Raw genomic sequence first — 67,619 nt, forward strand, 5'->3', positions numbered from 1 at the left:
AAATATGTATAACTCTGCTAATACTTGCCAGATTTAGTTCAGCTATGCCTTCCCGATCTTGTCTTTTAGAGCATTATCTGCCTTAAAAAACTGAAAACTAAAATTATAACCCGATTTCTCTATTTGTCAGACTTGCAATAGAATCATAAATTTAACAAAAATACCTTCTACCTAAAAATAGTATTCTTTTATTGGCTTTTGTTTACCATTTCCATTTTAAATTGAAAATGCTAGAGTTATCTGTATCCAGTTACCGACAAAAAGCCAAAGAATATATATATGTATATATTTACCCACTTTTCCGCCATAACTAACTCGGCAATCTAAAATTTCATTCGCCACGCAGCTGGTAACAATGTGGCTCGCTTAATCCGCAACATAAAACGTGGGGCAGGCGGCAGGCGGCTGGGGCATTGGGGGCCAAGGGCCGCCCCACCCACATAATGCAAATTGCTCTTATAATTTGCACAGTAGCAGCGTCATTCATCAGCCTTAGTGGGTGTGGGAAAATTTTGGATGGAGTTGCGGAAAATTCGGGGAGACAGGGTGGAAGTTAGACAAATTTCCCAGGGATTATCTGGAAGGATGCGCCACTGCCGCTCATGCAACATTCTCTTGCAGCTCAACGCTTTGGCGCTTCATTCCATTTATTATAACAAGTTTTTTACTTATTTTTTATCCTTTTTTTTGTTGGAGTGAGCTGTGGGGGTTATTTTCATTGCCAAAAATATATTTCAAGTGGGTTCAACTGCAGAGCGCATTTTATTTGGTTTTAGGATTTTTCGCCAGGAAAATGCACGAGTTTGTTGCAAACTGTTTCACATACACCAAGCACGCAGATACGCATATGGATAGAGTGGCAGTGCAGATACAGATACATTTCGGCCATTGCAGTTGCAGTTCCCAGATACAGTTACAAGCGTGACTCGACCTCCCGCAGAGAAGTTTTCATTTGGTTTTTAGCCCAGTGAGTAAAGCCATCAGGGAAAGTTTATTGTTTCAGCGGGGTATGTTGGAAATCACAGAATCGATCGAAAATGCAACCAAAAATCGTTTATATTTATAGAGTTTGCTATTTTGCCTTTAAAATTCTAATAGCTTTTGTTCCCTTTTCCAATATTTTCATTTATTTTTTTCCAAATCCCTTACCTTTTTAAATGTAGTCCTTTTTACAGGGAATTTTTTATTTCGTTCTTAGCTCTTGGTAACCACAACCATTCTCGGTCGATTTTTCTTTGAATTTTGGGATTTTCCTTTTGTTTTTCCGGCTGTCTCTCTCGGCCATTTCCCACCGCCCTTGGCTAGCTTTCAGTGGACCCACCTAGTGTGTGTTGTTTACATGTTCATTCGCGGGATTTTTCACTTGAAATTGGAAAGTCGACGTCGGCACAAAGAGTTAAGTCCATACATGGACGGAGAAGGAATCCGGCCGGGGGGCGCCTATTGTTCTGCCCCACACATTGTTGCATTAAATGAAGGATTTTCCCTTTTTTCGACTGCTCTCCCTTTGCGGTTGTCTTTGCATTAAGCTTGTTATGGCTTTAATTTAGAGGCATCCTTGGCGAGAATCGCATCATCGCAGCTGGATATCGTTAAATAATTCATGTCAGGCCGCCACGAAAACGAAATCGGAAAACGGACCAGGAAAAATGGCCAGAAACGAACCGAAGCAATGAAAGCCAAATTAAGCAGTGGAAAACGTTTAGCCAGTCTTTGGTTGGGGGAGGAGCAGGGTAGAAAAACAGAATAAGTTGGAAGCAGGATAACCGGGAGCCAGACTGCCGGGGGATTCCCAGCTGGGCGCCTCAGGAGCACCTGATTTACGTTGCAATAATTTTCATCTCATTTTCATTACGTTCTCCGGCTTATCCGGGCTGCTTCTTTTTCGGGAGGACTGTCTCCTCCTTGTGGTCTTTCGCATAAGGCCAAAAGGTGAGAAGCTCGTTTGGCCTGCAGGTCGCTTTATGCCGGGGTAGCCACTTGAGCCCGGCTATTTATCATTCCCCGAGAGCTTATACATAAGTTTCGGCTTGTCCATAGGCTTCTGCATTCGGAGCTCCTCGGTTGCCAGGGTAATCTTTCCCTCCACCGGCCCACAACAGCTGGGAAGCTTCCATGGAGGAAGTGTATTTTTTTTCTGGCTTTGCAAGGGCCATCAAAAGTTGTGAACAAGTTGTACGTTTTGATACAACAACAGGAGCAGGAATAAAGGGATCAACAAGGCACTCAGCACCAGAAACACTAATGGGCGGGAGTGTGACACTGCACTGTGGTGACAGATTTTCATCAATTATTGAACAGGTTCGGGGTAACAAGTGGTTCGGAAGAGAAAACTCTGCCAGCAGATCCAGTATATAAAATAGGAAAGGCTTTAACTTTTGTGGGAACTAGTTTTAAAGAAAGTTGGCACCTTTTTCGATTTAGTTTATAAAACTATATGTAAAGTATTATTATGGCATTGGTAGACAACTAAACTTAAGATTCAAATGAACTGATTTTGGTTCCAAATATAATAAGACCTACCCCCTCCAAAAAAGAAACTTCAAGAATGCTTAACTTTCTGATTTGCGTGCAATTTGTTTGTGCCCTTTACAAAATCCTCACATTCGCTTCATTAAGTCGTGAGCCCTTTCCACAGGCTTGAAAGAACAACGAAAAGAACAAAAACCATTTATCCCCAGAGAGGATTTGCAAATTCATGAGGCAGAGAGAAATCCGGTTGCAGGCAACTCAATTAGTTGCACGCACCCATTAGATATTCCAGGCACAAAACAAAAGAGTGAGACGATTGCAAAACCATCAAATAGCCGAAGGCCGCATTCGAATCCTGAGGATCCCCAAAAGTCGGGGGGAACGGGAGTCCAAGGAAGGAGATTATTTTTTGGCCACCCAGGAGGTCAAACCACAAACAAAGATGTCACGCAGTGCGTTGCCCAAAGGGATTTGGCCATTGGTACGCCCAAAAATATTATATATGACATTTTGCCATGAACACTAATGCCGGCTGGAGGGGCGGAGGAAAGACCCTTCGGATAGAGCAGCTTACTGGAGGGCTGAAGGACTTAAAAGTCCCTCCCAAGGACTGCTTTGCATAGACCAAAAATAAAATATTTATTGAAAAGTGGAGAGAGGTACCAAAAATACTCGAGAGTACCCAATCCTTTCGAAAATATAACGAATTAGTATATATGATTTTTATTAAGGAAACGTATTGCAATAATGGCATAATGGAGTTTTAAGTTTTTAGCAATGCTCTTATCACATTCGATTTATTAAGCCCCCAGCTTAATTCTGTAGTTGCTACCATTTGCTGGGAAATAATCAAATCAATTGCCAGACAGGAAAGGCGCAGACAGCTCGTCCAGCCAACTGCGACTAATGCGTCGCCATCAGATATGCAAACAATAACGGCGGACAAGACGAATCTCTCGGATTCGGAACGTTTATTAAGCGGACAATGCACGGACAGGAGACTTATTTGGGGAAGGGCAGAGTTCAGCAATTGTGCTCCTTGGCGAGGCTAGACTTCCTGCAGGCACCGCGCAGGACTTCGGGCAGGGGACGCCCCGAAAGACTCATCACGGTACCCGGCTGGATGTTGCTCAGCACATTGTAGAGTCGCTGCTGCTGATAGTTGGTCATCGGATCATTGTAGATCTTATCGTCCACGTAGACGATATCGATGCCCTCGTCCATGATCCGGGCATGGTAGTGATGGTCATGGGGAAAGAAGTTCAGCTCGGTCCCCAGCTCCTTGGTGATCAGAATGTTGGTGTTCCTGGCCGGCTGCTTCACCAAAAAGACCAGAATTTCCGAATCGCTATACAGGCTTTGTCCAGCCGGCAAAGCCGTCAGTTCCACCACAGCCCTTTCGCAGCAAATGAACTCCGGTTCATACGGCTGCATAGCATGAAAAGTCAGAAGAGTGGGATCCGGCTAAAAAAATTGGAAGACTAATATAACATATTACGATAAACGAAGTCGGACTCACATTAAAACGTTTGCGATAGTTCTGAATCAGCTCTTCGGTGCTATAGATAGTTCCATGCCACTTTGGTGGCAGATAGAACTCAAAGTCCGACGAAGTCAAAAGCTTAGTGCCATGCTTTGGATGGATTGTCGATTATTTTCCGGTTTCTTAGTATTCCTTTCAAAACTTACCAAATCGTATGAGTATTCGTGGAGATTGTCGGGTGTCACCTCGATGGGGGATCCAAAAGCGTCCAGAAACATGATCTTTTTATCTCTTTACACGTTTTTCCAACAAACTTTCATACAATTTTGCACGTTTTGCTTGAAAGCGTGTGACCGTTTTAATGTCAACTTGACAGTCGAGTTATTTTCGTTATCCAGCACTGTTCTTTTTGTAGTGATCTAAAACTGATCTAAACTTTTAAATAAAAGGGTAGTCGATTCTCAAATTTAAATAAAGATTAAAATTATCGTTATAAACATAGAAGTCCTGGAATCAAGTTGCATTTTAGAAGATACTTCCTGCAGTAACTGAGTTGCATTTTAATCCACAAAGAGATTCCGGGAGAGATGCTGGCAACCGTTTCCAGAGATTCCAAGGCGATTATCTCGTTTTGCTGGGCCCATAAATTTCTCCACGCCCATAACTGGGCTGACAACTTAAGTGCGGTCATGTTTTTGGGGTCCTGGCTCCCCTCCATTAGGAAAACAATTACAGACGACACTGACAGGCTCGCATTGCCGGCCGAAACCGAGACCCCGGGCATATCCTTGTGGTAGGAGTTGCAGGAAGAGATAGCATTCGGCGTCTGGCCGGGATATGGCCATAAATTATGAGTTTGTCGTCACATGCCGACGGTCTTAGCCGGTGGTCATGTCTATTAAGTAGCCTTTAGAGTCGCCCATTGTGGCTCTGTCCAAATTTTTGACACTGCCGGGCCGGGCTTAGTTTGCAAACCCTTTTCGCATGGAGATTTCTCCAAACTGCATTTCTGGGATAACATTTGGTTGTCGTTTTGTTGGCGAATTTGTTTACTTTCCCTAGGTGTGCTAGGTGGGGGGTTCAGCCCTCCCACCAGCTATCCCCGAGACATAAATTATGGCTCCGCAAATTCCTTTGGTTTCAGCTCCATTTTCGGGCTCACGAACTAAAGAGAGCGTCACATGTGTGTCTAAGTGATTTTCAATAAGTTCTCCGGGTCCTGGGGGTTCGGTCAAAGTTTTTGGGGCACGATTTTTCACAGCTCCAGATGTCTATATATATACATATAGGAAGTAACATAATTTATGGCGCCTTCACGGGTAAGGACATGTGGGTGCGTGTGGGTGGGCAGAGCGGATTTTCGCAGGCGTCGATAATGACGAGCGATTTCTCATAGCCTTGTGTGGCGGTCGGCGGTGGGGGATAGACGAACTCATTTCGCCAAAGCACCAGCCATTTGCAGCAGCTGCGACCGACCTTTGACATCCCCCAGGCCCAAGTCTGCCACGTCTGCCCCGTCTGCCCCGTCTGCCACGAGGGCCAACTAGGATTACATGGCACGTAAAAACAAACTTGATTCTCGGCCATCAAAAAACGCCATCCGTCTTCCAGCAAACGTTCTCGTCCTAGTTCGATGTTCGAACCAAAGCAACTGCAAAGCTGCCAAGTACGCGACGTGATTCAATATTTTTGCGAAATTATTTTTTAATCATAGTTCGACAGAAGTCGGTCGCAAGAAAGACAGTGGAGCTCACAAATAAAATATGAATTGGAGTAGAGGTACTCTTAATTTTCAAAGTGCTTCTAGGGCTTGTAACTATTGGTTATTTGTATACTATACCTTATTTAAATCTCCTTTAAAATGTCCTTTTCAATTTCCAGTTAGCACAACAAGTGTCAACCCCTCAGACAAAAGATGACAGCTTACATGTGTACGAATCGGAAAAATCCCCCACATAAACCATAAAGGCAACAAAGTGAAAAAGTGGAAAAATGGCAGCGAAAACTTTTGCAATTTGAAAGATTTGCAGATGGCCGCCTCAGTCGCCACACTCTCACAGCCATTAACGCAATCGAATGACGGCTTTCTTGGCTCCAATTCGGATTGGGATTCGCCTTTCTCTTTATGGTAAATGCCCGCAAAATGTTTTCAATGCTCAAATGGCGAAATGGTGAAATGGCAACCAAATCAGCGGATCCCATGCCCAGGCCTTGCAAAGAATTGCAATTGTGACAATGCTGACAATCTGCAGGCGACAGCCAAGACCAAAAGGAGCTCCGAACGGAAGTCGAAGTGAAAAGGGAAGCCACTGGAGATGAGGGGAAACAGACGGCAATGCCAGTTCCGTCTACATCTCTAACATCTCTTTGATACATTCAAAAAAAAATTCATTCCATTGGAATGTATGGGGGTTTTTAGGGAGAGTTACCCACTCTAATATATCTTCTCTTGTATCTGACTTAAATTTAATTTTTTTATCTTTATATTTTATAAGAATTTCCTAAATTCGTTCGGTGCATTTCCTTTTCAGATTCGTCCACGTCTGGCGACGTCAAGAAAACGGCGACACTTACAATCAGTATGAAATTTACGCGATTTTCATTGCGGCAAATGGTTCGCTTTTTTCGGTATTAACATTTCTGGCCAAGCTTGTTTGGGGGTGCTGGGGTGGGGGAGTGTCCTGAGGGGGAGCCATGGTGTGGGTGGCAGGAGCATGGGTAGGGGAGCTGCGTAGACCAGCTGAATTTGTGCCAATTTTCATAATTCCTTCCTTCAAATGGGCATATTGGGATTAATAGAAAAGAAAAGTATATTTATTAAGAACATAAAATAAAAGGATATAAATATTAATAAGATTAGGACTATAGACTAGACTAGACTATAGACTAGGCCTCTTAGATCATAGGCCCCTAATGTTTTACCTCAAACCTCGAATTCTTTTCCAATTTTTAAAGATTCTCTTCTAAGATCATTGCCTTTAAGTCCCCTGTGACCATTAGTCTGAGCGATATCCCTGAAGAGTGTAAAGCGAGTTCGTTGTTTCCCAAAAGCAATATGACTTTGCGCTCAGTTTGGTGCCTTGGCTCCATCCCATAACCAGGATAACAACAAACAGGCAAACAGCTCGCGGCTGCCACGAGCCAAAAGTGGCATCAGCTGCGGCAGTTGGCGCGGATATATCTTGCCACTCCCTCTGCCCCCCCGTTGCCCCGATCCCACTCATACCCGCCAGGACATTTATCCCGTGCTGACTGACTCTAGCCGAGGATAATGCAATAAGCGTTGCCAACAAGCACCCAACGTCTTCGCCCTTAAACTTTGAGCCTCACAACGAACTGCGTTTCGTGGGCGGGTGGGATGCCCGCCAGGACAAGGGAGGCAGGATATCCAGGGATATCCAGGGGGTTGCACATGTGTGCCAGACAGGTTATGCGCTATAAAAAATTTAAGAAATTGCTACCAGAGCCAGCGCCAAAAACGACAATACTTACGAGCATTTCACAAATCAAAATACTTTCAAGGGTCGCCCCTACCCCCCAAATCCTTTGTTGTCTGCCACGAGTTGTTATTGTTATTGTTCTTAATGTTAGCTTTCTTGTTTGCGAGTCCTTTTCTTTCCTATTTTTTGTTAGTTTCAAGCAGCTGATGCCCAAAGGAGCTATCCGAAAAACAATGTGCTAAATAAATAAATTTGGCCATGATTGCAACATCAAAACAAGGTGGAAAAACTGGCAATATGGCAGCGAAAATTGTTACTTTTCATGGCATCGTTGGTGAAGTTTTGCGATTTTTAAGATGTCATAAAAATAATCATAGAAAACGATAGTTATTAAGGCAAGAACATGTGTGTTTTTCGATTCTAATTAAGAGTTTTTCCAGTTAATTTTCTTTATTTTCTTGTGGAGCCTAGACAGGACCATATCTCAGGCTTAATAGCCCGACTATACAAGGTCCTCGCCAGGGTTTATGTGGCAGTTTGCGTGTGCAGGAGAACACGAGCAGTTGGTAATATCCTTGGAGAGTGGCATGCAAAAGGACAAGCAACAAAAGCGAGCACAAATTGCGTCATGTTTTGCAATTCCCACGCATTCTGTGAAGCTCCCCACTTTACTCCTTTTCCGCACCAGAGCCGCCCAGCAATCTTTCCCCTGGTTCCCACGCATTCGCTTGGGTTAAAGGTCGCCGGAGTGTGTCTCCACCCACTTGATGTCGCTGCTCCAGCTGTCCTCGCCTCGATGTTATTTAGCCGACAGTTAGTGTTATCCCCTAGGGGGGGATCGGACTCCTTTTTTATGTCAACTGTTGATTGCAGCCGTCGCTGAACCAAAACCCAAACAAACCTGAACTACGAGCCCCTCCCATGCCGGACAAGTGCAACAATAATCGGAATTAATTCAATTTTGGTTGCAGGCTTTAAAGGTAGCCACTTAATTAAATGGCCCCACGCATGCTCATGCATATATGCCGGCATATCCTGTGGCCAGGACACTGATTTTTATGCATTGGTCCAAATTTCAGTTTAAATAGAATTACATTCAACAAAATGCGCATAAAGCGAATGAATAACCGCAAAATATTCGAGCACTTAAAATGGCCAAGTGATTGAATTGTGTGAAACATTTCAAAAGATGGCAGCGTGACACGGATTTTACTTCTCTATGAAAATTTTATTTTATTATAGCTATAACATCAATATTTCAGCTGGACCTTGGTAATTTGTGTCAAAAGATAGGCCATCTTCGGAATTTTATATTAACTTAGAAAAAAAAAAATTATAAAACTTGAAAACTTGTTTATAAAAAATGATTTTAATTTTGTAACATTTCCTGAAGCAGGACACAGGGCGACGTAGGCCAATCCACGAAACAGAAACCGCTCTGGTTAAAAATCACTGGTCGAAAAATGTAGTTTTCTAGAAAACACTTTCAAGGTATTCCGGCTCCCTCTGAAGCATTTTGACATAACCATAACAATTAATGTATAGCTCCAAAAATAATTATGGGATTGAAAATATGTAGATATGTAGATTAAAATAAAATAACAAAAAATTCGATTTTTAACCAAAACTATCCGGAATGGACTCTTAAGAAATTTTAGTTCACGAACTCATCTCTAGTTGTCACTTTATATTTCCGATAAAATACAAAACAGTGACAGTTTCCAATGGGGACTAACCGCAGTATATATTAAATACTCCAACCTCCTGTGTAAATAAAATTTATAATTTAATGATGTTATTAAATTTAAAATTTAAGAGCCTACGCCCTCCTGACAACTACCACAATGTACGCCTTTGTTTTTGGCCAGAAATGTATTTGATGGAAGCTGCACTTGTGTCCTGTAATAACCAACCGGCCAAGGATAAAGGCCGTTGGCCAGCTGGAGGCTTTCGGCTGCCTTTGATCAAATTATCCCTGCAACTTCCCCACCCTCGGGTATTGAACCTGTTTTAAGCTCAGATGTCCGGCATATGTGTACATATTTTAAATTTAATTACTACACGCTGCATGCAACAAACAGTGGCAACAGCAGTGCCGGCAAATCCAAGCGAGGCCATCCATCCATCCAATTGGGGCAGACGCAATCCTTTCATGGGGAAATACGCCATAAATTCTCATTCCCAAATAGTTGGCTGGCCATTCAAAATCTGCGCTAGCCGCAAATATATAAAAACATATGACCGTTTGAGAGGGTGGCTTTAAATTTAACAAAAACTATTAAATAAAATCATATTTATTTTAGATAGCCCCACTTAATTACCTTCAAAACATATATGTAGCTTCGAAAGTGCTCTCTGATTGCCACGAATTACTAGATTAAACTTTTCTATCTACCCTCTCTGTAGCATATATCACCTGAATATGTGTACCTGTCTCTCTGGCCATGTCCTTTCATTCAGACAGACTCTTTAGCGCTGGTCCTGCGGGCATTTTTGCACATTTAACTCAATTTGTGGTTTACATTTAATTAATTTAATAATATATGCCGGAATGCGTTTTCCCATCTTCTGCAACCAAAGGGAGAAACCACAAAAATCTCGCCGTTTGTCAACAATTTTCCTGCCCAGGATATATCCGAGATTCAGGTTGAGAGCCAAAGAAGACAAGACTCGAAATATTCGGAATTTATGTCCATTAAATGGCTCAGAACAAAGCGCTCCACAGATGGCGGTAGCGTAGAGTAGAGGAAGCTTTTTCTATAGATGGCGGCGCCAACACAATCCACATGATGAAAATGTTTGTGGATTATGTTAATGCAATAAAATAATATGTATATTTTGTACTAAAAATACTTAAGTTAACCAAAATAAATTAATAAAGTTACTTAATTAAATAAAGTTAAACAAAATAAATTAAATTCTATAAAATAAATTCTTCTATAAATTTATTATTCTAATTTTATAAAATTATTCTAAACGAGCCATCAAAAGTATCTTCTGAGTTTCGAGGTCAAAGCCAAGAAAAAGATTAAAGTTTGCTTTGGCTAATTTATGTTAATAGACTTGACTAAGTTAGCTAGCAAATTTTGGGATTTAAATAAAGTTTCACAATTAAAGTGAATTAAAATTCTGGTCTATATTACATTTTAAAGCTTGTAAGTTAATACGGGTTATTAAAATTCACTAAGTGAGTAAAATTGAACTGATTTAATACGCACTTACTATGAATTAAAAATCCGTAATTAAAATTTCTCTTTTTATCCATCTACTCTCATTTTTTTTATTGCCCATTCTTAGGACATTGAACTAATTTCATAAACGATCTCTATAAATGCAATGTAAATATTAGCGGAAGCCCTTTTATCGATGGCAAATTATCGCAATGTGCATTCGCAAATTATGTAAATAATGCAATTATAGTCTCCCTGCACATATCGAGTTTTTATTTATTTGTGTCTAGTGAGTGTAACGAGACCCATTGGCAGACTTACTGGGGCCGAGGTGCCCCTCCGCCCATTTCATTCAACTTTCATCCAGATCGTTTGGGGTTTCACTTTGTTTACATTGGCGACTAGAGTCGGCGCAGAGCGAAAAAGCTTTAAATTTAAAACAAAGCTCTGCTAGAACGCTATATAAGATACAGTGCATCTGCAGTCGAACCGCAGTTCTAGACAGAAGTAGAACAGATTAAGTTTAGTCAAGAGCACCCATCATAATGAATCATCAGTCGAGATTCAAGTGAGTAATCTTTTAGCTCAAGTGGCAAGTTTTCTCTAAATCTTCCAATTTTTGTCGCAGCTCCAACCTGTGGCTACTAGTTTTGGTGGCTTTCAATGGGGTCTGGCTGGGAGAGGCCCAGGTGCCATTTCCCGGAAAGTGTCCGGACGTGAAAGTGATGGACACCTTTGATCTGGAAGCGGTAAGTTGATATTACAGCATATCACCTTAATCAAATTAAATATTAAACTATTTTTTCAATCGTCTGATAGTGACAAGAATCCAATTAAAAAACTTTGTAAACAAAGATAAGGTTAACTAACTTCACGTGCAAAAAAACTAACAACTTACAAATAATACTTTGTTTATCATTTCATATAATAATAGTATATACATAGATAATACAATTAGAGTTCAACTTTCAGTACATGGGCGTCTGGTACGAGTACTCCAAGTACCCCTTTGCCTTTGAGATCGGCAAGAAGTGCATTTATGCCAATTATGGAATCGTGGACAACAGTACGGTCTCAGTGGTAAACGCGGCCATAAACCGATTGTTAGTATTTACTTAAATATATAAACAAATATTTCAAAAACTAACAATATTTCTACGCAGCACTGGAAGCCCCTCAAACGTAACTGGTACCGCCAAAGTTATTGCCCCTGCCCAACTGGCCGTGGCATTTTACCCGAATCGTAGGTTCTCGAAAAACGTATTTGCATTATTAGTATTTAATTTTTTGCCACCCGTTTTAGAGCAATTAACAAGGGCAAACTACTTGGTCTTGGGCACCGACTATGAATCATACTCAGTTGTCTACAGCTGCTCTAGTGTCACAACCTTGGCCAACTTCAGTAAGTAAACGAGGAAGCCGACTAAACACATTAAAATGCGCCCAGCGTAATGACTTGTCATCCATTTGAGATTAAATTTATGCAAGACACTATTCTGAAGTGTAATGTTTACCATTTCAGAAGTCGTTTGGATCTTAACTCGTCAGCGACAACCGTCCACCGAGACAATAGAAGCCGCCAAAAAGATCCTCGACGACAATTCCATATCGCAGGCCTTCCTTATCGATACGATTCAGACCAAGTGCCCCCAGTTGGATGGCAACAGCACCGAACTGATCGGAGATGATACCGATGTGGAAGACTTTGTCACAACTGTGGTGCCAAATGCCATCGAGAAAGCATGAGAATGGCTGCGACGCTTCTACGAGCGTCTCTTCGATATTTTTATGAACTTTCTGAGTTACTAAAATTGTTAACAAAATGTACATAAAATGGTTCTGAATAATACCTAGTTGTTAGAAAGAATAAAAGTCATATGATGGCTGATAGATTGCAAATTATTACAAAATGTTTTTAGTACACTTTCTTTTTTACGCTTATTATAATTTTTAGCTAAATTGTCACGGGTAAAGGCATTGATAATTCAATTTACAAGCCCCTATTTCTATTTTTCATAGTCTGTATCTTTATTTCTATATTTATCTTTGCAGTATGATGAAGTGGATAATATTCACGTAGGCATTTTTAATTATAAATAATACTTTGAATACAATAATCTATTTTTGATAGAATTCTTTTATGGATACCATTTTGTGCTGCATTCTATGCCAGACAGGGACCATGCCCCAATATGACAGCAGTGGGGGACTTTGATATGGAGCGCTTCTTGGGAACTTGGTATACCTATTCTATATATACCCCTGTCACAACGACAGTTGCCCGATGCCAGAAAACCGAGTTCATACAATACGATGCGAACTTTTATAAAATGAAGTCACTTGAGCTTAGCACGCAGTAAGTAATATTATATAAACGTATTTTTTAAAAATGTTTAAAGTCCAAGCCCTCCAGGACTGATACGGTCAAGGTGAGACAAGCACTTATCAAAGAAGTAGATTCTTCAAAGGGAAGGTATATTCAAGAAACGCACAATAAAGGTAATAGGAACGATACCTCTACGAATTATTTTACTTATTTATAAAAAAATCTTTGTTTTTTTAAGTTCTTCCCGAAGGAGTACAAATATACATCCTGGATACAGACTACGACAATTTTGCCATTCGCTTCATGTGCTTCGAGGCCCTTTCTATTTTCAGTTTTCGTATGTATTTCAATAAAAAAAAAGTATTAACTTTTAATCAAATTTGATTCCAGATTGGGCTGTTATTCAGACTCGAAAACGTTTACCAAATGCTGGTATCATCTATGTGGCCCAGGAACTGGCTAAAAAAAATGGAATAGCTATTTCTCATATGAGCAAAGTTCATCAAGAGTCTTGTCCACGGGATAGTTAATTTTCAATTGAAAAAATTTAAATAAAATTATATTCTATTATATACAAATTATAGAAATCGTAAATTTCATGGAACGACTTCGAGCGTTTCGTGATCAGTCTTTAAATAACTGACACCCCTGAGAATAGTATTTGAAATATCACGTAGTCGCATTATGTTAGTTTCGTTGAAAATATCCATTATTTGCTCAACCTTGGGTTTGCCTTTTGCTTGCAAAACAAATGTTGGCCAACCGGAGCTGGCATAAATCACAAAACCGCACTTGGAACGGATGCGCATAGATAAACTTCACCCACTCAACCGCCCGACCAACCCACTACCCAACCATCCAACTTCCCTATCACCCTATCACGACTACCCGACTCCTTTTCATCTCATTCCCTGGACAGAAATAAAGGAAAAAGGACAATTGTAAAATTAAACAGCGAAAAGGCAGCACGGAGTATCCTTCGAAACAGAAAACTCGGAGCGTCCATTGGGGAAATTTTATGGTACAACGATTTTTAGAAGCTGTACAAATATATATATGTCTATATTTTATTTGCCGACTTTTCTATTTTTGTTTTCCACCCGCGGCTGTTCGAGTCGGGTGTGCAACGTTTTGTTGCAAGGGTCGAAAGGATCCACTCGCCTCACCTCCGTTCTCCTTGCTCCCGAAAATTTAGCCAGAGACCCCGACGTCCACGACGACTACTCGCTATGCATACAAAATTTGTTTTGTAAACAAAGTAATGCCATTACAAACAAATTGGACTTTGTGCCCATGTTTTATTTCCAGCCCACCCATCCACTTGGCCGCACCCTTGCCACATTGTTGCACTGGGGACCCGTTGGGAAATCGCTCAAGAGAACGTCGTGATGATTGAAGGAATATGTGACTGACATTTGAGCCTCCCATGCACATAGATGGATAACATTTATTGAGTGCCAAAGGATGGCTCTGCTTTGCAGTTTTTGTGGCCTGCCCGCCAGCTATTGGATTACTCTCCGGCAGATTATATCGTATACTTTTTATTCAATTTTATCCCAAAGTTTGGCGTCTCTAAGGAATTCTTTTAAAGATTGTCAACTACTACAGCAAGAACTTTAATAACTTTATACCTAAAGGATACCTCATGTACATGTCGCTTGTACCTTTAGCCTTTAGAAATTAACTTTCCCCCATCGTACCCTACCGATTCATTCAATCGCATTTAATTCCTTGATGATTGAATGGAAAAAGCTAAATCAGCTAAAGCAATTTGCTGTCAGCATCAGCAAGGTACTGGCGATAAAAGTCGCCCAATTTCAGAACCTCCCGCCACAATCCTGCCAGAGCCCGGCAGTGAGTTCCCGCACTCCTGCCAGTCAATAAAATGCCTTTTAATTAATCGGACGAACAGTGTCCGGTGCTGTGCGTCAGCTGTTGCGGCGATACGAATGGGAAACAGGACTCGAGAACAGGACATTCGAATGCAGCGACGAATTGTGCGCATAAATTATGCATCCAACCATTTGGGATCCCTCTGCATTTATGGTTTCTCTTGTGTATTTTTTTTTGGTTGTGATGTTCCCACTCCGTTGGCCAGCAACAATATGTTGTAAACGTTTAATGTGAACGCGCCTCTAATCGCTGTCCTGGCAACGTTCGCCTCCACCTGCCACGAAATCTGGTTGCTGTAATTGCGTTCATTGAATTGTTAACCGGTCTGGTTGCCAGAATTTTAGTACCATCCCCGGGAAAACCGCAAACTTGCAGCGACGGCGGCCAAAAGCCGTTGTTATCCTTGTGGTCCTTGTGGCTGAATGTGGCCAATGTGTGTGTGTCTCTGTGCGAATGTCCTGGTGTGTTGGTGTGTGCTGGTGTCCCCTTGAGCTGATTTCCACCGACGTGGACAGCGATTTGGTTGAGCACGCCTCCTGTATTCCAGTATTCCGGTATCCCGGTCAATGCGCATCAAACTTTTTGGCTCTCCCTTTCGGCCATCTGCATTTGGCATTTATTGGTATTGTTCCAATTAAAGTTGGACTTGGTCATAAAATATGCAAGCTCAGCGAACCATTCAACCAACTTCTGGTTCGGGTTCTGGTTCTGGTTCGATTTTGGCGGCCACAGGACATTAATGCGTTGCGGTCAATGGTTTTGACTGCAGCAACTGAGGCGACGTTGCCAATAAAAGGTAATAAAAGTTCTCCACTTCGACTCCGAGGGATAGACGTTGGGTGGTCCTTTGCTAGCTTTTCGATTGATGAATCCTTAAAATTTCTTTTTTTGCGAGCTGTTTTAGTATGACAAAGTTGCAAAATACTTTCCTAAAAGTACCTTAAAGTCAAAAGAGGGTTTTTGAACTGATAAGAGTAACCCCATTTAGACGAAAATGTTATCAGACTTTTATCCATGCTAAGATTTTCTTTTGTATCACAAATATTGTCTTCAACTTTTTGGCAAGATTATAAAAAAAGTTTCTGCTTAACCCGTTTCGTGCCACCCTGATTCGCTTGTCAAATTCTACCCGGATCAAGCATCGCGATGCATTCACCTTTGACCCACCACCATCTGCCAAGCCAACTTTTGTGCCTCATTGCCACACGCTGCACCACCCACCGCCCAAGTCTTGTGGCACGTATTGGCCAAAGTCAAAGTTTCGGCAACGCGTCTCCTGCGGCCTGGCTGCCAACTGCTTAATCAATTACGCAACTTTGTAACAACAGGCGAAATGTGAAAAGCGGTGGTGCCCGGACGGGAGCGTGCACCGCATGCATTAGACTTAGTCAAATATATAAAAGTGCCACTATCCCCCACGATGACAGCCAAGCACGAAGCCAAGGAACTCGGAATTAGCTGCAACTTTTGGGCTAAAAGGTTTTCCAAGAATTAAAAAAAATGAAATCGGGGTAACTTTTCCTTAGCCTTCTCCTAGTTTGGTTCACCAACATACTTTTTCTCTTAGTTTTTTTTTTGGTTTTCATCTAAATTATCTTCAAAATTATGCATGTTTAAAGGCAAGAACCAATAAGGACCTTGAGAATGGCTGCCAACCGGTGCTACTGCCCAGTCAGCCATGTCATCTTTGACTGCGACGGAACCTTGATGGGTATTTTGAAATATTGGTCTATAATTCAGAGCAACAGGCTTAGATTTTATTCCTTTCTTTCCTAAAGACACTGAAGGACTGTATCTTAATGTCGTGGGTGACACACTGGCTCCGTACGGAATAACATACACTCCGGAGGACCAAGCTCGTTACATGGGAAGACCTTCGAATCTGCTGGCCGAATCCCTTGTAAGAGACTATAATCTGCCGATTTCGACCGAAGATTACATCGAGGCTTTCAACCAAAAAGACCATCAGTACATGACAAATGTTTCGCTATTGCCCGGGGTTAAGGATTTGATTCTTCACTTGCACTCATTCCGAATACCCATGGCCATTGCTACGAGTTCTTCCAAGGAGATCATGGACGTAAAGTTCGAAACACACAAGGACATAAAAATGGCCTTCCATCACATAGTGTGTGGCAATGATCCGGACATGTGTCCGGGCAGGGGAAAGCCGGCACCCGATATCTACCTTTTGGCAGCCTCTCGATTCTCGCCACCTCCAGATCCCAGGCACTGCCTGGTGTTCGAGGACTCTCCCACCGGCCTTAAAGCCGGACGAGCTGCCGGCATGCAAGTTGTCTTTATACCCGAAAATGCCACCACCCGAGCGATGGGAGAAGACCCCACAATGGTGCTTGGTTCAATGTCTGAGTTCGAACCCGAACTCTTTGGACTGCCTGCCTACGACAGCATGTCTTATTTTCAATTTGGCTAACTATAATTTCAGGATTTCAATAATTTTTAAACATTGTTAAAATAGAATTTTATATAAACCTTAAGATAACCTCTTGAATATGTAGAACAAAAGGTATCAATGCGTATAGGTAGTTTGAGTTACAAGATCACGTATCCGCCTCATGGGTTTTTCTTGCTGTCTTCCAACTGTTATGTTCATCAAAGTAACATTTCCTTACACTTTCCCTACTTGGAAATTCAAACATAAAAATTTCCTTTTTTTTATGCATCACATCAAAATTATAATGAAAATCATGAAATTTATATGGTAAATGTCTATAGGGACTATAGGAATGGCTTCCAGTCGGTGTTACTGTCCAGTCACCCATGTCATCTTTGACTGCGATGGAACTTTACTGAGTATTTTATAAAAACAGCCGGAATAGGCAACGAAATGTCATCCTCTGTTCTCTTTAGACACCGAAAGCCTATATATGAAGATAGTGAATGAGACCTTGGCTCCTTTTGGAAAAACCTATACTTTGGAGGACCAGGCACGTTACTTGGGAAAATCATCTCCCGCACTTGCCAAGGCAGTTGTCGAAGATTTTAATCTTCCAATTACCCCGGAGGAGTACCACAAGTCGTTCAGAAAAGTAAACTACAAGTATATGAAAGAGGTTCAGCTTCTTCCTGGTGTTAAGAATTTAATCCTCCACCTGCACGAATTCCGAATACCCTTCGCCGTTGCCACCAGCTCGGCCAGCGAAACGATCGCCATGAAGTTTAAATACCACATAGACATCAAAAATGCCTTCCACCACATGGTGTGTGGCAATGATCCTGAGCTGGGACCGGGCAGGGGAAAGCCAAAACCGGATATCTATCTACTGGCGGCCTCTCGGTTCAATCCTCCAGCAAAGCCAGAGAAGTGTCTGGTGTTCGAGGACTCGCCCACAGGTTTAAAGGCTGGAAGAGAAGCCGGCATGCAGGTCGTGTTCATCCCCGAAAGTAAAACCGCCCGGGGATTGGGAGAGGATCCTACCATGGTTCTGGGATCCATGGCGGAGTTTCAGCCTGAACTTTTCGGACTGCCTGCTTTTCCCAACTGCTCCAAGTTTGAGTTTGGCTGACTATTATTTTAGGCTTACAGGTCTTTTAAAGAAATAATCATGGGTATATGGGGTCTATTTTTTCTATCCAAGACGCACAGTTTGAATAAAAAACAACTTCTAGTTTTCAAATTCATCCAAGTAGCTTTTTCCTAACCCTTCCCGTACAAATATATATACAAATTCTAAAACTATTTACTATTTGTAATGCTTTGAAATTATAATTAAAATATGTATTTTTATGGTAAAGACCGAAAGCAATCGTAGAATGGAGTCCTGTCGATGTTATTGCCCAGTTACCCATGTTATTTTCGACTGCGATGGAACCTTGTTGGGTATATTAAATAAATTTAAAAAAGTAATAGCCATAATACTTAGAGTTTCCTTACCTTTGTATTTAGACACCGAACACCTTTATATAAAGATCATAAAAGAGACCTTGGCTCCGTATGGAATAAATTACACTCAGGAGGATCAGGCTCGATACATGGCAAGAACGGCTCGAGTTATGGCCGACACCCACATCAAAGAATTTAATCTTCCAATTACGGCGGAGCAGTACCTTACGGCTTTCAAAAAAGCAGACTACAAGTATATGAAGGATGTTAAGCTTCTGCCTGGAGTTAGGGACTTGATCTTCCATTTGCATGAACATCGAATACCCTTAGCCATTGCCACCAGTTCGAACAGCGAAATAATCCAAGTGAAGTTTCAATCTCACGCGGACATCAAAAGTGCCTTCCATCACATAGTGTGTGGCAATGATCCGGAGTTGAAGACGGACAGGGGAAAACCGGAAGCGGATATCTATCTGCTAGCAGCCTCACGCTTCCACCCACCGGCAGATCCCAGAAAGTGTCTGGTGTTCGAAGACTCCCCAACAGGCTTAAAAGCCGGAAGAGCGGCCGGCATGCAGGTTGTGTTCATACCCGAAAGTGAAACATCCCGAGCCCGAGGAGAGGATCCTACCATGGTGCTGGGATCCATGACAGAGTTTCAGCCTGAACTTTTTGGCCTGCCTGCTTTTCCCAACTGTTCCAAATTTGAGTTCGGCTAACTAGTATTCTAGGCTTCCGCTTTCTAAATAGTAGTTTAAAAAAAATATATGTATAAAATTTTCTATCAGATATGTCCGACGATGAACATGAAGACAGCACCGTTCGGAGACACTGTTTCTTTCAGCCCGTGACCCATTGCATTTTTGAATTGGATGGCCTGCTGATCGACAGCGAACGGCTGAGAACCAATTCGGTTCAGAAGATTCTGGATCCTTTTGGCCACACCTATAGCTTTGACATAAAGCTACGTTGCATGGGTAAGCCGGAATCGGATCTGGCCGACGTAGTGGTGAGCACTTTCAACCTGCCCATCGGACGGACGGAGTTCGAAAGTCAACACGAACTCCAATGTCGTGGCAATCTGGGCAAAATCAATTTAATGCCTGGTGTGGAAAGGCTGTTGAGACATCTTCATGAGTCCAATGTTCCCATGGCCATAGGAAGTAACAGCTCGCGGGACTCATTTCGGATCAAAACCCGTCGCCATTCCAGACTCTTCGACGCCGTTTTCCACCACGTGGTTTTGAGCGGCTCCGACGGCGAGGTCAAACAGGCTAAACCATCTCCAGACGTTTTCCTCGCAGCCGCCTCAAGATTCGAGGATCCTCCTGAGCCGGGGAAATGTCTTGTTTTCGAGTCCTCACTGCCGGGCATGGAGGCGGCTCTGGCCGCTGGAATGCAAGTGGTTCTGGTCCCGGATCCTTTGGTCTCCGTTCGAATGAGTGCTGCGGCCACCTTAAGACTTCGGTCGTTGGAGGACTTTAAGCCACAGTATTTCGGACTTCCAGCACTATAGGTTTCTTTTAATATTTGAATAAATTTTCAGTATATTTTTAAGATTGTTTTATGTTTACTTGTTCCATAACCATAGATCACGTATTGGCCTTGTGGCATTTTAAAATAAAAATTACTTGCGCTTTTATTTGAAAATAAAATCTAAATATAATGGGTATCATTCATATAATTTCCATGGGCCCCGCATTTTTCAGCATTGTTGGATTTTAATATAAACAATTAAAGAAATAACCTTTTAGAAATCTATGCAAAATGTAGTCAGATCACCTTTCAAACTATTATAGAAAAAGATTTCAAAGTCATTGTTAGATCTAAATTCGGAGAATGCTAAACAAAAATTATACGAAATTTGGATACATCTTCCAGCCGTAAAATCCATTTTGTTTCGCCGTAAAATGTGCAGCCCATCGTGTAAATCTTGCAAAGCCCCTCCCCAGTGTTCTCGATGTCCTCCCATGTGCTGTAGTCCTGGTATCAGCTACTGTATTTTCGACCTGGAGACTGCTGTTTTCGGTAAGGCTATGACGCCCATTTGGACAGCTATTTGCAAGAGTTTCAACCAACAGATACCCGCCACGTCTACCAAAAAGCTCTCATCGATTTGGCTACCAGCTACAACAGAGTAATACCGGAACTACTAATGATACAAATCGGGCCGATGGAGACGGCTGAGATGGCGGAGCTGATCTGCAGGAAGTTAGATATGCCGGTCAGTTGGGAGACCTTCCGATACCAGCTTAATGAACGAACCTCGGAGCTGATCGCCAATCCGCCGCTGATGCCGGGAGTAGAGAGGCTGGTGCGGCACTTGTGCAAGTGCTGCATGGGCCTTGGCCTGGTCACCTCCTGCTCGGAGAGTAGGTACTGCAGCAAGATCAAGGACCGGGAGGAGTTCTTCGAGCACTTCTCCACAATCATCTTCGGGGACGACGCTGAGGTGAGGGCCGTCAAGCCTCAGCCGGATGTGTATCTGATAGCCATGTCGCGTCTGGGGGATGCGGGGCCGGACTGCACCCTGGTCTTCGAGGGCACACCCCAGGGCGTCCAGGCTGCTATCGACGCCCGTCTGCCGGTCGTCATGTTAGCGGAGAGCACGCTGCCCTGCTGTTGGTCCGAGCTGGCGACACTGCGACTCGAGACTCTGGAAGAGTTTGACCCGGAGGAGTTCAACATGCCACCGTACAGCTGCACAGAGCCGCCGCCCAGGAAGGTCAAGAGGAAGAGCCGTCGAAGCTCCCAGATTTCCACCGGCAGTCGCAGCTCGGCAGCCATAAGGGCGGCCGCCGAAGCCGCAGCTGCCGCGGCAGCCGAGGAGGGCGGGGAGGAGGAGCAGGAAGAAGCTGAGTAGCGATTTTATGAAAGTAAAAGTTGGAGGATTTTATCATGTTGGATCTTGGACAAAATTAAAGTTATTTTTTAGACAAGAGATTTTTAAAGGATTAATAAATATTTGCATTAAAAATGGGACTAGTATTCTTAACAGCTGAAAATGGGCTATGAATCAAGCCAAGCCATCAAGACTATTCTAATACATACATACTTCACAACTCAACAGATTTGCGGTTAAATATTTTCACAATCCATACGAGAATCTAGGCAATCTACCTAAAAGCTTTTGCAACTAGTAGCTGAATATAGCAGATACAGCCTTATACCCACACATTTCACATAAAAATATGCAGGAACTGTATTATTTTATTTCCAAAACAAAAAAAAAGAAACCCTTTCGGGTAATATCGCATATTTATCGCAAAAATCACATATGTATAGTAGACCAATCTTTATTATAATTTTATTACAAAAGCAATTTTTTAGAAAACAAATCATAAAAACAAATCCCAAGCTTCTATCTTCCAACAAAAACTAAAGTTGGTTTTTTTGATCAACTGAGGGGTTTTCCCTGTAGGATCCACAGTGATGGCTATATCTTCCGCAATTCTCACGCAGAGTACCTTAAACGATTGCTAGATCTATTCTCCACCGTTCTGCATCAAAATTCTGAGACAAAATATTTTTTAAATTTTTTGTCCATTTTCGTGATGGGATCCCTTGAAAATGCCGTTTTACCCTATAGGAAAACAAGCGGAGTACATTTAACGACTGCTAGATCGATTCTCAGCCATTCTGCATCAAAATCCTGAGATAAAATATTTTTAAAATTTTATGTCCATTTTCGTTTTAAAAAATGGGGCTGTTCCTTATAGTTTCAAAGTTTCAAGTCGTTAGGTTTAAAATTGACAGACTAGTTCGCGTAGAAACAGTCTCCTTCAGTGCGTTGCACACTTTTGTCCAAAATATAATATCCTCTGCAAGAGTATCAAAATATGCTGCATTGAAAATCATTGAATGGAAGTCAGGCACAATCGTTTGACCCCAAAATTGATTCCAAAAACTTTGAACCGATAAGCCGGTTTAGAAAAGAGCATTGTTGTTTTATCTGCTGAATAATAAATATCGTTTAATTGAAAGCGTTTTCGTGATGACAAGGAAATTGAATCCTATCAACGAGTAAATAAATTCGCCAGCATTCATTGACACAAACAAAGAAAAAAAAAATGAAATGCCGAATGCAAATGCAAATGGAGATTAAAAAGCATTATAAATAATACCGATTGTTCTGTCCATTGTTCGTTGTTCATTGGCATTTGGCTAGCTCATAAGTGCTTTCAATTAAAGATGATTAAGCGTTTTCCATTCTATAGCCCAGGATGAAGGGCACTGCAAGACAATAAATCCCAGTTTCGTTCAACATTTTCTTGTCGTCATCTTCTCTGACTCTCTGCCAAAAGCCAATTGTTTGACAATTTAATTATTCAACACATTACGCATACGTGGTGTATGCCTGGCTGTCTGACTCTGAGTCTGAGCGTGTGTGAGTGTCTGTGAGTCGACAAGGATGTAGACATGCAATATGTTTGCCCAGATGCAGATGCCAACTTGCAACTTTCATCCAACTTTGGGGCAACTTATAATTACTTAATGTTAACTACGGAAAATGTGTCTTCAACCCCCGGACTCGGTTTAAGCAGAATTTTCTTTGAAAAAGATTAATTAAATAAATGCTATGCTACAATTCTTTTAACCCACTTTTCAGACTTGTTATCCCCCTTTTGTTAAAAAAAGGAATGTCATAAAAAATCTTTCTTTTAAAAACTAATTAATTCAGACATATGCCCCAAGGAGACTAATAATGCAAAGAAAGTAGGACATTGCAGGAGCAACAAAATTCTACATATTAAAATTGAGTTCGATTTATAAAACGCAGATTAGTAATACACTTATATTACTTAATTATTTGGAGGGGGTTCTCATGCCTTGCTTTTCTTACTTTGAATTTTGGAACTTCAAAGAAAGCAATTACAATCACAGGGATTAACATGTGTCGTCGAATCCTGAAAGGCTTTTTCTAGTCTCCAGCAGCAGTTCACAGGATTAAGGCTAAAATGCAAGAACATCGGCGACACTCCAGCAAGAGTTGTTCGGTGGTTGGCGTTGCCAGTCGGTGGTTTGGTTAAGTGTGGGTGTGCATTCAGAGCATGCTTTGTGCGAGCCTTGTTATAAAGCATTAATCAAGCATACCTGCTGGGCAGCCACGCCCGCTTTCCCCCCTGCCGTTGCGGCTTTTGCCTTTGCTTGTTTGCGGTGGCGACAACGTCGGACCACCTAACCACCCACCCGCCGGTACAGTGGCTCAGCCACCACCCATCCACCGCCATTCGAAAGGGCACTAAATTGCCGCTCATTATGATGGGCAGGCAAAACACGTATGTGCTAGTGGTGACACCTTGAAGGTCGTGATACGAGGAGTTGTTCCAAACATTTTTTAGCAGGTTTTTTCCAATCGTAGTGATTTTAAATTTTTTTACACTACCGAACGATTTACTTACAATACTACATAGAGATACCTATTTCATACAATGTGTGAAAACTTACCGAAAATAGATCCCAGGGGAGTTACTTGGTGTGTGGCTGTTTCTATTTTAGTTCATGGCACTATTTCTACACTATTTTTTATAGTTTTGTTTGTGGCCTTTTTAGGTAAATTGGGTGAGTCTCAATAATGACAAAAAAAGAATATTAACATTAATAATATAAAAACTAAAGAGTGGAGTAAAGGTCATGACGACACCAACATCGTACACATATTTATTTTTATTTTATATCTTTTAATTCAAATGACTGGTATTTTATCCGGGTGGCTCCTGATTTATGGATTACTAAAGGTAATGTAGAAAGTCCAGCAAAACAAGTTTCTATAACTTGGTATGACAGTTGGAGAAAATGTATACTTTATTTATGTAATATTTCCTTCTGCAGGAAATCCCTAGGATGCTGTTTCTAGGTAGAGTATGTGGATTCGTATTTGCATTATGTAATTTCTATACCCTCTACATAAGTAAGTGAAAGTATTTGCTTGTGTTTGCTTTATTAAGCTCTATCTTTTTAGTTATTTATTCAATATTGTCTAATTATATCTTAAGATATATAAAATATCTCAATGCCTATGAGTACTATTAGCAAATTTAAAGTATTTAAATTAAATACTTTTATTAAAATTTAAAGTATGATACAAAAAAGACTTGAAAACGAGTGAGTAATTAATTTAAATAATTACTATATTATAATATTTATTTCTTTTTAAGAACATTATTAGGAGGTCCCACCGTCACGTTACCATCACTCGCTCACATGCCAATTGGTGTACGAGTGTGTGTGTGTGGGGGCCTTTTGCAATTTTCCAGCTAAATGGCATACATTAATTAACGGTTTTGTGCGACAGACGACTCGGGTCCAGGTTCTGGTTCAGATTCGGATTCAGCTTCAGGTCCAGACCCCGGCCTTCACATTCATTTTGACCCTCACGCTCTTGGCTCACGAAAAAGATTAATGGTGCGCTATTAATGTGTAATGACAAATGTTAGTGCTCCCCCTGCCCCCTTCACCTGCCGTATGCCACGCCCTCTGGCCATCATGGCAAACGCCGCTGTGTATGTGAGATCTCACTTTGGCGCTAAATGGATTTACGTACCTCGGCCATGGTGTCCATCCATTTGCCTGAAAATGATTGAAATAAATATTTAATTAAGGCGCCGGAGTGCAGCGCCAGTCAAAACAAAGAAAAACGGCAACTTTGCTCTAAATTTTCATAAAAAATTCAATGCCACGTTCCGACAACAGCCGACAACGATATGCAATAAAGTGCGGGCGGCAAAATGTGTCACCGTGTTACAAATAAAATCCAAAGTGTGTGAAGGACTGGTAGTAGGAGGAAGAGATGCCCTTAAAAGAATTACTCTTCAAAAGTCATTTTCAGCATAAAAAAAAGGCATAATGTGATAATTGCAAAGTTTTTTTTTTTTAAGTTTTAAATTATTTTTACTATATTTTTGTAGGGTTCTGTAAATGCCGGTATACTTCGCAATCCTAAAGGAACCACATCAACATCAGCGTCAAAGTGACAGGACCAGAAGCTGGCAACTCACACGAAAAACTCTGACCAGATCGTTTCAAGGGCCAGATAGATATGGCCCAGAAATCGTAGGTATCGGAGTGGGTGGAAGAGGTGGGTTTTTCCACTAGCTGTTGTTGTGGCAAACAAGTAAATAAATGACAAACTAAAGCCAAATTAAGTAAATAAAATTGTTGCCGCTGTCAGGGACATAAAGTGACGCCTGACACGGACATGGACACGAACACGAGCAGAAACTTCCAGGCAGGACATGGGACATGGTAGCTGACAGGACACCGGTCCTGTATCTCAGTCTCACGACTACAGGACTTCAGTTGAAGCGCCCTCTGTTGTCAGAGTCATGTGACAGTCCTGAAAATGTCAACAAGTTGAATGCAACAACATGGCCAACTGAAATGAGACGAGGCCCAAAGTCAAGCCAAAGATGAGGTAAAGGCCATAGGTGCGGGCCGACTTTATGCTACATAGGCATACCATAGTATACCAAAATTGAAAAAGGTTTGATAACCCCGGAGGATTTTTAGTCCAGCCTAGACGAGCTAAAGAGAACGTTCGCGACGAGGACGAGGTCCTTCCTCGGTCGCATTGGGCAGACAAACGCTGACATGTGTCAAAACGAAAAGTGTACAATTTATCAAAGGCAACAATAACGAAAATAGAAGCAAAACCAACCATTGAGCAGATCCGGAGTGGAGACAATGAAGCCACCAAAGAATAAAGGGACATTTTCGACTATCAAATACCCGCTACTCGGGGACAGAACTTTGTTCCTTGTACACTGTAGAAAAAATACTATTCGTATTGTAATATAAGGTATTAAAAGGTAACCACAACAAACAAGACATCAACCAAAGCGTAAAGCTTTAGGGGACAAATAGAAACAAAGAGAGTTGCAGATGGACTCACAAATCCGTGTCCAAGCCAAGACAAGGGCTTAGAAGTGGTAAAAAGAGGAAAAAGTGGCCAAAGGGAAGGATCAGGGCGATGAGGAGACAGTGTCGTTGAGGACAATGGAATTGGTCAGGCAGAGATATCAGCCAAACGGAAGAGAGCGAACCGACATGAGACAAGTCCTGGTTGATGATACGTAAGCCAAGTGAAAAATCGACTCCCAAGTGGGCGACTTCTGCATGTGCTCTTGTGGGGACTCATAGTACCATTCATCACACTCCGCCCGAAAAACGAAAAAATATGAAGTGGCATGCAACTTCCGCCGAGAAGCAAGCCCAAATCTTCCTCCATTTCGTTCCTTCCGGCCTAGCTTTCTTGTGATTATTTTTGCTTATAAGGACGATGACCAGGCCTACGCAAGTGGTTTTGCCAAAAAAAATTTCAGAGTTTATCTAAGCATCAAGGTTTTAAAATTTAAATATATATTGTAACAAAAATATAAATATTTACAGAGTACATTTGGTGCGCTGCTTTGGGGAACATTTTCGTTTTAATTTTCGGTACAAATTCGTGACATTTATTTTTTGTTTAATGAGCATTTGCCCTGACTTTTTATACCGTGTGGTTTTTATTGTTTGTTTGCTATATGTTGGTTTTCCAACAACCTCCCCCTATCCAGGACCCCTTCCACTCCTGCCTTGTTTGTGTTTCATTAAGATTTTTTGTCATTGTCGAGAGCTGGCTCCTCTCGACTCGGTGCTGTGATAAAACTAATGTTGACTTTGTACTGACCCGTTTTTCTGGCATACCCTACATGTGTATATATTCATGTGCCTGAAGAGCAGCAAAAAATGGCAATAATTATAGCTGCTGAGGTCACAAAAAGTTTACATATCCGTGTGCGTATGTTTCTGTGGTCGGTTTGGTTTGGTTTGGTTTGGATTCGTATCGTTTGCTTTTCCTAGCTCTCTGTCCAAGTAAAATGCAATTACACTCGTATCTATTGCGTTCGCAATTGTTCCGCTGTCTGTGTGTGTTCAAGTTATGTTGTGCAATTTTATATTGAGGTCACTGCTGCTGACAGTAATTTATAAAATGTAGGGATGTGAAATGCTTCATCTTTCGTTGTAGCTTTCGAAAAATAAAATATAGGATGCAATTTCTTATCCTCTTTCCTCTGTAACAGTACTGCACCAAAACCATGTGCACTTGCGTCTGTATGTAGTTCTACCTCATCCTTATAATAATATAAACCTAGTACCGGTGCTTCTATGAGCTTCTTTTTTAGCATTTCGAAACAATCTAACTCTTTTTCTTCAAACACGAATTCGCAATCTTTTTTCAACAAATCATATAATGGTTTTGCAATCCTCGAAAAATCCTTTATGAATCTTCTAAAATATGAACACAATCCTAAAAAGCTTCTAACTCCATGCACTTTATTGGGGACTGGAAAATCTTTGATGGCTTCAATTCCTTTATCATTTGCTTGTATTCCTTTGCTCGACACCAAAAACCCTAAGTACTGAACACTCGCTTGTAAAAATTCACATTTATCCATTCTTAGTTCTAATTTGTTCCTTGCTAATCTTTCGAAAACTTCTTTAAGTACACTCAAATGCTCTTCAATTTCTTTACTTGCGATCATAATATCGTCCATGTATATAACCACTTTTCCTTCTCTTATCATGTCTGCAAAAATTTTATTGATAAATCTTTGAAACACCGCTGGTGCGTTTTTTAGGCCCATTGGCATTCGCATAAATTCAAACTGCCCTAGCGGCGTCATAAATGAAGTATATTTAATTGATTCGTTCTCCACAAACACATGAAAGTATCCATGTTTAAGGTCTAATTTCGAAAATATAGTCTTATTTACTAACGTGTCCAATAAATCATCAATTAAGGGTAATGGATAATTATCCTTAATCATTGTCTTATTAAGCTTCCTGTAATCCACACATAATCGCAAATCACCTGTTTTTTTCTTGACTAACACTATTGGAGATGCATATTCTGATTCGCTTGGCCTAATAATTCCCTCTTTTAAATATTCGTCTAGTATGCTCTGTAACTTTTCTCTCTCTGTATAAGCTAACCGTCTTGGAGAACTACTAAAAGGTTTCGAGTCATCCAACCTCAACTTTATTTCACACTTAACTTCTGGTTCCCTTGGTCTTTGCTTATTAACATAAAAATTTTCTATAATTTTAATAAATTGTTGTTTAACCTTATACTCAATTTGTTCACCAATTTTGTATTCTACAGATTCATCTTCAATATTAATATTCATCAGTTCCTTTTCCACTACATTTATATCAAATTTCATTGCTTCTTGTAACCTCACTTCATTTCTAATCTTTTGTTTATTACTCATTATTACTTCTTTTTCCTCTTCCGATTTCCGATTTTCATCATTAAACTTACTAACATCACTAACTATTTGCTCTTCATTACTAACATCATAACTGTCTTTAATATTTTCTAAATTTTCTACCGTAACCATCTTCAAGGTGTCAAGGTTCAGATTTAAATCACATGCTTCCATAAAATCCCTTCCCAGAATTACATCATGACTCATAGATTTGTTTGCCACAACAACTAAATGAAAATGTACTTTATTAAATTTTTTCTTTATATAACATAAAATTCTGCCATAAGTTTCCAAATAACTTTCATTTATTCCATGATACGAACTTAAAACTGGCATCTTACAAATATTTTCTGGTACTTTAGAAATTTTTATGAATGAAATTGGGCTCCCTGTATCTATGAGGCATTCTGTAATTAATCTGGTATTAGTGTTATTCTTAAAGTAAATTTCAAAATACCTTACATAATTGTTCTTGACCTCGCTCTTAGCTTTGTTCTTTCGGCACTTAGCCACAAAATGTCCCATCTCGCCACATGCATAGCACGACCCTTTCTCTCGTCTCGGCTTCCTGCACTCCTTCGCCCAATGTCCTCGAGCATTGCAATTATAGCAACGCATGACCTTGCTGTCCTTCTCGTCTCCGTTCGCTGCTGCCTCTTTCCTTCCAACATACAATTTCGGCAACTCCACATCCGCAAATGCACGTTTGATGTGTGCGATATTTTCAAAGCACTGAATATGTGCCTGATTTCGTAGCCCTTGATTGGGGATTCCTTCGATGATGCGACTTATCATCTCCTCTGTATCTAAGTCGATTCTTTGGCCAAGCATCACTTTGTCGTCAACGTAGCTTCCAAAACTCTCACCGGAACTCCATTTCCGGTTCTCGAATTGACGCCTTGCCTCTAATTTCGAAACTTTATCCGAGAACATTGAAATTAGTTCCGCGGTTAGCTCCTCCAGCGGTAGCATGATACGCTCCGGGTTTGCATGTAGCCACACGTTGGCTTTTCCCTTTATTTTAGTAATCATCAGCATTTTAATGTATTTTCCACTAACACCATAAATGGTTGCAATATTGTTCATTTGCGTTATCCATTTTCGTGCGCAAGTTTCGCCCGAAAAATCACTCATAACTTGTGTTGCCATGCCCAATGAAATGTCGATGCTTGGGTTGTGAAATTCCGTAAACTCCGACTTCGCAACGTTGCCTGATTTCACTTCTTCAGTGGCGCCTTCTTTTGCGCCGCTGCTGCCGGCTTCATTCCTGTCACTGCGTGCATGATCTCCATCTTTGTTCTCTCCCTCGCCGCCGTCGCTTTTGTTGTTTTCGTCGCCGCCATGGTCGTTGTTTCTGCCGCTGTCGCTGTTGTTGTTTTCGCCGCCGTCGTGGTCATTGTTTCTGCCGCCGTCGCTGCCGTTGTTTTCGCCTCCATCTTTGCTGTTCCTTCTGTCTCCGCCTTTTCCGCTTTGATCGCCGCCAATTTTACTCTTATTTTTATCGCCATCTTTTCCTTTAGCTCCACCTCCGTGTTTGTCGTTTCCTTCGCCTCTGACTTTTTCGTTTTCTTGTACTCCAGCTTTGTCGTTGTCGTTACCTCCGTCTGCGTCGCCATTATCATTGTCATTTTCTTGGCTTCCTAATTCCAGATCCTCTTCATATACGTCTTCATCGTTGATTCCATCGCCGTCTTCGTCTTGATTCATGACTGATTTCAGATAATTACGCTTTTCCGTCGAAATTTTGTTTAAACGCAATATTAATTCGCGCTTGTTTCCCGTGGTTGGCAACCGTAACACATTTAGCCACCTTTTTAACTGCGCGATTGATGCGTTGTTCATGTCCATGATTTTTGATTTATTTAATTGTTTAATTGGCACGAGATCGGCCCACTTCTGATTTTGTAGGGATGTGATAAATACCCCAAGTAGAACACCAACACTTTGATTTTTATGTTTTATCTTTATTAGTCTTGACTAGATCCGATCTTAAGCGCTGCTGGTGTTCGACTGACTCCGCTCTCAACTCATGATCAGCATCAACCCTCATTACTCGCTGAACAAGCAATGAGAGCGTGAGAGCACAAGAGAGAGAGAGAGAGCCCGAACCGACAACAGTTTACCGTTATGCGATACACTTATAGCTAACACATATATATATACAACAGTAGCAATCCTGCTACAAAAAGTTTTGTTTATTTTCCTCAGCTCCCCCATGGTCGCCGCGCAAGAAAAAAAGGTCAAGAGTTTTGCTCATTTGTAGTCACTCGATGCTGGCTGTGGAAGGAGAATGAGATTAAACTGGAATTATGTGGCAACAAAATAAAGCTTTGAGTCTGCAGAAAATAAAAGCTAGAGTAATAGACTCATATAAGTTTCATTTTCTTTATGGCATCTTAGATAAGGATAATTATTTATAAGAAAACAGCTCAACATTGATGCTATGGAATATTTCAGGGATATCTTATAAAATTATTAAATACTTAAGACGACTAAGATTTCCACCAAAAATACTTGGAATACTTGAATACTTAATGATTCAAAACGTTTTCGAAAATTTTCGGAGAAATATCCTTCCAAACTTCTCGCTGGCGCCATCTACATACTCGTTGAATTGAAACTCCCATTTATTCTCTTACTTCCAGTGCGCAGACTCAACATATCGGAGTTGGAAAACTGTTTCTCATTCAGCTACGGAAAATCTGGCTAGCCCTAAAGCCATTTATTCTTCACTTGAAACATGAAACATATGGGAGAAGGATGTGAAGGCGGCTCTAAAGGTGGGCGTCCTTTCAAAGGATTCCAAAACACTCGCTTTTGTTGGGGATTTATATTTTAATGTCCAAATTCATAAAAAGAATATATATCCGAGCAAATAAACGTAAAAAATATTAATAAAGATTTTGTTGGAGAGAGCGTAAAACTGATTGCGAGGCAGTTAAATTTTTAGGGTCGGCCTTATCCTTAAAGTGTGGCATTATTTTCAGCCGGCTGTTTGCATCCTTCGGTGTATTTAAGCGGGCTATGAAATATGCATGAGAATCTGTCTGACTGACCGATCCCCATTGAAATGCGGATGCAGAAGTTCGGAAACCAGAAGCGTCAGCTGTCGGGAAAATCGGGGGACAAGGCCAAAAGTCGTCGAACTGTAAAAGCGGCTCAAACCAACTATAACCACCCACAGGACCCAACATTTTCATATGTTTGGCCTGCCAGCCAAGTGTGTAAAAGTATTTTTCGCAAAAATATACGTTTTCGCCCGTTGCGAACTTTATTAATATTATTTTTATGATTATTATTGCGGCCCTGGACGTGAGCTGGCATAATTACCCCAACGATAACCTGTCCGAAATTGGCCAATCGCTGTGATAATAAAAACGCATGAATGCCAGGGCGACTCTTCTGCGCATGGAAACGCCATGGACATCGACAATATTTTAATTAACTTAATTAAGCAATTTTTATTTGCCCACAGCCAGGTGAGGCTGCAACAGAAGCAGGACACTTGGCCCCATTGTTTGCCTTGTGATGAACTCGAATGAACATTATGAATGCAGAAATTAACCCAAAAAGGCTTATATGATGTTCTGTCAATGAAAGGTCTTGTTAAAGGGACAGCTCTTTTTAAAGGAAGGACTGGGGGTGTTTGTTTTAAAGGTTTTAGCTGGAAATATTTCAAACTAATTGGTTTGAAAATAGCTAAGGGAAACCTATTTACGCCAAAATCAATAAACAAATTGGTGAGCAATAAATTTAATAGATCATTGGTGTATAGGCGTTGAGTTTTGAATTTGGCAAGGCAAATTCTAGCATAGTTTGTAGTCGTGTGTTAGCTTAAGGTTGTAACTGGTTTTGTGTACTGAACTATCGAACGGAAACTTCTAAGCCGCCAGGCATCTATCCACCATTTATTTGTGGAGGTGGGATACTGCACTGCGCCTTGAGCTTGAAACAAAGGTTTTTGTGTTTTCTTGAATATTTGTGGTCTTCGGTCCTTTATCAAAGACTAGCCGCTCTTGAAGAGAAGAATGGCGACTTGACCCAGATAAAAGTAGATAAAGTGACGGGTCTCATGAGTTACATACGACCCGAAGTTGCGGCCCACAATGCAGTGCCAGGTGGGGTTATACTTCTTGTCGAACTCCTTCTTGACATAGGCAGCAATGTCCTTCTCGATATTGTACTTCTCCAGAGCCTGGGTGGCGCAGTCAACAGCATCCTGCTGCATCTCCTCGCTCATGTCAGCATTCTTGATCACAGCCTTGCGATCCGACATCTTGAATCTTTTTCTAAGGCAGCCTCTTTACGAACTTATTTGTTTCTGTAGAATTAATAATTATTAAATAGCCATTTGTATTTCCATCTTTCAATGACTTGCCCTTTAAATTGCGACGTCGAGCTCTAGAACTCTCCTGTTCCCTTCACCTGGTGTTTAGCTCTGATATATTTTTTTGTCTAATAACTCTGTGCTTTTAGGGGTTTGACAGTTAAATCATTGTTACTTTCAATTTTATCAAAGCAAACAAATATGGTGGTGATGGGAAACTAACATGTTATCGAGATGAATAACTTCAGTAAGCTTCATTACTTATTCAACACTATTTTTAGAACATGGGCTTTTTACATTAAATAATTTAAATTATGAAATATTTGGTGTATTATATGGTGTATATAGTATTATATAATAATATTTTAGAAAATATAAATCTTAAATAATACACGATTCAAATTAAGTCCCACCTCATTTTTGAACACAACATTTTATATCTTCACCTATTACTTCACCATAACTTCACTATTTTTAGAACATGAGATGAATAACACTTGAAAAATTGCTTCAAATTTAAAATATTTCCAATTTAGGAAGATATAGATTAACGCTCGAAAATAATATTCCAGTAGTTGATATATTTACCGCCCATTAGACCGATTTTAAACACTGTCCCGCCCCTGTTCACGCGATGAATATGCAAATGGCGGAGTATTGGGGGAAAAGCTTAAGCTCTCTGAGCTCAGAACGCCATCAAATCACAATCGCATGACATGGGTTGGATGCCGGAATTTGCACTTAATATGAAATTCGTTAATTTCCTTGCTGTTCCTGTTTCCATATCCTCCCAGCAAAAGGTTGTTAAATTCGATTAGACATGCAATCAGCGCACGAGACTTCACCTGCGGAGGGTAAAATTTTAGATTGAATTTTAATAATAGCATTGCGCGGACACTAATCAAGTAATGCAACCAATTTGGTAAGGGATTGCTGCTTTAACACACACACACAATCAAGCACACTCTCATGTTTGTGTGAGCCAAAAACGACAACATTGTGAACAAATTTAGCTTGTTCTCCTAATGAAAACGCTAATTTAGTGGACACACGCTAACTTCCTGGCCGAGACTCTTTTGGGCTTTAGCCTTTATTGTCTAATTTATGGCATGACCGTAGTAGCGCTTGAATAATGGGTTCACTCTGCATCCGGCTTCTTTCTTCAACTTAACACTTTGTTCGATGATTATAAGCCTATTAGAATTTTGAAGGTAAATCCGGAAATTCAAAATCATTGCTTAAAAATATAAGCTTTAAGAGGTTAATCTACTACTGCAGCGCTTTAATAACTTTTAAAATAGCTCAGACTTTATTTGCAACACTCTCGAAGGCACCTTTCAAGTGGAATGCCTCTTCAGTTCCCCAATAAATACCCAACAAAAGTTGCACTCTGCTTGAGCTGCATTTTCTGACAGGCCTCAATGGCGAAAATGAAAAATAACTTCATAACCGCATGTTAAATCTTGGCCGCCCTGCCACGCCCCCTCCTTCCTGCAGAGCCAGGCGGGCGGGCTTTGTGCCACATCCGCAGAGCACAAGCAACACAATCGCACAATATTTCCGGGCAAAGGTAATAAATAAATTGCATACGTAATTAAAATCGACGACTCTGCTGCACAGGACTCTGGTGCTCTGCTCCTTCGACTTGGGCCACTCCTTCTTCTTCTGATGCAGGCGCCCGGCAATTGTTATAGCAATTACACCAACGGCAACAACAATACCAACAACAGGAACAAAAGTTTTCCGACTTGGCTTAAATATGTGTGTGTGTGTGTGCGTGTATGTGTGATTGCGAGAGTGTGCTTCCCCTTTAACGTCAACTGTATTTCTTTTCCTATTTTCCCACTCTGCTTTTTGGCTTTTGTTGCCGCTGTTGGCAGCTCTTTTGTTTTTTCCTCAAGTTGCATGCGAACAACAGGGAAATGGTTAATGGAGGTGATGGGGCAAATGGGGAAATGGGCTGGAAGGTAACCAACGCGGCGTTGAGTTCCCTTCCTTAATCCGGGCATATCTGGGATTATATTGGTTTTCTTTAAAGGTGAGGCAGCCATACCCTCAGCTAACCATATATTCCACGCAAATCTTAACATGGCTTTAAATATTATCTTAAAAATGGTCTTCCAGCCCCTAGGAATATTTTATGCGTAGGGCATTCAACTTTTCGACTCTTAAAGTAGTAACTTGTTTGCTTTTAATTTGCCTTCATGAGCAATCAACGTCACCGTCATCGTCCGTCTTGCTTGTTCAACAATTTGCATGACAAAAGCCCCGACTGGGCCCCTGAATACCCGTATGTATCATCCGCGATTCTGTATTGTTGTTCTCGTATTTGACAAGGGCCGAGTAAAGTTTAAAAAGGAACTCCAAAGATGATTGAAAGATTCGGTTACAACATGTTAAAGGCCCCGGCTTTAAGATAAGAGTTGTAAAAAGCATAAATGCGCTTGTTGCTGTCGTCAGGCAAGCCATTAAAAAATCAAAACAAGTTAGCGGCAACGGTAAGCGAACTAGCCGAGGCGATGGCGATGGCGAGAGCCGAACCGGAAACCGGAAGCGAGAACAGGGCTCAGTGCCGCAAGTTTGCGGTGGCGGCATGCGGTGTGTGCAGGAAGTAAATACACACACACACACACACAGCTGTATACAAGCTTACACAAAAACTGAGCTAGGAGCCCAACCAGGACTCAGGGTTGTGGTTTCACGCTTAAAAAAATTATTTTACTTAAGCTTTAAGATAAAAAAAGATACCTAAAAGTTAGCTACACCCGGTACTCCTACCGAAGTCTTTTATAACATTTCTAATGTATTCTTTAAAGTTAATGACAGGATAGACAATTATAGACTTGTCACATAATATTTCTCCTAGTGCTGGATCCAATACATGTCCTGTGGCTTCATATGCGCGCTAAAAAAATAAAGATTATATGAAAAGGTCTCTTGTGGTCTGGGGCTGATGGTTGTTTGTCTGTTTCTGCTTCGTGTACGACTTGTGTTGACAACGGTGACCCTTGTACGATACGCGGAGCAGGACAACAAACAAGGTCCTGCCAGTGTCGCCTTTGGGGCAACAAGTCATCGAGAACAGGAACCGAGTAGCAAGGCCATAACTCTGTTTAAAAACCTTCAAAATTGTTGAGGCACTCGCCTTGCCCTTGGCCAACTTGAATTCTACTCTCCACTTGGCTGGGGCAGATGTCAGCGTTTTGGCATTATAATGCCATTAACTTTGCCATAATTCAGTGCAGCAACGCAGCTTCAGAGCGACAATTTATGCATAATGAGCACGGTCTTGTCCCGCATCTTGCTCTTTGCCACTGCAACTGGCAACCCAGTGAACATACTGCCAGGACGAAAGCGTTGCCTTCCAAAAATAAATACAAATGTGTTTGCCCAGAAGTCTGGACTCCATCTGAGCGGAGTCAAGCTTGATGGTTTCACCTGTTGAGACTCAGTCTCAGTCGATTGTTGGCTGGGTGAAGAGGCTGTCCTTTGGAAATGAGCTTCTTGTTTGCAATGTCGCCCGCTGGGTAACTAACTGTAGTCAGCAGTAGTTGGCAGAGTCATATAGCCATGGCCATGTATAGCTGGCAGCAACCTGACATCCACTAAGCCAGCCCGGCCATATTAGCAGGAATAAATGGAAGCTACTGGTGCCGTGTGTGCACCAAGGCAGGTGCAATTTCTTGGAAACTTCAAACAGAGCGCAGAGTTCGGGCTCGGTTTGGTTAACTCATAACTTATACTGGCTGAGGGCTTAAATTTCCTTCAACGAATATTTTTTTAGTTATTTGCATTTCATGGTTTTCGGGGTTTTTACACACGATTCCAAAAATTTATGACGCCACAGACTCGCACAGAGAAGAGGGTACTGGGGGAATATATTCACATTCTGCATATTTGCATTGGCCAAATTAATTTTCCTGCCATATTTACATTTTCCTCTCGCATTTGGCTCTTTCTCTGTCTGCGTGTGTGTGTTACTGTGTGCTTTGCACAAACTCACAAACATATTTGGTTAATTAAAAATGGCTGCAAAATTATTTGACTTTTATCGTAAAATGCCTGTTGCTGGTTTAGGGCCAAAACTCAGCTTGAGGTCTCGTGTTGATTATATTAAACTCATATTTCTCATACCGTAAATAAATCATTTCTGTTTGGTATTCCATGGATTAGGGTCGGATGTGAAAAATTAAATTATTAGATGCTTAAATTGACGTCCACCTAGGATGAGAGGATGAGAGAAAACCTATTTGCTTTCCATTAGGAATATTTATTCCTCTTTTGACTCTTCCTGATCCAAGTTAAGAAGTTTAAGGGCTAAGAATGCATTGCCGGGCAAATAGAAGAAAAATACCAGCACATGCCATTGTTTGCATGTCCTTTACATACTTGTGAAAACTGTTTTTCCTTCCACTTTCGAGTGCATCGGAAAACTTTCACATTTGTCTCTGTCACAGAGGCACCGATCAAAGTTTTCGGCTTCAATTTCTGCATGCACTTCAAACACTCAATTGGCATGTGCCGGCCGAACATACGATTCCCATTTTTCTTATCTCCCAGTGCTCCTCTGGGGATATATGTGTATTTTTTTTATCCTGTTGATATTTCAATTTGAAAAGTTTGGCTCAGTTTTCTCGGTGTTGTCAGCTTTTCGATTAAAGTTTAGCATGCGGCAGATTAAAAACTTTCCCATCCCAAGTTGCGTCAACTTTTGTTCTCTCTTGCATTTTTCTGTGGCATTTTTAACATTTCTTGGCTACATTTGCAGGTCCTTGGTGGCATTTTGCATTCACTTGCCAAATGGCACAAAGACAAGCCACATAAAGTAAATGTGGGCATTCAATGGGTTACTGGAACGCCCATACAGTTCGCAACTGTTTCAGTTAAAGCCAACTTTTCAAAATCTCTTCCCTTGCTCTCAACTTTAAAGTGAAAACATACACATTTTCAAATGCTGACACCCCAAGAAAAGCATTTTCCTTTTAACGTCATTTACGACTTGTTGGCGTTTACGCTTTTGTCGGCCCACAAAACGCTGAAAAGCCGGCTGAAAAAAAATTTAAATTTTTAATGCTATTTCAGCGTAATTTGGCAGTTCGTTAGTCCTGTTAAGGAGGCGCACTCACACACGTAGACGCATAAATATGAATAACAACAAAAGGCAGCGGCAGGCGGAGGAGGCACAAAGTGCCATATTTGCGGGAAGCGCTTCTATGTGTGTGTGTCGCATGACACATCGTTATGCCTTGTTAATGGACTCTGGGCCTGGCCTAAACAATGTGCGCGGGTGGTGGCTTCATGCGTGGGGAGGCTGTCTCAGCCGGAAAAGCACATCAAATTATATTTAATTATTTAGATCACGGTAATTTGCATGCATTTAAAAGGATGCTAGCAATAGAAATTTGTGGGATTTTAAATTGTATTTTATGTTCTATCACTAATTTCTTCTTAACTTAGGCCAGTTCTACCACACTCAGATAACCAGCGTTGCCCAAATGTTGATTTGTTTGGCTTAAAGCCATCTTCCTCCATCAGGCGCCTCCACAAACACACTCACCTAAGCAAATACGCCGAACATTTGGCCATGTCTGGATGTGCCACCCTCTTGGGTCGGCCCTCCTGCTACAGACGAAATCCTAAAATGTAACTTTAAACTGCCAGGAGCGGAGGCAACAACATCAAACACTTTGCTTCCAGCGTCAGCTCGAAAACTGCATGCGTGTGTTTGCTCTGCGTTAATGAAGTTGTGCGACGGCTGAGGGGCTGGAAGGATGAGGGCGAACGGATTGGGTTTGGCAAAAGGGATTGCCCACGGGGATGACGGGGCGGATGGGTAATGTCTACGCAGGCAGACAGCTTAGCGCCATCAACGCAAAGGTAAATGGCAACTGTAACGTTAATACCGTTGCACATGGAGCGCAAATGAAATGAGACTCGAGTCAGATAGACGGAGATATCCATACACTCCCCGTCTAGCTCTCGCCCGCCGGAATCAGACATCAATGTCAGAAGCGTGTCTTCTATGCAATTAGTGCTTTTGTTGATTATGCTGCAAATGGTGGTTCGGGATTTTCGCCCATTTTTGCAGGGCTTACTTTCGAGGTGTCTGCGAATTTGGGCATAAAATTGAAATTACAAAACTATATGTTTAACAACTTGAAGAGCAGGCTTAATTTAAGAGAATTTGGAAATACATAAATAATATAAATAAAGGAAAGGCAACCAGAATCCTTTAAACGAACTAAATTTATTTTGTTACATCACACTTCCTATCATATCCATAACTGGAATAAAACAACAAATTATAATAAATTGCTTAAACAAAAAACATATTTATAAATATTAAACCGGAAATAACTGGAAAACCGGTTGAAGGGGCGCACAAAAAATGGGAAAACATTAAACAGATTTAAGCAAATTTGTTTTGGTGCGTATGCCATCAATAACTTTGGCAGCATATTTGACTTGTTACCCTCGGTTTGCCTGCAGGCTCTTTTGGGGGGTTGCTTGCTAAAAGGGTTATGTAAAAAATATATCGAGTTTTTCTTGCCTTTTTTTGGCGGCACCCACCCCGCCGTGGCTTACGCTATCTGACTTGGGCTAATGTTTGCTCTTCCCCAACTTCAAATTCATGCAAATGTGCTCCACTTCCAACGAGTGGCGTTTTTTTTAAGTCAAGAGGTGAGCAGGCTATCGTATAATAATAATACCAGAGAGCTGGAATCCACACGTCTGGCTAGAAAATAGCCAAGCCAGCAACGCAGCTTAGAAGGCTCTCGGGTTGCCCAAAAAAGTAGGCAACACTTGACAGTCTTTGGCAGCGACGTGGGCCGGGCTAATTCTGTGTTTCCTTTGCAGAGCCTGGCCTCAACTACAAAGCATGTAATTTTGAAGTCGATAAGCAACAGCGTAAAGGACCTAGTTGCCTGCCTTGCCTGCGTATTCTTCTGCTTTGGCATATATATTTTTGCATGAGAATCACGAAGTTGATGTCAAAAAAACATTTTCATACTTTATCGAATTTCTGCTTTTGGCCCAAGCGAAAATTCGTTGGCAACACAAAAGTAATACCACAACGGGTGGGTGTGGTCGGTGTCCCCCTGTTGCGGCATAAACAATTTCCAAAGTTGTCAATAAAAAATAAAAAAACAGTGAAGGCGGTTGCAAACTGCTTGAATATCTGAGCAGGTTGAGTGGAAAGGCCAAACCCTTAACGGGCTCTGTGGCAGGATATTTTTTGTACTCTACCTGACTTGTCACTTGCAGTGAGGTGAGCGACAGGAGCGACAAAGGATTGACATATTTCAGGCCCCGACTCAACCACATTTCGTATTCATGAGTACGCAAGGTTCGAGATTTTATTTGAGGGATACTTATTTTTTGATTATTTTGAATATTACTAAGAATTTCAAGAAAATAATTGATTTTCCTCAGGTTCTTTTTCAGTTTAAGCCATAAAAGGGTATGTAGAGTGGTTTCTTACGCCTAGTTCGGTTGGAAAACTTTATTAAACTCATTTGAATTAGCTGGTTGGTTGGTTTTAAAGTTGCCAGTATTTTAAAATGTAAATAGTCGACAATTAGCGGGAAAACGGCGGCATATGCAGGCTGAAAATGTTCCTGCAACACACACTACTCAGTAACACACGGACGTCTGGCACGGACACACACGCACCTGCATAGTGCCGTCTGTCACCTGGCATCAATGCCCCAGATGCCGCTGGCAGTGTTTCCTTGCCCCTTTACCCCTGCGTCCCCCGCGGTCCACCCTTAAACTGAGAACCAAACAATGCAGGCAGCCAAGTGGGAGAGCTCGACAGCAGCGCGGGGCGGTGGAGTAGGTGGGCGGCGGGTGGTGCAGTGCCATTGTGCCATTGTTGGCCACTTTTTTTTTGCCCCCACTGGGTGCGAGTGTGTGCCGAGGCCTGTGTGGCACGGCACGGGGGCATTGTTGAAAGTGATGCCCGACTCCGACTTGTTGCCACATCATCATCATCATCGTCATTAACATCGTCGTCATCGTCGGTGCAGTCCAGTACTTGCCTTGTAATGAGTTTGCCATTTTATTTTATTTATTTGTCCGCGCTTTGTTTCTGACGACAAACAACGACAGCCGTGGAAAATTCTTTTCTGCATTTTAAATACAAATTAAATAATGATTTAAGTGCCCTAAGAGGCTTTGCCGGCACACAGACGCAGCTGGATGTGATTGAGGATTTTCTCGATAGCTCCAGGTGTGCCATTGTCAGATAGTGGAGGAGTATAGTGCCTTTATCATTTAAAGTTTATTGGTTTTATGTTAAATCCTTAACAATGTTCTTTAATTCGTTAAGGCAGTTTTCCATAAAGTTTATCCTTGTTTAAAGTAATTGACCTAGTTTGAGTTTTTATCCAGGAATCCCGCTCATTCATTTACCAAATACCCAACTGACGGCTCTGGGGCCAAGAACCTTTCGAATAGAGATAGAAGTGCTGTTCAATCCGGTTATAGACAGAGATGGCTATACACATTAGAAAGAGACAGGCTCCGAAAGTTGGACAGTTGGTGGCAAAAGGCAGAAATCAAATTACAATTTCAATATGCGATGCGTACTAAATGTCTGCTGGTGGCAGTTTTGGCTTCCAGTGTGCAACATGCAACTTTCAACTTGATGTTTACAGTTTATAGATAAGTACCTACATATACATATAGTATAGTATGTCTATGTTGCCATGAGTCCATGACAGTGTGTTTCTTGTTGCTACATTTTGATTTGGGGGCATATACAAAATGGATTTCTTGCCTGTCCGTTCAAAACATTTCTATGCCGGGCCACAACATTTTAGAGATGGAAGCTCCTTCTAATGGCTGTAAAGCTTCTTAATAGTTAAACAAATCAGCTACCTTTCTTTCTTCTTTATAGAAGAAAAAATAATAATATATTTAAATGGTATATATATTTTGCCAAGATAGTGCCATATTATTGGCCATCTCTATGTGCAAGTTCTGTTTACGTTTGCATTTTGTGTGCGTTTTCCTGTCACTTAATGGAATTTATCACATTTTAACTGCGTGACAGGAGCCAGGCTGCCAGTTGCAGGTTCAGACAGTTGCCACTGGCTCTCCCCCAAAGACTCCGTTTCCTGCCACATTTTGGGAGTCCTGGGCCAGCTCATCTGCATCAGTCACTGCCATGCAAGGGCTATGCCGGACAGAGTGTCACAGTTATTGATTCGATCCATAAATAATGCATGACCAACAAGTGTGCCGGCTTGTTTATTTATTACATGATTTATTCAGGCAAACAACGCTCCAATTAAAAGCCTTTTTAGCCGATTAAGTATAATGTCAAATTCGCTGAACTATCCAGAGCAACTTTGCCACAACTCAACGTCTCCAGACAGCGATTATTAAATGAAAACGTGCCTCGAAAACTTTCTTAGCCTAAATATGAAAGACTTTCAACTCTTTTTCTCGCTTATTTTATTTTTTCAATAACCTAATTTAAGTTATTTTTTCGAGCCCCACTTCGTCGCACTATTAAAAGCAAAAGCTGCCAAAAATTTGTCTCATGGGATAAATAATAAATAATAAGAAAACTTTTTCCCCAACATGCGAATTCTGAAAAAAATGACAAACTTAAGGGGAAGTGAAACTTTTTTTTGAATATGCTGCCGAGCGCTATAAGAGAAAAGAAATATGATAAATATATTTTAAATATGTGTCACGATTATAAGAAGTGCTGCAAGGTCACAGTTCTTCGGAGAAATTTGGATAACCGAAAAATACTTCCTGACTCATGGGAAGAAAATAATTTTAGGGGTTATTGTTCATACAATTTTGAGATGCCAAAGGGGACTTACACTTCCAATCTAAGCATATAGTTGTACATACATAATAAATATATTAATCATGCTCATAGTTAAGCTTAGTGGAAATACAGATTACTCATAGCTTGGATAGCAACTACGGCTTTGACTTTTTATATGCCAAAGAAAACATAAGCTAAGCTTGGATTTCAACAGAATTATATTCTTTGGGCTTAGAGGTCTGTTAACTTTTGTCTCTTTATGGCAATTTAATAGAGTAACGAGAAAATCTGAAAGATACTAGCGAGGTTTTTATCGCAGAGACCCTATTGTCTCGAGACAATCTCGGACCCGCCACTAAATATGTCAAAATAAGGGCAAATTTATACACAAACTGATAAACAGAAATAAAAGCCGGCAGTAGGAAAAGCAGTGACAAAAAATAAAAGAATAAAGGAGACAGGGTACGACTTTTTGCTGGAGGGGTGCAATAGCAAAGCTGCAACAATTCTTATCTTGACACTGTCATCTATCCGACTGAAGCCGGGGAAATTGGCCCGACACCGGGGCTTTTCCTTTTCGAACCCCCCCGCCGTAACCGACCCAACCGTCTTCATCTCCGTTTCCATCTGGGGCCGTTTGTTGTTGTCTTGGCACGCCTATCACTCGAATTGAATCAAATTACCTTGTAATCTTAACCTTAAGGTTATTTGCCATTGCCCACAAAAAGCGCTTTGTGCCCGACTGCGTTTAGTTACTATTTGAGTGAAGCTCTGGTTGGAAGCCTATAAAGGAATAAAATCCCTTCCGCCTGTGACTCGCACCTTTCACACTTGTGCGAGTTTATATAAATGTAAATCTAACATTACAACCTATCATGATTGCAAAGTTTAAGTGACTTTTGTGCCAAAGGCAAAGCTGCACAAAGTTTCCGGTTTTTCGTTTGGCTTTCCCAGATCTTGAATGTGGTGAGTCAATCAAGGAGTGAAGTCTCTATGAACGTTGCTGAAAGAGTTCTTTAAATTGATGGAGATTTGATGAAAAAGTCTTGGTATTCAATAAACTTCTCAATCGGTTTCAAAACACTTATGAATTTGGAATGCTCGTCACTAGCTAAATACTTTTATTAAAATATTATAACAGATAGTAGTAGAATACTCAGCAAAGTATAGTAGATACGTATTTACTCGTTAACGTCGTACAACATCCTCATCAGCTCTGGCACATAATCATCCCACCTAGACTGGAAAATATTTCCAGCTACAGGTACACCCATCTCGTATTTCTGTGCAAATTTCAAAACATCAAAATTGCTGTGGCCTTCTGCGTTACTGAGCTCGAGTTTCTTCTCGTCAAAGTCCAGTTTATCCGATTGCTGGTAGACCAGGATCAGGTAGCGTTGCATGCCACTATCCTTTGGTGGCAGAGGGCCAAAATAGTCCGATATAGACTGCCCCTTCATTACGTCTAGTCCAGGAACATTGACCACCAGCCAATGGAGCCACGACCGGTACATTGGATTCTCGCGGTTCGGCGCATCTGGGCAAATCATGACCACGGTGTAAAAAGATCCGGAATCTGCGCTCCAGTCTAGTTTTGGCTGGAATTTGAGCTCCTTTGGCGTGTAGGTTTTTCCCTCTTCAATGTCAAATGCGTTGTCATACTTGATCTGTATTTGTTATAAAAATATTTAAAAAATAAAATACAATAATTGTATTATCAAGTATGAAACTCACCTTGAGCAGCTCCTTTGGTGGCTCATCCAAAATTTCTGGAACGATTTCCATTTCCTTCATTATCCTTCGAACACTATCGTTCTCGTCCTGACTGCTAGCGGTGGCAAGGAAGCCAAGGAGCAGCAAAATCAACCCGACCAATTTCATTTCAAAACTCGATAAAAACAAACTGACCACCCACTCGTGCCTTCTTATATTCGAAATGTCAATAGAGGATGTAATTACCATAATTGGGCTGAAACTATCGTCATTTTCTAAAATAGTTTAAAGTTAAATGACAGTCAAACAAATGTTTACAGAGTATTTTGGTTGATTGGTCCAACAATGGCTCTGTTATACCTTCATGATATAATTGACACTCTAGAATTGATATTTACTCTGCAAATAAAATATAAAAATAATAATAGTCACGCAGCCCTCACAGTTAGAGACTGTGGTTTTTTGTAGGTTTTGTGTCGGAATTTATGACCTTTAACTGCTATAGAGTTAGCCTTTTTAAGTTCGCTCAAGCTTGAGCAATTATTTTCAACTAAATCTTAATGAGTTCTTTGTAATTCATTTGGCCTCGCTCACATGAAGAAAATAGGGGGCTGGCGAAGCCCTCCACTCGGAAAAAGCATTTACATGCCAATTATAAAAAATTCCAATCCGGCCAGAAAATTGCGATGCGAGGGAAAAAACGAGCACAATTCAGAAATGGCTGGCGAATTGGCAACATGTGCGTCTAATGTGCGCACATTAGCAACACAAATGCAGCCGAGAAACAAGGACGAAGGACGTAGGAGTTAGTCTGGAAGCCAAAACTCATCGCTGGGCGGAAGCAAAAGTAGGAGACGAGACATGAGACGGAGGCTTAACAGGAGCAAGGATTCGAGCCTGAGCAAGGAGTCTGAAGCCAGAACCAGAACCGAAGCCACTCAAGCAGACGAACGCACTTAATTTATGCAATTTGGTTAACAACGTTAAAATAGTAGACGAGGCCAAGAGGGGACCAAGGATGCCAGACATAAATCAAAATGGGAAACAATAACCCGCCAGCGCAGAGCTAGTAAGATAAATACACGGAAAGAAATGACTTTTAATATTAATATGTAACTTTCACATATTTTTTGATAACAATAACTTTTTAAAGGAAGTGATGATAAAAAATGATAACTAAAACGAATCAATTAATAGGTAGATTTAATATTTAGAGTATTATTTTTTTTTTTTCAGTGCACACACACATGTGAAGAGTATGCCTGGCAGATGGGGGAACTGTAGCGAAAGGAGTAATAAGGATAATGAAGCGGCAGCATTTGCGGCATGCAACCATAGGGCTCTTGCCTTGCAAACGATGGTGGGCACGATAATGACGGATCTTTCAACCAAGTATTTTCAGTCACCAGTGTCGCAATGTTAGTCTTTCGTCAATATTTGCTCAAAAAGTATCTTAATATTCGGCATTATTATAGATTAATTAGCTCATTGATGGCACTGCTGCGCAAATCTATTACAAAAATGAAAGAATACAAAATATGGAGTTCATAAAAAATCATTCCGTTAAATAGTTTTTGAAACATAGATCTTTACAATGTAGATCGTGCTAAGGTTCTGGTATTTTCCCATTTTCTTATGAAATTTTCCTCAAATAGGCTTACAACCATAAAGGAGCATCCAGATGGCGTGCTGGGATTTATTCTTTGAGGCAATAGTTGTGGCAGCTTAAATTTAAGTGACCTTTTCGGTAAATGGACAAGGCTAGAATCATGGTCAGTTAAGCAGTTCACCAACTAATCAGATATCTGGTACTACAGGAAACTTTTCAATAGTATTATGATGGAAACGCTCTTTTACATTAACGCCATGGAAGATACTTAATAAGATCGAAAATTTTAAAAATACATTCATGCTTTTATTCATACACAAGTTTTATATAATTCTGCAAATCGAAAATTATGGAGCACAATAATTACGTTGTCATATGGTTATAAATAAAATCCATCATGTTTGTGGTGAGTATATTAGCTACATCTGCACTTCTTGCACCGTTACCAACTGTTTTACTCACTATTCCAGCCAGGCAACTAGACTCGTTACCAACTTTTCTGACCATTCCACTTCCGCTGTCCCCCTGGTTAAACGTCTCGGGTTCAACTTTTACATCTATCAGAACCCACGAATCGGAAATTGTACGAATCGCTTGCGTTTGGACGACACTTCTGTCCTTTATTTTTCCTTCCGCGTCCCACGAATATATTTTGAAGCCACTGCTGTCATTAAGATGAATTTTTTGACTGCAAATGCAAATTGACATATGGTTTCGATGTACCGCCCTCCATTTCTTTAAGAAGATAAGCCCCACATCGTTCTCATAATTTTCTGCTTTTTTATAAAACCTTTAAAACGGATTTGTGTCTATTAAGTTTCTGGATATAGCACGGATACAATTACTAATACTTACGGATGTGTTTCTTTTTTTGAAACCAAATTTTCGTCACTGATATTCTCAAGGATCAAATTGCCATCTCGTTCCTTGCCAACAATTAAGAAGGATACGTTTACTTCATGAATGCAATGGGCCGCAGTCACCACCATGTCCTGCCGAATAAGGTTTCCATTGCAGATAAAATCCAATTTGGACGTGGTGTAGTTTTTTTTATAAATAGGCACCAGCCAATAATAATCTGTTTTGTCCTTCTTTTCTATAGGATGAGTTGATATTGGTATTTTATCTTCACTTTCTAGCATGTATTCGTTATTACAGCGGTATTTACAAATATTATACTGATTCTCGATTAAATATTTTATTTCTGACCACATTCCAGATTCCTCGCACTGCAACTGTGGCCATTTTTGTGGATAATTGTCGAACCCAGCCTGGCAATCGAAAGTCACTGTCGTCCCAGGAATTAGTAAATTCTCGTCTGAACAATCAAAATTTTGTTGCGAACGCCCCTTGCATTGCATTTTAAATACATTTAATTTTTCTATCTCAGTGTAGTTGCAGAGTCCTGAAAAAAGGAATTAATGAAGAATATAACAATTAATGGTGAACTTTATTTAATTGAAGAAAGAATATAGGCTTGTGATGTTACGTTCTTATTATCTTTAAAGCCATATGATCTTTCTTTAAAATACGATTTTGAATAATTACTTGTGCAACTGGGTATCAGATTGTTATCCCACATTTTGTTATCATGGCAATGGATATATTTGTTGCGAAGCGAACTTGGTACTAAACTATAACCAGGAGAGCATTCTAGCTTTACTACCATGTCGATAATCGGAGGTTTAATTTCCTGTTGTTGATACAAAATCTTCATTTTCTTATTATTGTAATTTTCGATTGGGCATCCATTTTTGCCATTTGTGTTCGGATCAGGATCAACCGGTTTTCGTTGAATCTCACTCCAACAAAATGTATGATTCCATGTTCCGTCCAATTTACATACATTCCACGATTTTTGCCCCTGGTGTTCGCATTTAACCTCGGCGGGTTCATTGGCGTACACAAATCGCCGTTTTTCTTTTAACTGAAAGTTAGTATTTTTCGTAAATGTATATTTGTAGGGTTCGTAACACTTGATTAGCTCTTCGGTTTCATATCCACACATAGTAGGAAGCTCGTCGGAACCGTCAAAGCAGTCAATGAAACCGTCGCACACTTGCGATTCATTGAGGCGAACGCCGTTGGCGCACCGCCAGCATAATTCCTCGTCTGGAAGGCAGTTTTGCCAACACGCCACTATGGACTCATCCCGCCCGTTGTCACAGTCGATAACGCCATCACACTTGCGGCTATCTGATATGCATTGGTTCTCATAACACTCAAATTGGTTCCTGATCGAATGTCAAAGTTAAAAATGGGTCGCCTCCATGGTGATTAGAACTTACTCGGGGCAATTTCCTCGAAGTTTTTTGATCAGCTCTGTTTCGTTATTAGGCTCACAAACTTGTACCAATTCATCGGATCCGTCAGGACAATCAGCTTTTTTGTTGCACACTTTATCGGGTTCAATGATAGACCCAGAGACGCATTGAAAAAATTTTTTGTACTCATTCATCCGATTCAGTTTTATCTTACACCGCGGAAAGGATTCATCACTGCCATGTTTGCAATCTTTTATCCCATTACATATTTTGTAATAAGCGTCTAAGCAAGTGTTGTTTTCGAAACATCTTAAATCTTCTTCACATTCCTCGGCTGCAAGGGAAGGAATTATCAGAACACATGCCAGCGGAATTAAAAGCCAACGCGATCCTATGGAACTCATGCTTGTTCGGGCTCCGGCACTCAACTGACTGACATCGGTCTTTGGATATAATATAAGAAATACTTGCAGATAAAATATGATTTTCTCTTTCTTGCCTTTTTTTTCTTATATTTTTTATGTTTATTTTAAGCTTTCTAAAGAATTTTTCGTTGTGGGTTCTTAGAAACGTGATAAGAGGAAAGGGTGCCGAAATATTCGAAAGCTTTTTGTTTTTTATATTTTTTTTCTTTACATATGAGAGATTTTTATACGTACGTTTAAATAATAAATCAGTCTTATTAAAAACATATTCGTAGTGCGCGTTGGACTGACACACACTCGTTGAAGAAAATTTACAACAAAACGATTTTCCACTCGACATAAGCTCAAGTGGCCCGCCCACCCGATCCACGCCCCTCGACGGACGGAAACTCAATCTGCTCTTTCCGTTTAAACAATTTTCCAAAAACTTGTTTATAACTCAATTTTTGCACACCCAAGCACCAAGCACAAGCAAAACGAAATAACACTTAAATAAATAAACACAAAAAGTGCTTACCCAATGCCAAAGTTGGAAAATGAACAATTCCATTTTGCGATTCTGAATGTGTTTGATTGTGAATGGAAAACTCAGCCGGCGAATGGGTGGGTGGTGGATTGGTGGGCGAAAAGCTCTCTGTCTGAGTTCTGGTTCACACGCATGTAATACACAATAGTGGTACTTTTTCTATTGTTGTTGTTGCTGCAGCTCTTAACATGGCACGCGAAGAATCCTCCAAAAACGAAATGGATATATCCAGGGGCTTTTAGTGTCCCATCCCGATCCCCCCCCATCACGAACAGTTTGGAATTTCAAAATGGCATTGCATAGAGTGTGTGTGAGTGTGTGTGTGTGACTTTCGGCAGGATTATATGAAAGGACACAATAATATTTGATGTAATACGTTTATTTTTACCTTAATTTAATACAAATTATACTTAATTCAATTTATTTTAAAATATCACCAAAAAAATATATAAGAAAAATAAAAAGGATACCACGCTTGTAAAAATAGCATTATGCCTTTTCGCTTTCAATAATTCGTATTCATATCTGCTATTGACATTTTATGCATGACATTCTTTTACTTGTGGCATCGTCCTCGTGCAGCGCATCATCAGTGGCCCCGCTTGGTACTCCCAGTCCTGTCAACATCCTTTGCCCATGTCAAGAGAGGCGGGCAAAAAATTTGCCTGAAAATGACGCGAGTTGTCAACGTGAATTAAAATAATTGATTTATTTTAACGGAAGTTAAGCGAATAAACAAGCTGCCGGGTGAATCTGTTGCTGGCAAAAAAAAGGCAAAAACAAAAAAGAAAAGAAAACCATGAAAAAGGCAACCGCACTTGAAGTTGTCAGCTGCAGGACAAAAACAGAGTCCTTTTTGTGCGAGCAGATATAAATAAATAGAGTTTTAAAGATGGAAGCTGGGCTAAATGTTCATTTGATGAAATTATTAGGGAAGCAGACAAATTAGGAAAGGGTTTCCCCGCAAAGGTCCTTCGTCCTTATCTCTACTGATGCGCAATGTTGTGTAAATTGTCAAAAATTATTAATTGCCATCGTTATTTCTGACTTGATGGCCCAGGGCTGGTTTTTCGGAGATGTCTGGCCCACCATACTACCCCCGTCCGACCACTTTAATTAGCCAATAAATGCCGCTGCGAATGAGAATTAATGCCGCTTGTTAACCGTTTGCGATTTGTTATCGTTAACAGCAAAAATTTTCTTGTTATTATCGCTGAATGTTTCTGGGTCTTAGGCTCCTTTCAGGAGTCGGTCGCCTTGCAGGTTCTTGGGATCCTTCGGGGTTAATCGTTTTGTTGCCTGCTGGTTGGCGAATATTTTACTCACTCTTTTTATTAGTCGTCATTAATATTTTTATTGGATTTGCTTGGCAACTTTCGGTTGCGGTTCGTTAATAAAAACATAAACGCAAGTAATGTGCCCATTTTTTTATTTATGGACAGTTACCTTTTCAAAAAAATGTGCAGTGCTACATTTTCGTGGAATAATGATCAAATAAATTAAATTATTCTACTTTAAAGTTGGTTGATGGCCAATATCCGAAAAACCCCTCTAAAAGTTAAAGGCTTATTCGGCTTCGCTGCCATACATTTAGCCAGACATTTCATTTGGCCATAAGCCTTGCCTATTGCCTTAGTTTTTATCTCGGCTTTGCCACAAATTGCATTCAAATGCAAACCGCAGGAGTCACATTAGGATGCAAGGAGTCGTAACCCAATGCGGCCGTACTTTGTCTTCCAAAACCTCTCCGCAATATCCACACCCACTCCCCCAATTGCACCCGATTCTTGGCCAAAAACTGGAGCAGGACTGGAGCAGAGATGGGGAGCCTGGGAGAAGGAGATGGAACATTAGATAAGGAAGGAACGAGAGAGCAAAGCGAAATTTCTGTTTTATTGCGGTTTATGAAACGGTTCATAAATAAGTATATATACGTATGAGTGTGTGCGGATGCATTTGCGGTGCATGTGTGTATATGTAACTACAGTCTTTGAAGTAGTATAAGGATACAGTATTTATTAAACAAAAAAATCTTGAAGCACTGAATCGACTCAAAAATGATTCAAGATCCTTTGAAAAATAAGAAAAACCAAGCGCTCTTTGGAACGCCTTACAATTCCGAAACGCAGTGTATGCGGTTAGGTATGTAAACCCAATTTACGTCAGAATAACTGAATTTCGGCGTGGGGAGCCAACTGTAAGGGAGAGATGAAGAATATGGCCAAAAAGTTGAACGTATGCAGCTGAAAATAGGTTACATTCGACAAATGGCTGAGATTTTGGTTGTGGCTGTTGCAGAGTGAAACCCCAGCCTCATTTAAACTTTTTCAAGCAACAAATTTGTGGATGTATTAAAAATTAAAGACCAATTTGGAGAATCCTTTTATCGGAACTCATGCCCCCAGCTGCCTGCGAACCAAACAAAACTTTTCACCAATAAATAACGAGAAAAAAATTTAATCATACTTGGCCCAGAGACAAAACTTGGCCATTATCAGACATTAGCGAAAGTTTCTCGTTCAAATTTCACAACGAATTTAACATTAATTTGACAATTTACATCGCAGCCGCCAAATGGCCCGAGGCCGTCGAGGAAAACCAAACAAATAGCCAAGTTGGGCAACGGAAAATGCGAAACCAAATGAATATTCAATTTCAAGTTGATTCCTTGACGGAAGTTGAAATATCTGAAGAAAGTATTTGAAAGATATTAGAGAAACTTTTAAAGTAGCCTGTTTAAATTGTATCGTTGGTATTTTCCTAATAAATTTCAATATTCCATAATAACCCTCAACTTCAATCCATAACACTGAACCACTATCCATCAATAACCCTTCATGGCGGGCACTCAAAATATTTATCACTGCATTGCCGAAATAAAGCAGAAAAAAAATGGAAATTTGTGTGCACTTTCATTGATTGAACGCTGGCCGGCACGACTGGACCTCTATTAGGGGGCCATTCACAGAGTTCTATATCAAATTTCACATCTATATTTTACCAAGCTCGTATGCACAATTCCCAAAGTGAAAAATCTCCCAAAAAAAAGAACCATACTGGGGCCGAATAAAAAAATGAATGAAGGTAGTGCCGGACCATAGAGAGACCATAAATTTTCCAGTCTGCCTACGCTCATTTGCACAGCGGATTAAAGGGTCTCGTCGGGGTTTTGCACCTCCCACCACCCATCCCAGACCCAGCCCCATCCTCTTGTCTCACTCACCATTTATTATGCCTTTGCGTTGGGATTTTCTTGGTTTTCGTTTCGCTATTTTCTTATTTTTTTTCGTTGTTTGCTGCTGCTCGGAGCGGAAAGCTTGCAAAAGTGATTAATGCAGAAGTCGGAGGCCAGGACTGGGCGCAGGACCTGCCTGTCGATGGTTGCGTTGTGCCCGAATCCGAGGCACCCGGCAAATTTGCCAGCGCGAATAGAAAACGCCGCACCGCTCTGGCATTTTTATTGAATTGCGAGCTCTGGAATGCGTCTGCCCCTATGGCCAGTCCATTTACCTGAAAGGGCGAACGACACTAAAGGCTTGTCCGGGAGGGATGAGGGTGGGCTTTGACTACAGCTGCGCGGATTAAAGCATGAAATACTCCGAAAATCGGCTTTCGGCAGCAAAGAGTACTCGGTACAGGTGGCAGTTTTCACAATTGAACGTTAAAGCTGTGAAAGAGCACACAAAATAAGGAAGATACTATATTAAGATGAGGGGTATACTATAAGAGGAGACAAAGCTAAAGATTTTTAAGCAAAAGAAGCCAATAATATCTCCTTTTTCTAAAGAAAACTGTTTCCCTATTCCCCGAATAAAATGTATCAAAGCACTTCACTTTAAAGCCTCAAAAACAAACAAATTTTCAATAAATACTAAACGAGACGGAGACAATAAAATGTCAACCAAATCAGGAATCAAAGATTCCAGACCAACCACTCACCCTCCAAAAATAAGGTCTGATGCCTATCAAGCCATCAAACTGGCAAACGAGTCCCCGTCGCTGGGGCTTAGACAAAAGTCAAAGGACCAAAGGACCGGGCCAAGTGTCAGTGACATCGGAAATCCGAGGAGGAACGACGACGAAATGGAAGGTGGAAGAACCCTCCCCCTCGGAGCTCGGCTACGTCCTCGCTGATTTTATTCTGCATTATTGATGGTAATTTTAAAACGTGCCCTACAATATTTTACACATTTGCCGGATTTACAGTTTTCGTTCCGTCTAAAATGGGAATCAACAAAAGTACGGGTACGGGGGGATAAATGTCGAACCACCCTCCTGATATCCACGTTCGATACAGTACACCTCGCCACCCAACCGCCCTTTTGTTTCGTTCGATTGACGCTTATCTTAATGGACCAAACATATGGCAATGTCGACCCCGTGGAGCTTCGAGTTCCGAACGTGTTGATAATTTAAATAAGCTACTTTCCAGCTCCAATCTCCTTCACATTGCGCATACGCAGCGTTGTCCCGTCAGGCGACCTGACTGCCTGTCGTCGCTGCGATAAGCGACGGTAAATGATTTTTCGATTTCATATTAATTTTCGTTCGTCAAATCCCAGAGAGATTTGCCCACGGGGCGTGTGCCGGGCTTCATTAAAAAAATCTTTTGCATTTTTCCATGCATAGACACTCCTCCGGGGGAGAACAACATATCCTGACGGAATTTACACAAATTCCAAACATATTTGGTTAGCTGGGGGGGATGTGTTTTGATTGTTAATAGGGCTTTTAGAGGGTTAGCATCAATTGATAGAATTTTTGGTGTTATTAAAACTTAAACGAAAATATTTAAAGCATGTTGGTGCAATTAAAGATATATAATTTCGGTTATCGGAAGCCTTGTCCACCTATCTCTTCGCGAATTAGAGTCCTTCCCCCCTTATTAGCAGAAATGCCGCAGATGCCAAAGGGACAAACCGGCCCGAATATGTGCAATTTAAGCGTATTAGGAACGACCCAGTAGCCAAGAAGCGCACACGCACAAAAATCAAATCAATTTTAATTTTGGGGGAAAACAAGCTGCCAGAAAAGCGGGGAAAATGCCAAGACAAGCGAAAAGCAAAAGAAGGCAGCAAACAAAGCCCAAGTCGGACACTGACAGGGACGGGAAAAATCCAGACCATGGCCAGAAGCCGGAAGTGGGGATCAAACAACACCCCGAATCTGGAACCCGGAATCCAACCCCTCAAATGCCTGTACTTAGCATATGTGCATAAATCTCAGGCGAGCCAAGGGGCGATTCTGGCATTGGTCTTTAGAGCAATCTAATAAAATGTCTAAACGCTTCAATGACAATTCGAGCATGTAAAGTATAGCCCAGTCTGCGTGGGGAGTTGGCAAGGAAGGCCCGAAAAGAAGGCATACATGTTGCATGTGGTGCTTAAACCTTGTTGTACACTCGCAATCAGCTTGGACCGCCTTCATTTCCCGTTTTCCTGCCGTGCCCATCACCCTGAAAAGTAGGCAATAATCGTAAGTGAAACTCCGAGGGGAAGTAGCTGCGATGGAGAGCAGTGGCTGACCCCTCAAGTCCTTTGTCTGCTTTAAGTTGTGGCGCTTTGTAATTGAATTAAATGAGATTTCAATATGCGGGCTCATGCTTCAATGGATTTTATCTCAACGGAGATAAGGGCGGAGGGCGGAGCTGGTTGCGTCTTAAAGTCGCTTCTTTCGGAAGGTAATCCAAGATTGTGCTTCTCTTTGAAACATAAATTTCAAAAGAAGATACATTCAGGTCACTAGCTGGATTAATTATGTATAATATTTAACTACGAACAAGAGCTTTAAATATTTATTAAACTTCTCGGTTTCCATTTGTTACCTTAACTGGCAACTTACATAGAACTGTTTAAAACTTTTGATTTCTTCCCTGTTTTCGTTGATAGCCGACATGCAAACTTCAATCAACACCAGCAAATATCAACTGGGCAAATAGTGCTCAGGATGGCCAGAAACTTGGCTCTTCAAACTGTCCCGCATTGTGTAATTTTTCAACTTGAGACTGACAAAATAAAAAATGTATAGAAGAGCCAAGGAAAAGTTTTGTGTGACTTCTTATCGTTTCTTATCCTGTGGTAAAGGTTTATTTGTGAAGACAAAAAAGGCCGAAAGGGGGGTGCTGACTTTGACCATTGTTTTATTTACCTGGCCACCAACTTTTCTGTCTCAGTGTGAGTGTTTGCTTATTTATATCGCATGATTGAATCTTGGCCAACAGCAACTTTTTCTATTAACTTTAATGCCAAGTAACCAGCAGGTCCTATTGGAGTAAAAAAAAAAAAACTAACCAGGTGTGTCTGTGGGTATGTCTGTCTTTGATTTTGTCCCTGACTCCAGTTTTATTTTTTGTGCCATCCCCCGAAAACTTCGCCTCTTTCGGTTCGCCAAATGAACTTGATTTTTATCGTTTTCGTCTTGCATTTCCACCAGTATTCTTTTTCTTTTTGGCCAGGTTTGTGTATATTGATTTCCAACGTCTTCCACTTGACTTGGCCCGACTCGTTCAAGTGGCTTCCATTGGCGTTGCCATTACTTATACCCTTAAACGAGGGTAATTACTATAAACACTTACCAACCAGACTAGAAACAGTCCAAAACTAATCCATTGTGTTTTTGTTTTTGATAAATTTTTAAGATACTAACTCAAAAACTATTATTCAAAAGAGTATAGAGTTTTTCCACAGTACACAATACACTAATTATTTCAAGTAGACCGTCAGAAAGTCGGGAAAATCCCCTTCAGTTGTTTTCATGCCACAAAAAGCTAATGAAAAGTAACTAAAAGTCAAAGCTTTTTTGCTGATTCCACTCGTTTCCTTTTGGGTGTTTTCCGCTTTTTTCCGTACTTTTGGACAATTTTCAATGAATTTCGCAGGTTGATTGGCAGCTCAATTATTGATGACTTGTCAAGTTTCGCGAACGAAGGAACCGCAAATAGCTCGGGTACGAGTTAATTAACTTGGAAATGTCCCGCCCCAGTGACTCTATAGGAAGTGAGCGCTACTCTGAAGTCTTTCGAGCTATTCCTTGGGAATAGAACGCAATTATCTCAATTTAATTGCATGGCTTGAAGCAGGATTTCAAGTGCATTATATAATTTACTCATTAAAACCATTACACATTTGCCTCGAGTACACAATGCACATGTCAAACATGTCTCTCTGGGTGTTTGTTTGGATGTTTGGATCTGTGTGTTGCGTGTGTGTTTAATGTAAAATATTGGCATTGTATGACAAGCTCATTAATTATGCTGCATATCGCAGTTTATCAACACAATCGTCTACTTGAGGAGCCTACCCGTCCGACCCTTGGCCCCCTCCGTTTTGGCCCGGTCTCGTATTTAATTTATAACCCGAAAACCCAAAGTTATACATTTTAACAGGATATGAATAAAGTTGAAGACAATAAAAGCAAATAAAGCAGACAGACAACTCAACAGAAACAGGCAGAAACAGTCAGGGCTCGGAGGGCCAAGAAGCCTCGGAAGATTCATTATCTGGCACAATATAGCCCAATGTGTGTGTGGCCCGTATGGTATCACGAAATCAGAGGCACTATAAAGACGGAAAGGGGTCACTCAGTATGAATTTGGGTATTTCTGGGGGAGCCTTTTGAAATGTCCTTTTAAAGCCTTGTAGCAGCTCCTTCTTCTTAGCCTATTTGTGCAACAGACTCGGCATCTAAACTGCATTTAAAGCCCCTTTCGTGGACCCACCTGCGCCCCTGGCTGAGAACATCTATTCATTTCGGTTCTACTTCTATGCGTATTTAATGAGCAGACGTGCGTGCAAATTTCAGCTTAGACCAGCTGCGAGTCCTTACAGCGATGCTGTCCTGCAAGTGTTACATGTGAATGGGATTGGAATGGAATGGAGCAGAGTGTGTGGGTATGTGGGTGCAAATACGTGAACGGCTAAAATGAAACCAAAACTTTTCATGCTCGATCGCTGAGGAAACAAAATAAGCAGCAGAAAACGTGCATTCTTCTCCTTGGCCACTTAGAGAGCAAAGGACTACGTGCAAAAGTTTTCCATTTCCGCTTTGGCAAACATTAAAGCTGCCAGAACGAATTTACAACGAGCTGAGAGATACAAAGATACAAGGATACACAGGCACAGGGACACACACGCACGCTTGAGCCACACGAAGCTGCATTGAGATAATCAATGGCCAAAAAGGAAATGAGTCGAGGAGATAAATCAAATGCCAAAAAGAAGCCAAATAAATGAAATACTGGGCAAGTTTAATTGCCACAAAAAAAGGAAAATAAATAAATAGAAAATTGGAATGGAATCTGGGGAGATCTGGGCAACTAAAAGTGATAAGTTCTTCAGGACTCTGATTGCTTAATTCAAGAGTAAATTATACACCTTTAGCCTTTTTTGTATAAAAAATCGTAATGGTTACGTATTGATACAGCTAATCTATTTAGATCCCCTTCTGTTACTCTGAGCCCTTGGCTAATCTTCCGCATAAACCCTGCCCACCCTCAATTAGCGCCTTTATTCCGCGGCGCCCCCAATTAGAGTCTTGGGGCGCTAACCAGAATCCGGCGCCTTCGCCTTTCCGCGATTGTAAACAGTTTAGCCGCTGGCCCATAACTCTAAGCCAACATGGGAAAATAAAACAAAAACAGCGGCCAGACGACACACTTGACGTTGGGGCTCGGAATCCGGCTAGGCTGGGTGGCAGGGCCGGGAGCAGCTTCAAATTTTGAACAATAGCAAAATGAAGCAAACGAAGCAACGAAGCCACTTTAAGCCCCGCAAATCCATAAGGCAAACAAAATGGATTTCGAATGGAGAAGCGCGACCAGGACGAGGATGAGATGCCCGCCAGAGTCCCAGCAGCCAATGCCCATAGTGCGGGGAATTCGACAAGGGTGAGGAAGGAAGCTAGGCGGTTGCCATTGTTACCCCAGGCACAGTGGCTACTTTAAAGGATACAAAACTTTTAAACAAAAAATTACATATATCTAAGCTTTAATCTGAAAATTAAGATAGTTTGTTAACTTATTTTCAAAATAAAATATTTAATAAGTTTTTTAAGGAGCTTGTACCAATGTGCAATGTCGATAATGCCACACAATATTTTCACAGCGGTTACACCAAGAAGGCAAATTGCCATGGAGTCCGGGGAGTGCGGAAAGCTGGATCGGAAGGGGAAAAAGCCGCCATCGGGTGTCAACATCGCCAGCAGCACAAAGTTTGTTTTTCAGCCATTTTTTTTTTCAATTTCTATATTTTTTTTTTGTAGCTTTGTTCTTTTCCGCATTTGTATTGAGCCAGAGGCTGTGTCGTTGGTCTGACATTTCTGCCAAGGAAAATTGAAAATTTTCTACTAATCGCAATCGATATGCCTTGCCAAATGTCACTCAACTGGGGAGGGCGGCAAGTGGCATGGACTGGAGTGGGCTTCTACTTGGCTGGCTGACTGGCTGGCTGGCTGTCTGAGATTCGTTTTTGTGCAAACAAATAAATTGAAGAATACTCGAAAATTAAATAAATATTTGGCATTTTTCAGCTGCAAATAAATTACAATAATGAATGAGTCGCAAGCAAAGGAATAGAGCTCTGTCTGATTCCGATTCGAGGAGTGAGACAGATAAATTACAGTTGAGTTGACAAATTAAGTTGCCAGCAGCTGAGGCGCTTATAAATGGCCAGATAATAAGATTTCCGACTTGGCCATGTTGCTAGTGAGTCCTAGGAGGCAAAGTACTTAAGATGGTCTTTAAAACAGAGTTCGAAACACCTTTAAAGAACCAATTGAAATCTTGAAACTGCCAACATCCGCTCTTTGGCCAAAAGTCACACACTCGACTGACGCCACATCGAGGGCAAATTAAAATCGACGCCCAATAACGAGGCCATGCCACGCCCACCACTAACGTCACATGCGTCCGTCCATTCATGGCTGCTCCTGCCACGGGATTCCGCTAAAAGGACCTCTCTAAAATGGGCGTAGAATGAACGGGCTTAAAGGGGTTCAAGGATCCTATTTTAAATGGAAATTGCCTTTCCATTTTTGTGAAATTTTTATAAAAATTTTAAAGGTATACTGAGTGAGAGACTGTATATTTTATTGACCCCTTCTGGACACCGTCTCTGTGATGAGTTCACCCTTCAGCCGGTTCTCCTTGGAACAAGAACAACACTCCGCGTCGTGAGCATAATTCACAGCTGAGTGAATTTTAAGTGGTTATTGCAAAAGTTGGCAAAAAGGCGGCGTCAAGAGTGAAAGTGTTGGCCTTTCCTCCGCTCCTTAACGGGCATATTGAGCACACTTTTTATTGAGTTACATAAAGGACTCGCAGGATGCGAGGGCGGCGTGGGGCAGAACTGCAAGGACTGACGTTCGTCTAGCAGAAATTAGGTTAAGCATTATAAATAATTTGATTAGCCTTAATTGGCATGAACTTGCTAGCTTCCTTCGACAGGATTGAAAATGCCAATATGATAGAGATGACTGCGTGACACGAGAAAAAGGTCCTTAATATTCTTGTTAGTAATTCGGATTTTGGTTTGCTTTTAATCTTATAAGCATTTGTTATAAATATTATTATTGTACATTACTAATCAATCACGGGACTATCACTAGACGAAGTTTAACGCCAAAGTCTGGCAGTCATGATTGACAGACACGCGCTCCCCGGGAAATTCTATGAAAAGTGTTCGAACCTGGGCCGCCAGACGGAAATGATTATTATTATATAATTGAAATTGATAGAGGGGAGTGGGTCACCGCTTCAATGGCTTGGCCCACTTCAATTATTCACAGGGGCTATGGGATCCCATTTAAGTCCAATTAAAGATGCAAAAGCAGCTGTGCTCCGTTCTAATAATAAGCCGAAATCCGACATGGATGTCCTCGAAGGAGCAGCTTTCACTTGTTCCAGCACGGAAGCAAGAACCCCCAGAAGAAGTAGCTCGGGAGAAAACGTGCTCAAGTCGGTGTTGGAAGAGCGCCAGTTGAGAGGGAAACCCTAAGGTTAAAGGTGACATCAGGGTGGAGAAAGCAAATAGGACATGGCATAGGTAAAGAAAGTCTGGAAAAAAAGAGTGCCAGCAAATAATTACATGAGCTGCACGATTATTAAATCCTAATCTGGAACTAAAGTCCTTAAAGGCTTCAAGCTCCCATTACCTATTCAAACCCAATTTCCGACTAACTACAGCATCTGTTTAACGCCAAAAACTCATCTGATAAGTAGTTCGAATCGGTTATTGCATTTCACTTGTCTAACCCATCAATAAGAAAGGCAGTAGCATCTGCTTGGACCCCCCGAACCCCACTCCATTCAACTGTTAACCCCAAAAACAAACCCTGCCACCGGGCAGACCGAATTGATGATGCATACGGCAAACAGAGGGAGGTAACTACAACAGAGACAGGGACTCCTCCGGTCGACTGGGGGGAAAGACAATGACAATTGCATTGACATTTCGACATAGAGAACTACTCGTACTCGAGGTCCCATCTCCATAGCCCTGCCAGGGACATCTCCCTCTCGAATGCGCCCTGGCAGCCAGACCGAAACATGACCATTTACTGTGGAAGCTATCGATTGCCATTGCTTGATTTTGTCATTGGGATTTGTTGTCAGTTTGATTTTTGTGGGGTCTGTTTCAAATGGATGGATTGGGAAATGCACTGAAGAAAAATAAATGCGACAGTTCATATACCATAAATATTGAACTATAATTTAAGCCAAGCAGTTTCTCCCCGTGCACCATAGAGTAAATTTGTACTGCACTATATCTAGCATATTTCTCTTGGTTTTTGCCGAGTTTATTTAGTTGTCATTGCAAAAATGTTTGCTCATTGTTAGTGCGTTTTTGAGGGAATAGTTCTGCCTTGAAGCTGCAGGGCATTTAATATCATCACTCTGAAACTTTACCATTTCCCCAAAAAGCATTTTTCATTCCATATTCAATTTGGACAGGCTGTAGAAAAAAGTGCTCGCAGGCAGACTGCAGTTCAGTTCAGATTTTCAGTTCACTTTCCTATGTAATTGGCAACCGGCAATCGGAAATTTTACAAAAGCCCTGTACCACCACCTCCCCACACTCAGGACTTCACACCATTCCTCACCACCCACATCATTCGATCCATTTCACATCGTATTCAATTCGCTGATCAGGTCATTTAATTTCTGATTCGCCAATTTGCTGGCCATTTTAAAGCGAAAAGTCTCCCATTGTCCAGTATCTGGTTTCATTCTCTGTTTAATGGTAATTGCATTGCGATTTAGTTGCGGAACTGCGATAATTAAAACGAAAATCGCAAATGTTTTGGTATTTTGAAATTGGCATCAAATTGATTTCAAAATAATCCAGTTAAATTAAAATAATCCATCACATTTAAGCTTTTGGCAAACAAGGCAAATGAAAATGTGCTGCTTTCGAATTTGTATTTAATGCAAAGATAAACCAAATAATGGCCAACATTGAAAGGACTCTTTCTATCCTTATTTTGCATACTACTTTCTAGTATATCAAATGCTTGATTTAATGTCATGGCTGGCAAGGACACTGATAAGCCCAATTAAATACAAAACAAACTTTAAACATCCCATTATTCTGACAACTTTTTAAGGCATTATCACTTAACCATGAGTGTTTCCACTGGCGGCAACCATGGGTTAAGGGATTAGTACGTCTGCAATGAAAATGAAAATAATTTCACCGAAAATTGCCGCCGCCATGGTGACCAAAAATTACTGAATTGCTTGGCCAGACGCAGTGTTTCCCCCATATATCCTTCGAGCTTTCACTTTCCCCCGCTTACCTCCCGATCCGCCATAAGCCGCTTAAAAATCTGAAAAGAAAAAAACCATTGAGGGGTTTCCACCGTACCGAGGTGGGCATTCAAAAATCGCACTCGAAACTCATTACAACAAAAGGTGCTTCATCAGGGACAGGGACCTGTACCGGTGCCGCTGAGTCAGACCGCCCACTTAAGTCCGCCCATGGGGCGCTGCCATAATCAACTCGTTGCAGCTACCATTCTCTTACCTTTTTTATGCCCTTTCAACCCCTCTACTGGGTTTTTTTTAACACCTTCAGATGCACTGAAAAATAATACGATTTAAAGAAACTATCAAATAATTTAAAGAAGCCACAAAAACTCAAAAGCACCCAAAAGTACATAGCACTGCAGGAAGAACCACATTCATGGCCTGTAATTAAATTAATTAAATTTTTTTCATGTGCACAGGACTCCATCGAAGGCACCTTTTTCATGTACACCCAACAACTTCAAGGGAAAAAATTGTGAAAAGAACAATGAGTGACACGACACTCCTGCAGCAGGAGTCCTGCAGTACAGCCCCTCTCCGTCCAGCGCTTCAGGGACATCCCCCTGATCCAACCCTCCGGACACATTCTGCTCCTGTCAGCCTCACAATGCCAGGGCACTTAAGCCATTGCTTTCTGATGCTTCCAGCCCTGCTCCGTTTGGTTTGGCGGGTGTGCCCGTGGGCGAGGGCGGGCATTGGGGCATTGGTTTCTGATTTAAGCGGGGTAGATGGCTATATGCGGAGAGACAGGGCGGAGAGTTGTGATTGTCCCAGTTTCCGGTGTCCTGCGGGTGGGGATTTTTCTCATTTCGCTTTGAGAGTTCAGCGTGTCAGGCGGCGAAGCCCATTTGCCTGTCTTCTAAAACGCCCCCGCCCATCGCCCCTTCTCTTTCTCTGCCTCACAGGCTGTCTCTGTTTGCGTCCCACACCTGCAGTCACTTATTCTCTTTGTGTTTGGGTCTCGGTCATGTGGACAGCTACCAATAATTCTGATAATGCACTAAACGAAAAATAACAGAGAAATAAAATACTACAAATTATAATTAATTAAATATAAAATAAATAAACAATTAAATGTCATTTTAAAATTAGGTTTGTACTTACAAAAAAAAAATTATTAATAGAAATATTATATTTTTTAACAGTGCCCCTGCAGTCTCCAGCCACCTGCAAGCATTGGCTCCGCTGACGTTGTCAGCAGGTACATGTCCTGGCTAGGACTCCACATTGTCCTTAGTCTGGATGCGATGCCCCTGTGTGCGACGGCTCCAAGATGTGTATGAGTGTGTATGTCTATGACAATGATGGCGGTGGCATTGACGTCATTGGCATTGGCGTTGTTTGAACGCTGCCGTTTGGCACCCAACTCAGTGACTGAGCCCGGGCACAGGTCCTCCTGAAGCATCCTGTTGAAATGCAGCCCCATTATTTATGCTTTTTAGGTACGTGCCATAAGCAGAGTCCTGAGGTGGGGTAGGTGCTCGTTATCTGCCTAGCAGGTGCTGCTCCTTCAATAGGCACTTCCCTTTGCCCAAACCCAAGCCCCATTCCGATTATGTGTGCCTGCAAACATCTTCAATTTGCAGTTGTCGTACATTTTAATTGTTATTGTTATGCATCCCTGGACTGTCCTCAGTCCGGTGCACAGGATAATTGTCCTTCGGTTGCCTCTTAATTTGAATGACCAGCATTTGAGGGCACCATTGTCCGGCAATTACTTAGCATCGTATTCAGGATTGGCATCAGGATTCAATAAGCCAAAAGCTAAAGGCAGCTAAAAAATGAAAGAACTTGCCCAATTAGACATGTAATTTTGCCAAATTTTATCTCCATTTACTGAAAATTAAAAAGAGGCAAGAAAGAATCCTTTTCTTTCCATAATTAAGCAATTCAATAATACAATGAAATATCCTCGGGCTATCCAGTTTTCTTTGCCTTCGTTCAAATGATCCTTGAAAATGGGAAAGCAGAAAACGCAAATAAAAGGAGAGATAGTTTGGAAATGAATAGAGGGGAATTCAGAAGCAGGACGAGACCAGAACCAGGACTAGGACCAGGACCAGGCCCAGGGCAAGGAGGAGGGGGATGGCTCAAAAACTTATAACAGAAATTCAATAGGGCATGCAATTCAAGAAATTATTGTGCAATTTCAATAACTTTTCAATTGGGTTTTCAATTTGCTGCACACTTTTCCCCCCCAAAATTTGTCGGTTTTTTTATTTTTTGTATTTTTGCGTAGTGAAAACTTTATTTTATCTGTTTCTGTGGCCCTCTTCTAAAGAACTTTAACAACTTCTCCTTCTTCGTTATCTCGTTCATTGTGCGCTAGTGTCTATGAAGAAATTGACGATTTCCGTCCAACGGAGAGCTATTCGAGAGCTGGCCGAGAGGGTCAAGTTGGCCAAATTACGACCGTGTCTGGTCCCGGGGTTATATCTGTTCGGTAATCACAGAATATGACGCTATTAGGAAGCAACTTTGAGGAGCTTAACTAGGCAAACAATTCCTTCATGGCAATATGGCGATGCATAAAAATTGCATAAAATATCTGGCACGGCCACAAGCCGGAATCCAAACAGCCAAGTACTCCTACCTGGCCAGGGCCAAAAGGCAAACAATGCAATTTCAATGTTCAGCGAAATCCACCTTGCTGCCCCCGGCTCTTCACTGAAATATGCGGCATGGGAAAACTTTTTCACCGCCTCCTTCCATTACAAACATGAAAAACAGCCAACTTGCAGCAAAAAACATGGCATAAAGCAGCCAGATACCTTGGCTGGATAATGCATGGAAACAAAGGACATGATATATCTGCGAGGTGCATGGGAAATACTTTCAAATATCTTTTAAGTTTTTATTTATTTGAAGAGTATACTGGTCCCGGAAACAAGACATGAAAGCTACGCGAAGCAGTCCTGGTCAGAGCCTTCTGATTTTAATCGCAAAGTTCATAGCTATGGCGATTTTTCAAGTGTATCCTGTACACCCAGGGATGTGTGAGGGAGATATTTGCATTTGGCCGGGTGCTGCATCGGCAGAGATACGTGAGCGTATCTAAGAGATACTCCTGCCCGGCCAAGAGTCTGGAGTTTGTCTGTGGCCCTTGGGTAAATGTTGCCGTCTTAAAAGGTAAGTTTCCGCATTGAAACAATATTTGCGCTTTCCATTCAGCCATGGGGGCGTCTGCGCCTTCCGGGGATGGGTTATGCCTGAGATGGGTGCGTGGGTTGCTCAGTGGGTGGCTGGCCAGGTTGCGGTAGTTCAGGGGTGAGTGGTGGCCATAGCCACTCATGTTGGCCAGCACGTGCCGCGGCTTTCGCAGTTTCGCTAAACCAAAACCATTAATCAAACAATTAGAGCTGCGAGAAGTTCGAAGCTACAGCCGGAGACCTTTCTCCTCATACCTCCTGGGTATCCCCAAGCCCCACCCTTTCATTTGCATAAATTATGGCTTCATAATAACCGCTATTTATAATTTTCGACGTGGCTGCAAGTGCGTCTATGGGGTGTTTGTCAAACACGCCCACAGTCAACACCCCCGGCAAACACTTGAAGTGCTTGAAAAGGATTTAACTTAATGCTAGTTGTTTGGTCAATTGTGTTGATGGTGGATCTATTGTTAGAACAGGTATTCATGGCATTAGAGGCATTCTTTCTTAAATTTAAGGAAGGAACCTTTCTCTCTTTAAACCTTTCACTAACAAGCCTCTGCCAGAACCATTCCATATCTTATATAATATTATTTGAAACCCAATAAGACCTTCTATGATCCTTTTTCCAATTGAACCACAAAAGCCTCTTCAAGCCTGTCGTTTCACATCAATCTCCTTGCCAGGCCTCTTTTGAAAATGTGTTCATATTTTTTATGCAAATTGTTGAGCCATTTCAAAGGCAGCATACTCGATTACCTTGCTGCACATTTACAAGCCGAATGAAATTAATTCATAAATAACAAGTCCTTACACAAATTTAGTCGAGCAGCAGACAGGCAGACAAACAAACAAATGTATGAGAATTATGCAAATGATATAAACGCTAAAATCAACTTGGGGCTTTTCAATGAAATTTCCACCGCGCACGCAGAAGGCCAAAAAGGATTTCCACATTCACATGGCCCCCGAGAGGGGCAGAGGACGTCGCAACGTACAGTGGCAAAGTGGCAGAAAAGACGGCCCGAAAGTCTTTCGAGCGGGAAAGCGAAAAACCCGCAAATGAAATGAAACGAAATGTTTGCATAAACGATTTAATCGAATTCCAATGCAAATTCAGTTAAATTTCATTTCCCGTACGGCGAGACACGCCGCTGGAATCGGATCGTTACAGGAGGCTACGGGCCGGGGCGGAAGCTGGCATTCCGGTTCCGGAAATTAGCATAACACTCGCGGTAATACAATAAAAAGAAAAGGATACAGATGCCTGAGATATCCAGGCCAGGCAAGGCAGGCTAACGAAACGAAGCACGGCGGAGCACGGCGCCAGGCCAAGTGTAAAGTTCATTTTCAAATTGCTGATATACGAAATTGAAATAGGAAGCTGAAGCAAGAGATTCCCCCCGAAAGGAAGGATTGGGATGGTGGGGGAACAGCCCAAATGAAAGGAGCTAATGTCAATAGTGGGCTGACTTGGCATTTTGTATAATTTTCATTCTAAGTTTTAGGGTATCCAGCAATCACTGTACCCTTTCCTTGATCCTTTCAAGCAAAAACCCATTTTCGGCAAAACCGAGAACCGTTTATATTTATAGGAATTCTTTTTGTTTGCTAGAATTTTTTAATTTTTGTTTGCTTCTCCACTGGTCGCTGGCTGCCTAATAGAGCGACTCAATTAATGAGGCAAACTTTTTCCGGTCTCCAGTCGTGGGTCTCTCCGCGCTTACAATTCCAACATGCATTGGCCGAGCTTTGCTGTCGGACAAGGACTTTAATGAAATCTTGACACGGACTCGAGGTACCACAGGTCCTTTCGCCTAAAAAGGCCCCCTTCCAGCCAATTGTCGCGCAATGAATTTTATTTTGCTCTTTACAAGTTGTAAAAAATTAAGCAAAGAAAGGAGGCAAAAACTTTGCTTTTTCCTGACTTTTTTTGGTTGGTTGTTTGGCTTTTTTTTTTTTAACAAGTTGTTGGCAAAAAGCCAAGAACTTTATATGGCATGCCCATAAAGGGAAAACTTCCCCTTGAGGAAAATCCGTTAGCCGAATAGAAAAAAAAGTCGGAAAAGTTTATTTGCCCGCTCCCGTTGCATATTCAAAGCATTCGTTCTCTTTCTGTCCGTGTCCATGTCTGTG

The 67,619-nt window shown here is 41.2% G+C and overlaps 12 protein-coding genes and 1 long non-coding RNA gene across 15 annotated transcripts; 8 read left to right on the forward strand and 5 right to left on the reverse strand.

Annotated features, from left to right (window-relative positions):
• Window positions 1-3,413: 3,413 nt before the first annotated feature.
• On the reverse strand, window positions 3,414-4,383 carry LOC108132942 (uncharacterized). Its single transcript, XM_017252534.3, has 3 exons — window positions 4,162-4,383; window positions 3,992-4,105; window positions 3,414-3,936 (listed from the first exon to the last, which is right to left on the reverse strand). The coding sequence occupies exons 1-3, from the start codon at window positions 4,231-4,233 to the stop codon at window positions 3,496-3,498; spliced, it is 627 nt and encodes a 208-aa protein (XP_017108023.2). The 5' UTR covers window positions 4,234-4,383; the 3' UTR covers window positions 3,414-3,495.
• Window positions 4,384-11,027: 6,644 nt separating this feature from the next.
• On the forward strand, window positions 11,028-12,421 carry NLaz (Neural Lazarillo). The gene is made up of 6 exons (XM_017252501.3): window positions 11,028-11,133; window positions 11,194-11,314; window positions 11,538-11,668; window positions 11,729-11,808; window positions 11,869-11,967; window positions 12,088-12,421. Exons 1-6 carry the CDS (start codon window positions 11,111-11,113, stop codon window positions 12,309-12,311), a joined length of 678 nt encoding a protein of 225 aa, XP_017107990.1. The 5' UTR covers window positions 11,028-11,110; the 3' UTR covers window positions 12,312-12,421.
• Window positions 12,422-12,597: 176 nt separating this feature from the next.
• LOC108132923 (apolipoprotein D) lies at window positions 12,598-13,469 on the forward strand. The gene is made up of 5 exons (XM_017252510.3): window positions 12,598-12,641; window positions 12,697-12,921; window positions 12,979-13,064; window positions 13,130-13,228; window positions 13,282-13,469. Exons 1-5 carry the CDS (start codon window positions 12,619-12,621, stop codon window positions 13,419-13,421), a joined length of 573 nt encoding a protein of 190 aa, XP_017107999.2. The 5' UTR covers window positions 12,598-12,618; the 3' UTR covers window positions 13,422-13,469.
• Window positions 13,470-16,303: 2,834 nt separating this feature from the next.
• On the forward strand, window positions 16,304-17,287 carry LOC108132947 (probable pseudouridine-5'-phosphatase). The gene is made up of 2 exons (XM_017252549.3): window positions 16,304-16,495; window positions 16,563-17,287. Exons 1-2 carry the CDS (start codon window positions 16,429-16,431, stop codon window positions 17,216-17,218), a joined length of 723 nt encoding a protein of 240 aa, XP_017108038.2. The 5' UTR covers window positions 16,304-16,428; the 3' UTR covers window positions 17,219-17,287.
• A 104-nt stretch (window positions 17,288-17,391) lies between these two features.
• On the forward strand, window positions 17,392-18,486 carry LOC108132897 (probable pseudouridine-5'-phosphatase). Its single transcript, XM_017252476.3, has 2 exons — window positions 17,392-17,598; window positions 17,656-18,486. The coding sequence occupies exons 1-2, from the start codon at window positions 17,511-17,513 to the stop codon at window positions 18,309-18,311; spliced, it is 744 nt and encodes a 247-aa protein (XP_017107965.2). The 5' UTR covers window positions 17,392-17,510; the 3' UTR covers window positions 18,312-18,486.
• Window positions 18,484-19,417, forward strand: LOC108132877 (pseudouridine-5'-phosphatase-like). The gene is made up of 2 exons (XM_017252452.3): window positions 18,484-18,625; window positions 18,692-19,417. The coding sequence occupies exons 1-2, from the start codon at window positions 18,532-18,534 to the stop codon at window positions 19,345-19,347; spliced, it is 750 nt and encodes a 249-aa protein (XP_017107941.2). The 5' UTR covers window positions 18,484-18,531; the 3' UTR covers window positions 19,348-19,417.
• Window position 19,418: 1 nt separating this feature from the next.
• On the forward strand, window positions 19,419-20,189 carry LOC108132888 (probable pseudouridine-5'-phosphatase). The gene has a single exon (XM_017252463.3). The coding sequence runs from the start codon at window positions 19,419-19,421 to the stop codon at window positions 20,142-20,144; it is 726 nt and encodes a 241-aa protein (XP_017107952.2). The 3' UTR covers window positions 20,145-20,189.
• A 236-nt stretch (window positions 20,190-20,425) lies between these two features.
• On the forward strand, window positions 20,426-21,582 carry LOC108132934 (pseudouridine-5'-phosphatase-like). The gene is made up of 2 exons (XM_017252522.3): window positions 20,426-20,656; window positions 20,710-21,582. The coding sequence occupies exons 1-2, from the start codon at window positions 20,539-20,541 to the stop codon at window positions 21,489-21,491; spliced, it is 900 nt and encodes a 299-aa protein (XP_017108011.1). The 5' UTR covers window positions 20,426-20,538; the 3' UTR covers window positions 21,492-21,582.
• Window positions 21,583-24,004: 2,422 nt separating this feature from the next.
• On the forward strand, window positions 24,005-26,955 carry LOC138925783 (uncharacterized). Of its 3 annotated transcripts, XR_011441996.1 has the most exons (7): window positions 24,005-24,190; window positions 24,248-24,366; window positions 24,461-24,539; window positions 24,591-24,733; window positions 24,787-25,469; window positions 25,537-25,742; window positions 25,800-26,955. It is a non-coding gene; the product is annotated as an uncharacterized lncRNA (long non-coding RNA). The 3 variants fall into 3 exon arrangements; XR_011441995.1 differs by having other exon boundaries at window positions 24,006-24,190; window positions 24,787-25,476; window positions 25,537-26,955; XR_011441994.1 differs by having other exon boundaries at window positions 24,007-24,190; window positions 25,537-26,955.
• A 2,152-nt stretch (window positions 26,956-29,107) lies between these two features.
• On the reverse strand, window positions 29,108-31,032 carry LOC122322222 (uncharacterized). Its single transcript, XM_043213819.2, has 2 exons — window positions 29,341-31,032; window positions 29,108-29,285 (listed from the first exon to the last, which is right to left on the reverse strand). The coding sequence occupies exons 1-2, from the start codon at window positions 30,724-30,726 to the stop codon at window positions 29,274-29,276; spliced, it is 1,398 nt and encodes a 465-aa protein (XP_043069754.1). The 5' UTR covers window positions 30,727-31,032; the 3' UTR covers window positions 29,108-29,273.
• A 1,583-nt stretch (window positions 31,033-32,615) lies between these two features.
• On the reverse strand, window positions 32,616-33,411 carry Cdlc2 (Cytoplasmic dynein light chain 2). Its single transcript, XM_017252488.3, has 2 exons — window positions 33,257-33,411; window positions 32,616-33,199 (listed from the first exon to the last, which is right to left on the reverse strand). Exon 2 carries the CDS (start codon window positions 33,152-33,154, stop codon window positions 32,885-32,887), a length of 270 nt encoding a protein of 89 aa, XP_017107977.1. The 5' UTR covers window positions 33,155-33,199; window positions 33,257-33,411; the 3' UTR covers window positions 32,616-32,884.
• Window positions 33,412-44,086: 10,675 nt separating this feature from the next.
• Window positions 44,087-44,876, reverse strand: a5 (antennal protein 5). Its single transcript, XM_017252562.2, has 2 exons — window positions 44,730-44,876; window positions 44,087-44,662 (listed from the first exon to the last, which is right to left on the reverse strand). Exons 1-2 carry the CDS (start codon window positions 44,874-44,876, stop codon window positions 44,177-44,179), a joined length of 633 nt encoding a protein of 210 aa, XP_017108051.2. The 3' UTR covers window positions 44,087-44,176.
• Window positions 44,877-46,680: 1,804 nt separating this feature from the next.
• LOC122322240 (modular serine protease-like) lies at window positions 46,681-49,610 on the reverse strand. Its single transcript, XM_043213900.2, has 5 exons — window positions 49,524-49,610; window positions 48,606-48,915; window positions 47,866-48,551; window positions 47,173-47,722; window positions 46,681-47,107 (listed from the first exon to the last, which is right to left on the reverse strand). The coding sequence occupies exons 2-5, from the start codon at window positions 48,773-48,775 to the stop codon at window positions 46,681-46,683; spliced, it is 1,833 nt and encodes a 610-aa protein (XP_043069835.2). The 5' UTR covers window positions 48,776-48,915; window positions 49,524-49,610.
• Window positions 49,611-67,619: the final 18,009 nt, after the last annotated feature.

This window comes from Drosophila bipectinata, chromosome 2L (genome assembly GCF_030179905.1).
Source record: "Drosophila bipectinata strain 14024-0381.07 chromosome 2L, DbipHiC1v2, whole genome shotgun sequence".
NCBI lineage: Eukaryota > Metazoa > Arthropoda > Insecta > Diptera > Drosophilidae > Drosophila > Drosophila bipectinata.

Coding starts and splice junctions, on each gene's coding strand:
- a5 (XM_017252562.2), bottom strand. CDS start 44,876: ATGAAATTGGTCGGGTTGATTTTGCTGCTCCTTGGCTTCCTTGCCACC. Junction 44,663..44,729: donor CACCAAAGGAGCTGCTCAAG/GTGAGTTTCATA, acceptor TAACAAATACAG/ATCAAGTATGACAACGCATT.
- LOC122322240 (XM_043213900.2), bottom strand. CDS start 48,775: ATGAATGAGTACAAAAAATTTTTTCAATGCGTCTCTGGGTCTATCATT. Junction 47,723..47,865: donor TCTGATACCCAGTTGCACAA/GTAATTATTCAA, acceptor TCCTTTTTTCAG/GACTCTGCAACTACACTGAG. Junction 47,108..47,172: donor TCAAAAAAAGAAACACATCC/GTAAGTATTAGT, acceptor TCCGTTTTAAAG/GTTTTATAAAAAAGCAGAAA.
- LOC108132897 (XM_017252476.3), top strand. CDS start 17,511: ATGTCTATAGGGACTATAGGAATGGCTTCCAGTCGGTGTTACTGTCCA. Junction 17,599..17,655: donor CTGCGATGGAACTTTACTGA/GTATTTTATAAA, acceptor TGTTCTCTTTAG/ACACCGAAAGCCTATATATG.
- Cdlc2 (XM_017252488.3), bottom strand. CDS start 33,154: ATGTCGGATCGCAAGGCTGTGATCAAGAATGCTGACATGAGCGAGGAG.
- LOC108132888 (XM_017252463.3), top strand. CDS start 19,419: ATGTCCGACGATGAACATGAAGACAGCACCGTTCGGAGACACTGTTTC.
- NLaz (XM_017252501.3), top strand. CDS start 11,111: ATGAATCATCAGTCGAGATTCAA. Junction 11,315..11,537: donor ACACCTTTGATCTGGAAGCG/GTAAGTTGATAT, acceptor TTCAACTTTCAG/TACATGGGCGTCTGGTACGA. Junction 11,669..11,728: donor AACGCGGCCATAAACCGATT/GTTAGTATTTAC, acceptor ATTTCTACGCAG/CACTGGAAGCCCCTCAAACG.
- LOC108132877 (XM_017252452.3), top strand. CDS start 18,532: ATGGTAAAGACCGAAAGCAATCGTAGAATGGAGTCCTGTCGATGTTAT. Junction 18,626..18,691: donor CTGCGATGGAACCTTGTTGG/GTATATTAAATA, acceptor CTTTGTATTTAG/ACACCGAACACCTTTATATA.
- LOC122322222 (XM_043213819.2), bottom strand. CDS start 30,726: ATGGACATGAACAACGCATCAATCGCGCAGTTAAAAAGGTGGCTAAAT.
- LOC108132934 (XM_017252522.3), top strand. CDS start 20,539: ATGTGCAGCCCATCGTGTAAATCTTGCAAAGCCCCTCCCCAGTGTTCT. Junction 20,657..20,709: donor CCTGGAGACTGCTGTTTTCG/GTAAGGCTATGA, acceptor TTCAACCAACAG/ATACCCGCCACGTCTACCAA.
- LOC108132923 (XM_017252510.3), top strand. CDS start 12,619: ATGATGAAGTGGATAATATTCAC. Junction 12,642..12,696: donor ATGAAGTGGATAATATTCAC/GTAGGCATTTTT, acceptor TATTTTTGATAG/AATTCTTTTATGGATACCAT. Junction 12,922..12,978: donor TCACTTGAGCTTAGCACGCA/GTAAGTAATATT, acceptor CAAGCCCTCCAG/GACTGATACGGTCAAGGTGA.
- LOC108132947 (XM_017252549.3), top strand. CDS start 16,429: ATGGCTGCCAACCGGTGCTACTGCCCAGTCAGCCATGTCATCTTTGAC. Junction 16,496..16,562: donor CTGCGACGGAACCTTGATGG/GTATTTTGAAAT, acceptor TCTTTCCTAAAG/ACACTGAAGGACTGTATCTT.
- LOC108132942 (XM_017252534.3), bottom strand. CDS start 4,233: ATGTTTCTGGACGCTTTTGGATCCCCCATCGAGGTGACACCCGACAAT. Junction 4,106..4,161: donor ACGAATACTCATACGATTTG/GTAAGTTTTGAA, acceptor ATCCATCCAAAG/CATGGCACTAAGCTTTTGAC. Junction 3,937..3,991: donor ACTATCGCAAACGTTTTAAT/GTGAGTCCGACT, acceptor CAATTTTTTTAG/CCGGATCCCACTCTTCTGAC.